At 42.8% G+C, this 72,089-nt stretch overlaps 1 protein-coding gene and 3 long non-coding RNA genes across 8 annotated transcripts; 1 reads left to right on the forward strand and 3 right to left on the reverse strand.

Moving 5' to 3' along the window:
• Positions 1–802: 802 nt before the first annotated feature.
• Positions 803–21,635, reverse strand: efemp1 (EGF containing fibulin extracellular matrix protein 1). Of its 4 annotated transcripts, none has more exons than XM_077011499.1 (11): positions 21,436–21,634; positions 20,763–20,850; positions 20,494–20,539; positions 20,131–20,364; positions 8,699–8,821; positions 7,082–7,201; positions 5,962–6,081; positions 5,524–5,643; positions 4,458–4,581; positions 4,090–4,282; positions 803–2,508 (listed from the first exon to the last, which is right to left on the reverse strand). In XM_077011499.1, exons 1-11 carry the CDS (start codon positions 21,561–21,563, stop codon positions 2,347–2,349), a joined length of 1,458 nt encoding a protein of 485 aa, XP_076867614.1. In that variant the 5' UTR covers positions 21,564–21,634; the 3' UTR covers positions 803–2,346. The 4 variants fall into 4 exon arrangements, with proteins under 4 accessions (XP_076867614.1, XP_076867622.1, XP_076867630.1 ...); XM_077011507.1 differs by having other exon boundaries at positions 21,398–21,512; XM_077011515.1 differs by lacking the exon at positions 21,436–21,634 and adding an exon at positions 21,353–21,400.
• A 3,805-nt stretch (positions 21,636–25,440) lies between these two features.
• Positions 25,441–27,767, reverse strand: LOC143527232 (uncharacterized). Of its 2 annotated transcripts, none has more exons than XR_013134057.1 (4): positions 27,657–27,767; positions 26,959–27,091; positions 26,057–26,117; positions 25,441–25,950 (listed from the first exon to the last, which is right to left on the reverse strand). It is a non-coding gene; the product is annotated as an uncharacterized LOC143527232 (long non-coding RNA). The 2 variants fall into 2 exon arrangements; XR_013134056.1 differs by lacking the exon at positions 27,657–27,767 and adding an exon at positions 27,346–27,444 and having other exon boundaries at positions 25,445–25,950.
• Positions 27,768–44,751: 16,984 nt separating this feature from the next.
• Positions 44,752–45,759, reverse strand: LOC143527236 (uncharacterized). The gene is made up of 3 exons (XR_013134058.1): positions 45,469–45,759; positions 45,025–45,138; positions 44,752–44,911 (listed from the first exon to the last, which is right to left on the reverse strand). It is a non-coding gene; the product is annotated as an uncharacterized LOC143527236 (long non-coding RNA).
• A 5,187-nt stretch (positions 45,760–50,946) lies between these two features.
• LOC143527240 (uncharacterized) lies at positions 50,947–51,957 on the forward strand. Its single transcript, XR_013134059.1, has 3 exons — positions 50,947–51,240; positions 51,571–51,684; positions 51,798–51,957. It is a non-coding gene; the product is annotated as an uncharacterized LOC143527240 (long non-coding RNA).
• The last annotated feature ends 20,132 nt before the right edge of the window (positions 51,958–72,089 follow it).

Raw genomic sequence — 72,089 nt, forward strand, 5'->3', positions numbered from 1 at the left:
ACCACCCGCTGTCAATAATGTGGTGCCACAGCCTTTGGCCTGAACTTTTCCAAGACCTTCTGCTTTGAATCTACTGCCATCCTCATTTTTTTCTTTTCGTTTTACTCATTGCTCAGACATTTCAAAAGTAATGTGTCTGATTGATCTGATCCCTTTATAGTTTATCTAGACTCTCTGGTACAGGGTTCAGAGACAGCTAAGGAACCTTGTAAGATGTTTTAAGGAGATTGAGTTCCAGCCAGCATAAGGTGGATCTGAATCCATTGGAACTTCACCTTGGAATCAAGTGGAGTGGAAATGGATTTGTTCTGGACCCAGTTCCCCACTGGAAAAGCCTGACTAACACTGCTACACTCCAAAGCCCAAACCCATAGGAGCTGCAAAAGAAGCATTTTTATTACTTACAGAAGGTTTGATTTTGTGCAAATAATTCTACAAAAGGCTCCTAGCAAATCTCCCAAAAAGAGAAAATGCCCAAGGGACATTTCTTTCTTCCTTTCTATAAGAGTTTAGCTTTAATTCTGCCTGGACATGATGATGATTGGTTGTGTAATAACATGCCAAAACATGTAGCATCAGATGTTTTCAGAGCATAAGTAGTTGGAGAATGTTGCCAATGCTGATGCCACCCAAATATCTGCCTGATGTGATGTTTAGCATAAGCACAACTGATGTAATGATTTAACATAATTAACCAATAATGCAATCTTGGCTAACAATAAATGAATGCGAACATGGATGCTTACATTCATTTTTTAATAATCCTTTCTGCTGTTTGAACCAAAATAAAAACTACTCAGCGTGAATCTTAAATATAACCTTTATTTCTTTACAACAATCCTCTTCTGCATCAGAGTACAAAACCTTCTTGATTATGTATGAAACCAGTTTTAAATAGAGAATGTCAGAATACTAAACTGCATAGGACTTTAAAACTGAATGGTACTGATAATATACAGAAATGGAGCAGGCTAATGCAGTTACTATTGAACTTTTTAATATATAAGGCACTGCATGTTAGACTGTGGAGGTTTAACTACATGTAGGCTACTCTACAGTAGTAATAATTAAAGAGAAAGCCCATTGTCTTAAGCCCAGTGGCAAAGTTGAGCCTAAAAGCAAACACAGAACTGATTCCACTTCATCAGTGCTGTATGAATGATGGATTGTAAAGATTGCTATAAGACAACAAACGTCTTGCTTTTGCATGGATGATGACCACACTATACTGAATCCATCAATGCAAATGTTTGGAGTACTCGAAATGATATTTGGCAGTGTTTTATGTCTTGGACTGGGAACACAGGCAGAGTAACCCCACTGAAACCAACGTAGAGGATCAAACCCTTTCCATTGCATTAGCCCAGTGGGTCTATTTGTGTGCAACGATCATTCGTCCTGCCAGACTGTTGGCACTGCTGTCATTTTCTGGCTGTATTTATTTGCTTTTTGGGTCTGGGTTGCCCCTTTGCCACCAAGACTCGTTACAGAGGTGCGTTCCTAATGAATCTAATCTGGATTTATTAAAGTGGCAGGATCAAGCTATGCAAACAGCTGCACAGAACCCCCTTAACAATCGATGCCACGAATGCTCTCACCAATTTGAAAACACCTCGGAACATGCACTACAGTTTGTTGCCAGATTGAACATGACTTCACCTTATTCATTCCAATGCTTTAGTCAATACTGAAAGGAACAGTAACTGGGTAAGCAGGGAACTGGAATCTTAATCCTCTTATGCCCAGAGAACTATAAGGAAAAGCATAATCATGTGAACATCGTCCACTGGGACTCCACCAACTGTGATTTGTAAACTTTGAAGGCAAAATTTGATGTTTTATTTTATTTTTGTAGATTAAAAACAAAGGTTTAAAAAGATTTAAAGTAATTTTAACCTGAGTAATTTAGCCATATTAATCATACATAACTCCTGCAGGACTGGGGGCACTCACTATACCTTACCGCCAGTTCCAGCTATTAGGTTTAAACCTCAGTATTAATCCATCACTGAAGCCATTCTTTAACAATGAGACTCATTACTTATATTGTCTCAGTCTTCAACTCATGGCCCATCATTGCTGCTATGGATGTAAGCACATTTAGAAGACGTTTTGGTAAGGTGAAGTTCCATAATGCTTTGATTAACTGCTACATGGTTGTGGGGACCTTTATTTTGAATTCACTTATTTTAGGTGTTCCAAATGAAGCTGGAGAGGAGGACTGGGGGTGTGGCCACGACTCCTCCCCATCCCCCTCCCCCCAAAAAAGCAGTCTGTTATGTATCGCCATTGTTGCTTAGCATACTCAATATGTATACAGATGTGAATTGGAAGTACAGGTGGTCGTTAGAAGGCATAGGGTCCTACGACAATGGTCAGCCGTAATAAGGAGCTGGTGCGATAGTTTGTGACGGTGTGGTGAGTGAGCATCTCTAAGTCGACAATTAGTTCCAGAGGGCCCTCCAGGGACTTGATCAACACCAACATCGCACTCACATTACTGGAACGCTGGAAAAGATGAGGCAGTTAAAATAAAGTGATACGGGACCTGAGCTTGAGGATAAATGACATGGTGATAGAGTAGGAAATATATATACATGTATACATACATACACACACACTATATTGCTAAAAGTATTCGCTCACCCATCCAAATTATATTTATATTTGCAAACATTTATGAAAGAATGGGTCACTCTCAGGAGCTCAGTAAAGTCCAGTGTACAACTGATAGGAAGCCACCTGTGAAATTTCCTCGCTCCTAAACATTCCACAGTCAACTGTCAGCTGTATTATAAGAAAATGTAAGTGTTTGGAAACGACAGCAACTCAGCCATGAAGAGGTAGGCTACGTAATCTGACTAACAGGGGTCAGCGGATGCTGAAGTGCATAGTACAAAGGGGCAGTCATGGCCTGGCGGTTAGGGAGCTGGTCTTGTGACCGGAGGGTCGTGGGTTCGATTCCCAGACAGGCCATGACTGAGGTGCCCTTGAGCAAGGCACCTAACCCCAACTGCTCCCCGGGCGCCGGGCTAGGGCTGCCCACCGCTCTGGGCACGTGTGATCCACAGCCCCCTAGTAATCACTAGTGTGTGTGTGTGTGTTCTGACTGCACAGATGGGTTAAAAGCGGAGGACAAATTTCGATTGGGGTGTAAAAATCACAATTGACAAAATATGGCACATTTCATTTCAAAGAGTTGACCGACTTTCTGCAGACTCAATCACTACAGACATCCAAACTTCATGTGGCCTTCAGATTAGCTCAGGAACAATGCGCAAAAAGCTTCATGGAATGAGTCGCAGGTGCATCCAAACCATACGTCACCAAGTGCAATGCATAGCGTCGGATGCAGTGGTGTAAAGCACGCCGCCACTGTACTCTAGAGCAGTGGAGGTGTGTTCTCTGGAGTGACAAATTGCACTTCTCCATCTGGAAATCTGATGGACGAGTCTGGGTTTGGCAGTTGCCAGGAGAACGGTACTTATCTGACTGCATTGTGTCTGACTGCATTGTGCCAAGTTTGGTGGAGGGGGGATTATGGTATGGGGTTGTTTTTCAGGAGCTGGGTTTGGCCCCTTAGTTCCAGTGAAAGGAACTCTGAATGCTTCAGCATACCAAGACATTTTGGACAATTCCATGCTCCCAACTTTGTGGGAACAGTTTGGAGCTGGCCCCTTCCTCTTCCCAACATGACTGTGCACCAGTGCACAAAGTAAGGTCCATAAAGACATGGATGGCAGTGTCTGGTGTGGATGAACTTAACTAGTCTGCACAGATTCCTGACCTCAACCCTATATAACACCTTTGGGATTAATTAGAGCAGAGACTGAGAGCCAGGTCTTCTCGTCCAACATCAGTATTTGACCTCACAAATGTGCTTCTAGAAGAATGGTCAAAAATCCCCATAAATACACTCTTAAACCTTGTAGACAGCCTTTCCAGAAGTGTTGAAGCTGTTCTAGCTGCAAAGGGTGGACCAACGTCATATTGAACCCTATGGATTAGGAATGGGATGTCTCTTAAGCTAATGTGAGTCAGGGAAGGTGAGTGGATACTTTTGGCAATATATATTGAGTTTTTACTCACCCTTAAAAAGAACTCTCCTCCGTCATTGCCAGCTCTGATCCTGAAGGTGTTGTGCGTGTTAGGGTAGATGTTGGTGGCTTGAATCTGGAAGATGTCCGCCGGTATGGCACGTTCCGAGTGAATGCTCATGTACTTGTAAACGATGGACTGTGGCAGACCGCGGCACCCGCTCGTGGACTGGCACACACACCGACTGGAAACGGAAAAGAACCGCACTGTACCACCATCGTTTAACAAGCCGCACTGCTCACCGCTACTACGGGCGAGGGAATTACACGGTTGGGCGACCGTTTCCGTTCGGTTTGACTTTCAAGGTGCAAAAAAAACATTCAAGGATGCTTTTTGGGGTCGCTGCACGGTGGACTTACTTTTCGGACGTACGAACATACGGCTCCTGGCAGGGGTTGCTGGGGTAACAGCGGTAGCCTCCGAAATAGTTCCAACACATCTCCTCCTCGCTGCATTCATGGCCGGTTTCACACTCGTTAATGTCTATAACAACATGGGGGAACGGGACATGGGGCGAGCTGAACACTTCAGAACGTTCATTCCACTTCTATTGTTGCAATCAGTCCTGGAACCACCGTAACATTACAAAAGGGGAGTCGCATATCAAGGAGGTTTGTGTCCTTGCAGGCAGTTAATACAGTTGTAGTGCAAGCATACATAATTCCCAAACCCCTATGGAAAACAAATTTCATACAAGGATGGTTTCCCAGGCTTGTACTAAATGGCAGTGGCAGTGGTGATTCACTATTGAAAATCTGCATTAAATCCAGGATTAGGCTTAATCCATGTTTGGCAAACCATCCTGTAGAGTATTAAGATTAGAACTGTACTAAACCCTGGCCCCTCTGTAACTGTAAAAGGGGAATCCTGGAAAACATGGGGCATCCCTAGCAAGCATGGAGTTTATTCAGGCATCAAGACACACACACCCACGCCTACCCACCCACACCTACACCCACCCACACCAAACAGTTCCGCACCATCAAAGAGCCCTTGAAACTGAGGAGAGCTATTTTTGACACAGCGGCAGGAGGGATCCATCAGTGGACCCTCTCTCTCCCTCCGACTCATTCACCTGAACGCGGGGGAGAGGGGGAAAAAAAACAACACAGTTGCCCGTTTGAAACACCTAGATTTTTTTTTTAAAGCCCACTAACATAAATCTCTGAAATGGGAGTTTTCGCAGGGTAGAACACTGCCGCCCTGTTTGTGCACACACAGGATCTTGCATTCTTTCCATGACAGTGCGGTTAAGTGCAGAGAGCCCATATTCCGTTATATATCTCTCTCGGAGCTGAAGTGTCCAGCCTGATACAGTTCCGAATCGGGCAGGAAGGCATGGGAGAAGGGGTGGAGCAGGGGCAAGGAGGGTTTAGGGAAGAGTGGCGAGGCCTATTTCTATCTGGGATGAGGAGGAGGAGATACCTTGACACATTCTTGTTCCGTGGAGTTGGTATCCTTCAGGGCAGGTGCAGGAATATTCGCCCGGGCTGTTAACGCAGGTATACTGGCACATGTAGCTGGAGAAGGCACACTCGTCGATGTCTGGATGACAGCGACAGAAAGCAAATCCATTGACCAACAGAGTCACGGCATCTGCCCCGACACACACGCTTGTGCACTGCTGAGTCTCTGAGTCGCCGTGTCATAAGAGCTTCCAGTGCTAACGGTTGCACTAAACACATATTGCAAAAACTGGCTTGCAGTCAGCTATGAATTCCTTTACAGGGCCAGATACTAAATACCTCACCACGCCAGCAAAAAAAAAAATCTTCTGGTTTATTCTGCCTGTTACTCGTCTGCGGACGGGCAGGACATCCATGCTAAGCACCTAGCCGGTTTTTGTCATTCGCCCGTACCTACCCAGGCAGGAGACAGAGTCTGGAGCCAGCTCGAAGCCTTGGTTGCACTGGCAGATGAACGAACCCATCAGGTTGTAGCACTGGTGCTGACACGGCTGACTGACCTGACACTCGTTCACGTCTGAAAGAGAGCAGCGTTCAGCAGTCAGATGCTGTTCGGCCTCCAAGGGACAAGCAAGGTGGTGAGCGACTCCTTTGTTATTGTAGCAGAACAGCAAACCCCCTGGCATTATTCTCTCTGGCACGTTTCCTCCAAAGTACATTTCTAAAGCTTACTCGAAAACAAGACATTTATATATATATTTTTAAAGCTATTCAAGACTCTCATTGGGCTCAAAGAAATTTGTCAAGGACTCAGTACCTAATTTCCTATAAGCCAACCAAGGTGTTCTATTGCTGGTGAGAAGGTTCAAAGTTCACTTGCTACAGTGCTCTCATAGGAAGTGAATCATCACATAGCACAATCAACAAACAATATGGTATTAAAAAACTGGTAATGACTTTTGGAACAAGTGTTTTCAGTGGAGCGAGAAAAAAACCTGTAAACCTGAAAGACATTTGACAATAGAAATGCACAGGTAGAGACCGCAGGTTGACGTAGTATAGATGCATACCATACAACTTTGGGACAATGTACTAAAATATCACTAGCTTTCTGTTTTTGCATTTCATTTTTAAAAGTTCAGCATTCAATTGACAAAATCGTTTAGCACAAAAAGAGGCTACACTAGACAGTGTAGATCTGCTGACAGGAGATGGGCCTGAACCCAAAACAATGAGCATGGGTTTGAGGAACAATAGCGTGCATGCATGAGCTGAGCACAATAACATTTGAACACCTCTGTTTTTCTTCTTCCCCTCAAATGGTCTGGGGATGAAAAAAAAACTGGCTGTGAGTCTTTAGCGGATGTCCTGAAAGCATAAACAAAAGCCGTTTGAAATCACGTGATGGCTTTAGTTGAGACCAATTGCACTCTTATTCCTCGCAGAAGAGAGGTACTCTCTCACTGTCCAATTCTCCCTAACACGCGCAAACACACACAGGAACACACGGCCTGACCATCTTTTGACAGTGTGGACACACAAGAGCAGGAGAAGATGCCCTGGTCTGCATCACTCACCCACACAGCTGTGGTTATTGCTGGCTAGTTGGTAGCCGCTGTTACATTCGCAGTAGTATGAGCCAGGGGTGTTCACACATCTGTGCATGCAGTAGTGTGACAAGAGGCACTCATCTCTGTCTGTGAGGATGCACGCACACACACACACACACACACACACACACACACACACACACACACAAACACACACACACACACACACACACACACACACACACACACACTCCTTGCAACGAATTGGTTTCTTTGGCATTACTCCCTATGGCTGTCCAAAGAAATCTAAACATTTTTACTTAACATACACAGCACCAGTCAAAGGTTTAGACACACCCACTCTGTCCAATTTTACTATCTCCTTTAAAAAACAATCTAATATTTTATTTTATCAAACCAGTGAAACCACACACACTTTGGTGGCAGATGCTGCACACTCTTGGTGTTCTCTTATCCAGCTTCATGGAGTGGCCCCCTACGGCGATTCCCTGTCACTCCTGAAGATACTCCTGAAGGGGTGGGCAACGATTCATTTTTTTTTATCTAGATTAATCTCACTGAAATCTTGAAATTAACCTAGATTAATCTGGATTAAAATGGCTCATTCAGAATATGCGTGCTACCCAAGTAATGACTAAAAGATAGGGTTGAGATAGGGTTTCTAACCATGCTTATGGGCCGGCAGCTAGTGGCAATCCACTGAGCGAAGAGATTGGTCAACTTGTCTGATAGAGCTGCGCTGACCTTGCCTCAGTTGCACTCAGAGTAGTTTGGCGGCGATTTTTCCCCTGGGCTGCATCAGTGCTTGACCCAGCGTCAGCAGCATTAGCAAACGGGTGCTTTGCGTTTAAATGGTACTTCAGACTGGTAGAACTCCTACAATAAACTAATTACGCGTTGCATAAGGTGCAAACAACTTTAGTCTTGTCAATGTCTCCATTAGGAAGCTTCTTAAAAATGAATTTTCCATGAAACAAACCTGGCGGCTTCGTGGCTGCATACATGTAAGCACATGTGCGATTTGTTGTGGTAGTCTTTGTAATTCACAGGTTTGAAAACTCGTTCTCGCCCCCTACTGTACAATTTGGTTAGGAATACACCAGAGCTAAACTATCAAGGTGAAAGTCATCATAGTTTGCTTACCAATTTTGACAACAGCTCCCAACCCAACTTTAAGAATAGATTAATGGCGATATTTTTTATATCGCCCGATAAGAGTATCACATTATTGAACGCCGTTAACGCCGATAATATATAATAGGCCAACACCTTTCCCAAAATTGTTTGTTAAAAAAATAATAATAATTAATGAGATTAAAATGTGTTTATTGCTATTAAACACGTACATTCAGTCAGGAGTGTCCAAACTTTGACTGATACTGTATGTTGACAAATCCTATCCATTGAATACTGAATACTGAAAATAACAATTTACTATTATGACAATAATTTAAGACAAATAATAAATTAATATTAATATTAATTTGTGTTTAATAAACAAATGTTCAATGAATGTATTAGTTAATGATAGATGTTATAATAGGTGTTAAATCAGGTATCGATAAGGTAAAATTAGCAGATTTGAATTTGTGGCAGGTAGCTGATTAATGCAAGATGTCTTACCCACACACAGGTCACCACTCTTCTGATATCCGGGCTGACAGTGGCAGAGGAAGGAACCTCGGGTGTTGTAACAAATCTGGTCCGGGCTGCAAGTGTGTCTTCCCATAGTGCATTCATCTATATCTGCACCCACACACATTAAAGCTCAAGGTAAAATGTACGGGGACTCTAGAACATCAGTAGATTTGATTTACAAACTGCAAACTGATATAACTGATGTTATAATGCTAATCTGATACTAACTGAACACAGTTTAGCCACAGGCTTGTATGACCTGGTGGTTGGAAACTGAGCACTGGTGAACTGACTGAACTGGGGTTCCTTCTGTAGCTATCGAAGGGGACATGCAGTGTTGAATCTTGTGTCTGTGACTGCCTGGGGTCTTTCTTTGTGCAGCCTTTAATAACAGAGGCCACACAGAACAGCGGCGGATCAGGCTCCAGAGAGATGAGCTGCTGGACATGATCAGATTGATCTCATTTCTCCATGGTAGTGGTTTCATTGTGTGTCTTGATCATGCTAGTTTTGATAAGTGTTTTTGTGGTTATGCGATGTGCCGGTTGCTTAAACGTCTCAACAAAGGCCGGTCTTTCTCTTTGAAGATCGAGGGCTGGTGGCAGCAACCTGACCTGCCTTTGGTCTTGAAGGGTCAGAGTTCAGCTCAGTCAGGTGGTTTCCCTGGACTGACCCACCTGATTTCACTCAGTCAACGAGCAGGTTTAGTAGGTGCATTAGGGCAGGGAAGCCACCAAATGGTGCTAGAACTCAGGAGTGGAATTCCTGATGCTTTCATCACGTTTTGTTGTTCAAGACAATTGAGTTTTTCGGACTAGCGATGCACACCGCGATGAGATAATAGGTGTTCTGAACATCGAGCTGTCCTACCTATGGCTACTGCGCATACTACTTTCACGTCAGTGTTTAGTGTAGCCCATAATTGTGCTCTGTCAGCTGTTTTTTCTCTTGGATTAACAGTGAATATTGCCCATTTATCATATTTAATCACATTGCAACGTCTTTTTGGATTTTATTGTGTTTTGTCGACAATTGTTAAATATTTTTGTGAATATCAGTCAGTTTGTTTTACCCTTGCCAATAAATAATCGTTCTTGATTTTATCCATCTGTTTATTCCATCCTACACTAAAACTGGTTTTAGTTGATTGACCTTGAAACGAGCACTTCTTAATACTTAACGTTAAGCATTCCAGTAATCAGTACATGACTTAATTAACTCTTATTGCTGGAAGCACATTCTGATAAGCTAATATAACCTATAAAATGATCGTACCTACAGTATTAATGCTAAAAGCATGTTCTGATAAGACAATATAGGCTATAAAATGATTGTACCTACAGTATTAATGCTGGACACACGTTCTGATAAGGTAATATAGCCTATAAAGTGATCGTACCTACAGTATTAATGCTGGAAGCACGTTCTGCTGCGGTAGTACATTTTGACACAGTAGCATGAATGGATAGATATGTCTATAATTTAGCATTACGGGTGTGCGATGACACTGATGTGAAATTAGCATGTGCATGCACAGTAGCCCTAGGTAGGGTAGCACAGATTTTCAGAACACCTGTGGTGATTCTAGAGATCGCATTCGCCCACTCACAACTCGTCTCCTCAGCACAGGAAGCGGTACCTAACCCTTCCAGGTCATCCAGACGCGGGGGTGTTACGTGCTTACCTAAGATAGATCAGCAAAGAGCTGCAGCCCCAGGAATCTGAAGCTGCTGACCATTCCTGTCTCTCTCAAAAGAGGACATTTTGAGCCTTCGGTATTTTCAACCTGGACTTGTCATGACATAAAAATATTCAAGTTTTGTCCAAACATTACAGAATGGTAACTAAATTACATTATTTAATAAAGTAATGGGTTGACAGCAGCTGACCAAAAGAGCATGAATAGTATAAATGAAATTTTATATTAAGCTGCTGTGGTTTCACTGGCAGGATATTTTTGTAATTATCTTAACATTTTAGCTTTCTGAAAATTTTGCAAAACATGCCATTCTGTATTTGTGGGTCTGTCCCTTACTTTCATGACCAGTGGTACTCTACACTTAAATGCTCATGGGAATGCCATGACTCATCAAATCTTGATTCTTGCCCACAGAATCCTCATTCAAAATGGTCATCATGCTCAGAAAACACATACACAAATTGTCAAAATATCAGTATTGCGAAAGCTAATATTGCGATAATGCTTAACAATTGATATATTGTGCAGCCCTAATGTCCAGTCAAGAAGGGTGTTGGTCAAGTTTATCCACTAATGTTTTCCAATCTTAGACAGGAGTTAACCTCCAGAGCACATGATATTGTTTATCCATGTCTAATGCATGGCTAGTTCATTAAGTAATGAGTCACGTCAGATGTGTTCTACCACCAAAATGACTAAATGCATGTGCAATGCAGAGGTGTTGCAGGATAAGGACTGAGAAACATAGCTCTAATTCATAAATAGCATTGCACTACATCACTGCAACCACTGCAACTGTTAGCCACAAAATATTGCCTTTGTACTGCTTTGTACTGATTTAATTCCATATTAAAAAGAATACACACTTACTCTCTACTCACTGGTTTAAAAAAAAAAAAAAAACAGTTTATGCCATTTGATAGCTAATTTGCTATTACCACCAGACATAAATAGTACTAATTTAATTATACAAATAATCTAAAAATGTTTGCATTTACGTCTTTTATAACATATTTAGATGTTCAAAACTCTGTGGAAAGTAAATCACTGGATACTTATTAACCTATCTCAGCTACTTGTGTGGTGAGGGATGAGGCCATGCTTTGAAACAAGTTTATGCAATGGTTCTCTCCATTTTCTTTCTCTCTCAGTCTCTCTCTCTCTCTCTCTCTCTCTCTCTCTCTCTCTCTCTCTCTCTCTCTCTCTCTCTGACGTTTATGACAGGGTCTCATATAAAGCATTTTCACTATCCTACACACGATCACTCTTCTTTTGAGTGCATAAGGCATTTTGGGTGGTCTGTGGTTACCCGCCCTGTACAGAAAATAGACAACAAATGGGCCTATTAACCTTTTGCTTTTCTGAAATAACTCCATGGCACATTACTGAAAATCAGAACCATAAATTAAAAGTCTTTAGCGGGACTTTTTTGTTGCTGTGCCTTAAACCATCCCTATAACTACTGTGTCTGCTTTATCTGTGGTGAAGCACGCACATAATACAGCAGCATGTTCTGCCCAGTATACACACACACACACACACACACACACACACACACACACACACACACACACACACACACACCCACACACACACACGCACACACTTGCGCTCGCGTGTGCAAGAGTGATGTCATTTTGGCCACCAGCCCCACCTGGAGTCTTAAGTCTGAGTAAACAACGTTGGGAACCCAGTTGGTCCCCTTTCTGCCCCCCCACCAAACCTGGCCTGACCTCCCACTCAAACGCCACAGCTGGGCAGGAGGGGAAGCACGGCGCTCAGCTAACACCAGCGAGCCCCGCAAAATGTTTGTGGAAAAAGTGATGAGCGTTACCCCTCTCATTTTGGTTCGTCCTGTTCTTTTATGCTTTTTTTTCTACCTCATTTCATCAATTCATGTTTTTAAATTACACGGATAAACTCCTTCTCCCTCTCTCTCTCTCTCTCTGTGGTTTTCCAGTCATTCAGTCTCTGATTCATCTCATCTTTGACACAAAACCCTTTTTTAAAAGATTTACCCCACTCCCAAAAAATCATTGCTGTAAGTGGACTGCCTGTGATGTTGGGGCCCTGCATGAGCACTGACAGCAACTGAACTACAAAAGAAGCGTCCCAAAATAAGCAGACACCACCAGTTAACTCAGTCAAGTCAGTACTTGAGACAGCTGCCTTTCGCCGAACCCTCCTGAGTCTAGTTCACACACTCAAGGGATACTCCTGCTGCTGGGGGCCCATCGTAGCCTCACCTAAAGCTCTGCCATCAGGATTTGTGGCAAACGTCAGACATACCCAGTCCTTCTAAACTGAAAGCACACCTGACTGTGCCATTTGACATCCCATGTACACCAATAACCTAATTGACAATGGTTATAACAGCAAATCATTCTTAAATACTGCATACTGCACAACCATGACACGTACAGAAAACCAAACACTAGAACCAACAGGCAATTTTGTCCAACTCCCTATATGTTGCTGCTATTGTAAAACTCATCAGTAAGACTAAGCAAAGAGCCCATTATATTTCTATGTATGTTTTCACAAATCACTCCCTTGGAATTTTTGATCATCCACACCAGAAAGGCAACGCATCTGAGTATAGGCAGCGTGTAAATGCTGCCATAGAGTTTTAAACACATCTGTTTATAATGTACTTGAATGACAGTGAAGCTGAGAGGATACTGAGCTGCCCTGTGTTCTTTCGCAGTGAAACTTCAAGTCTTACGCCAGCAGTTGTTTGGCTATAACTCACATGTAATGTTCTTTTTTCCCCCTACCAGATTTTCACTGACATGATTGAACTTGTTGTAATCGCCACACTGGGGGCCGGTTTGTGTTTTCACTCGGCCATTGTAATGGAAAGTGGGACCGTGTCCAAAACACTACTTGAGTCATCTCCTTGAACAGTAATTCTGCTTGGTTCCGTTTTTTAAATGGTGTAAACCCTGAAGAAACAAAAAATATCATCAGCAGGGAAGTGTTTGAAGTTAACAATCCATTAAATTTCACATCAGATTTATACGGCCCTTAAGGAAATACATTCACAAGGACCTTAAACATCTTTAACAGTTATTTAACACAGTTAAAAACAGATATAGCTGCTGAAGTTACCACAAAGCCAGGCAGGATAGAGCAAAAACAGAGACAACTGCTCATGTCCTAAGACTTTTGTTTTCTTTGCCAGTTAGTGACCGATGAGTCTTCCCTCGTGGTCTTCACTGCAGTTCATGACCTTTTGTCAAATCTGCTCTGAAGAGTCTCGGACGGACAAGAGGAATTAACCTTCCAAGACGATCCACACTCAGCTGACCATTCCCTGGGCAGTGGAAGTCAAGGGTGCTTTGATGTTTGATCAACCCCAGCGAATAGTTCGGACACAACAGGCTTTATCAGCCAAAAGGAGTTTGGTTCCATTTGGGTCTCAAGGAAGAAAGATAAACATCGTGCTGGCGAGCCATATGAGAACTACAAAGTGATCAATTCACTTCGTGAACTTTACTCTGATGATTGATGATGATTGCATTGGCAGCTGCTTCAAAGGTCTGAGATCGCACCCAATTTTTTTTTCAGGACAGCTCCAGAATTTTTTTTCTGTTAGGAAAATATTAATATCATACTTGCGAGACAACACGATTGGCAAAAATAGTTAAGCATTTCTGTTGCTATTGCAATGCCAGTCAGGGAGAGAATATTGCACAACCTTTGTATGAGATGAATGGATCTAATAACAAAGCTTAAAGCACTGCGCAGGTCAGCCTCTGCTAAACTACACCCAGGAATTTGCAGCGACCCAGGACGCAAGGTTGCAATAACACAGCTCATCCACAGAAACGCTGAGAAAGATGAGGAATTCAGACCTGCCACCTCTGAAGCAATGGACACGAAATCCGTTCAAGCAGTGCCAAAAAAACCTCAAAAAACAGATCAGTACGACACCCAGAACCTGATCGTTCTTTGAGGAGAAAGCAGTGGTCTGTTCACCACTACACGTCTGGCACCAGCTCGTCAATGGGAGGACAAATCAGTATGATGGGAGTAATCAGTGTGAACACTGGGTCGCCTTCACCTCACCTTAGCCACACTCATTTTCCGGGCCTTGACAGTACATCAGTGACTACTCAAAATTATCTTCCCTTTGATCTGTCTGCTGTTGGTAGCCATGCTGCAATATAGTCAAACGTCAGTTTAGTCAAACTAAATGTAGACAGATTGTAAAAATGATAAAAGCAGGTGGATGAGTTTTTTTCTAACACAATACCACTCTGTCCTTTGTCACGCAGCAGTACAGATGCTATTCTGCAGTTCCTATACAGTTGCTAGGCATTCTTTGACTCCAAATCATCCAGCGTGGAGGCCCTGGTTGAAGGACCTGGATGGGTCTTTTGACCCGATGCCAGATCTGTTGGTTAGGTTGGATCGCATGACTCTGGCATTGCACGGAGAACAGAAAGATCAACAATTCCTCGCATACAGGGGCAGGAAGCAGCTGGAGTCCAACAAATGAAGTCCAGCAATAACAACAACATTGTGCACTTCCACGCAGTGCCATGCTCATCTCCATGGCCTTACTCTATCCGCCAGGCCAGGCTAAACGATTTGTGCAAAGCATGCACTGACACACAGCGAGGAGACAAGCAACAAGCACAATCTACAGAAAAGCCTGTCGAACAGGACATTCAGAACGTCGGGGCCAGTTGGCCCCATTTTATCTTCTACTGGAGCTCTGTGTAAAAATTGACAGGTCCTGCTGCATTTACATCACTGCACAGAACGGTGTTTTGCTGGGTCTGCAAAGTGGCTCTACCATTCAGCTATCGGCTTCATCTCTCCAATGGTACTTTCAAATGAACGTATCTGAGAAATAAACATTGCTGACATCTGATCTGAAGGAATTTCCTCAAACAATTAGCTCACTATATTGGACTCAAAATGCAGTGCACTTCTCTAATTAATCAGTGAAATCTTTGCCCTTTTTTGGTAATTCAAACCCAACCAAGTAAAAAATATAACCTTAAACATCAAGACAGATACTACACAACCAGTGTTAGAGAAGAGTACATTTCATTGTAGTTATGAGATGAAATTTGACAACCATATTCTTGGTAGTGATCTGTTTCTGGTCATGACTGTAACATTCTTCCCGATTATGAACTGATCTGATGCTTATCTTAGAGGTGAGTCATTTCTTCCACAATAATGCGCAAATGGAAAAAAAAGCACCCTCCAACATTCCAGAGCAACTTGTTCATGAGTATTACATCTCCACTGAGAGTGCAGTGTGGTAGTTCATGCTCATAAATAGCTAATTTGTGTTTGTCATGGCAAAAGCACAACCAGTGACCTAAATTGTCATCACTTTCATTCAAGATTATGTGATATCTTAGAAGAGTGGAACTAAGAATGTTGATATGTTGAGGAATAGTCATCTTTGGACAGTTCAGGAGACCATCGTTTTCAAACATGAAAACAATTACAAATGGCAAAAGCCAAGAACAAGGTGATAGCTCCCACGCTGTCAACGCAACAAGTAAATTAGCTTTTTTCTTACACTTTCCTCTGGAACCATGATCCATGAACTACAAAGCTCATTGATACAATTCACTTTTGGACCAGACTGGTGCCCCATAACTTGGGAGACTCAAAACAGGACGAACTCTGCCACCACAACCCAGAAAACTAAAAGGCAACAAAGAAACAGACTTTTCTAACCCCGAGTGAAGAGAGAGAAATGTTGGAGGACGGAACTTCTGGAGCAAACATCTTCGAGTATGTTGCATGGGAGAGTTTCATACTCCCAAGACTAAAATCTACACAACCATTTGTTAGGATATAGGCCTTCTTAGTTAGCTTGCGAAACAAGCCAAAGACCTGCCGTCATGAGATCTGCAGTGACATCTGGATTTGATATAATTCCGTTAGGAAATTGAGGATAGCAAATTGCACATCATGCATGAAAGCCATGGTTCAATGGCTATGGGCAAGAATTACTACAGAAGATGGGCTAGCCACAGCTGAATGTGTTGGAGTTGTAATGTCCATGGACATGGAGACAACTTTGCACCACCCACACATTAAATAGCCCCTCCTCCTGTTCGTTAGGGATCAACGTGTCCAGTGAGGGGAGGAGTTAGAATGTTTGAAAAAGTTGAACTCTCTGACCAATAGGAAGTTAGGACTTGGCTTGGGCGCTAAATAACTGGAGTTTTTCCCCATAGAGTGTTCTATTTCGTTATGCACATATAAGATTCCACCAAATTCCCAAACTGCCCTTCGAGCTGGGCTCCTGAGGCTCTTTTTGTTTATGAATAGCTTTGCACGTCCGCTGGCTGTAGCTACATGGTCAAAAGCATGCAAAACGATTAATTTTTTTATTTTGCTTTGCTCAAATGGCCCTATACATAATGAACATGGCAAACATACAGTAATTGGAACAAATTTAGCTCATTCCCAGACCCCGCCTACCATAAATAGATGACCTTATGCCACGTCAGGCCAGCCGCCACTTAGAAATAAATATTCCTGCAACGCACCCGTGAGGGCTTCACTACAGGTATGCAATGACCTGAGTCGGATCTCTCCATCTCCTGTCTCGTCCCGTCTGGGTGGACGTCTGCAACTTCCTACCCTAGAGGCATGAGGAAGTGAGGCATGAGCACTATTCGATGCCCTGGGGTTTCTTCATTAATGGCTTTTTGAGAAACAGACTGGGTGTCTGTGCTGTGAGTTGTAAATCACAATTTAAAGTCTGTTAAACACTAATAGCAGATGAGAAAGTCCCTCCAAAGGAAACCCAATCCTAATTAAGACAAATTCCCTTGGAAATCAAGGACAAAGCTCTCTGTTGGGTTGCTAGCTATGACAAAAAAAATCTGATTCAGCAAGTACAGTTATTGCACCTTCTACACATTACAGCTCAGAAAAAATATGATTATTACTAAATGGTTTGTGAGACATAAATGCAGTTTATGGAAAAGAATTATTCAAGCAGTTCAATATAATCCAGACTACTGTGGAAACATGCAATGACAAGTCACTAAACAGAGGACATGAATAAAATATTGATAACAATATAAACAAAACACAGGTACGGAACGTATTCCCAAACAAACAGTAAACCTTTTTTTGTGGTCAGATTTCCAAAGAGACCCACAATCATCTATTCATTTTGTTCTGATAATTAGGTCCAGTGGTCCCATGTAGTTGGCCTACCTGGGATCCATTGGTGTTTTATAAGCCCCATAAACCTGAATGGGAGGAAAGAGACCTGCCTCAGTGTTTCAGGATAAATACTCGCACCTTTGCTGGTGACTCACACCAATGGCTGTTATTTTTCCATGAATGGATACATTTCAAGCCATAACTCTTACAAATCTGACTAAAGACCACCTCCCCCACAACCCAGCCAAGAACTGTTCAATCATTTGGCTAATGAATACATTAAGCTTCATCCCTCACCAATTAAGAAACTGACACCCATGGAAAAGCAGTTCTTGTGAAGGCCAAACTAGCCCCAAAACGTTAGTAAGTAAAAAGGCTACTAAAAAGGAATGTTACCAACCAGTACAGTACACTTAATTATTAGAGCAAAGCTCTGAGCTGAGGTTTCCCTTTGAGAGGAATAGTAAACACAGAACACAATACACAAAATAAAGTTGAAAATGCGTGCAAGTCAGTTACCTGAGAGGCAAATGTAATTCAACAAAGAAATATATGAATAAAAGTTGGAATCTTTCATTCTTGGTTTAAGAGGGTTGAACATGTGCTGAATGTGACTGAGGATAATGCTTTCATGCAGTATTTGTACATCATGAAATATAGGGATGCTTTGCATACTATATCCAATAGTGCTTTGTAGTTCTGTTGTAATCTGAAAGCCAGAAGATCATTTTAAAAAGCTTCCTTTTTGGATTTCCAGCACAGATTACAACAGACCTCATGTTTACTTGTGACTACTATTGGAGCATGGTCTTTTACTAACATTTACATCAGAATATAGTCTTGCTAGGTTTTCTGTGTGCTGGCCCTTATTGCAGACCTGAGTAATGAGGTGGAAGGCAGGATCTGGGTTTACACTGGCTCTTCCACGCGGCACAAATGGGGCATAATAAAATCAGGGGAACGGGGAGCTTGTTGACTCATTCAATGACATCAAATCAACTTTCGACTCACCAAGAGCCATCTAACACATACATACACACACACACACACACACACACACACACACACACACACACACGAACACGAATGCATGGACACACGCACATGCACACATGCACACACACACAAACTCTCCGCAACCTTTCTCTCTCCATTACCGTGAGCAATGCCACTGTGCTATTATGTTCTAAAGCTTCTTCATCTGTATGCAATCAAAGAGAGTCTCAGAGCCCACCGAGGTGCTGACTTATGACTAAAATAAACCGGCGAAGCACAAATGGGTGACCACAGACCACAGCAGCAAGAAGAACATGCCAGATACATCATCCATCACGGCACTCATTTGAGCTGAACTGACATCAGCTTTACAGGGGATTCGGATGAATCCGTTCGGGGGCAAGTCCTGTGCTGCATCGTTCCTCATCCGGGGGATGTTCAATGTCTTCCATCTTTCCAAGGATGCCGGGCGGATGCCTAGCGTGTGCCATCCACACGACTCCACGTCTTCACACGGCTTCACACAAAAGAAGATTTTGAGCGGTTCGAGCATGTTGCATGCACGACAGGACATCTTCAGTGAAGTGTGGAGCAAAGTAACATAAATAAAGCCATTAAAATTCTGTATCTGAAGAACAGCAATACAAAGTTGGCTACACCCATCCGTTAAGTCCCCTGAATATTCAAAACAAGAAGTAATGGCCATGTTTTCAAAGGACACTGAATCCAAGCCAAGAAAATCCCATGCCAAGGGCAGTCAATTGCAGTGAAAGTTGGTGTAACATAGGAGTTAAAGAGGTTCTGACTGCTGCCAACGGATATGCTTGGCAGGGACATTTCTCAGTGCTTTCTCACTGTTTCTCACAAGTTGACAGACAAACATCACTGGGCAGCCTGGGTCAAAGGGCTGACTATGGCAGCTTTTAAATCACTGCTTCATTTGTATCAGATATGTTGTCTTTGGGCTTCTGTGGTTCTTACAGATAATAGGAGAGTTACGTGAAAGTGAATAGTGCCCTCTCTGCCATGCTGTGTGGTGATAGATTATAAATGGTTACACTGACACCCACTGACTGCCATTTCAATTACCTTGTATTTACAGGGCAATGCCAATAATAAATTCTTATAGCATCAGGAACCAACCACAAAGGTCAAGTCTCGAGAGACACCTTCGCCCGCAAGACCTATCGAAATATTCAGGTACTCCATAAAAGTTTACAGTAAATATTACAATTTCATAGCAATAACAGCAATAACTATACAGTACTCAATTGACTGTAGTAGTGTCAGACTGCAAATTACAATTACAACTTCAGTGGTATTCACAGGTTACAGCACTGACTGTTGGTTATGGTAGGTCTTATGACTGGCTAACTACAACTACAGCTTACGTAAGAAATATAGCCTACCACTATATAATAATATTATCCATTTTCTGGTATTCCTTGACATTATTTTCCATCATATCGGAGCCTTACTTTACAGTTATATCCTACTTTCAGATACCACCATTGACTTAGATCTGAGTGTGATGTGCGGACCGCCTGACGCCGTCCTGACCCACCTCTGCAGTTGTGCTCATCCAGGGTGAAACCGGGACTGCATCGCATGGCCCGGCGCTCAAGCAAAGTGGGCGGTACCGGAGGGTTGGGGGGATCCTGCTCCACGGGTTGCTGCTCATCTTCGCTACTGACGAAGATCTGGGCGTTTCGCGGGAGGCAGAGATAGCCACCGAAGTGATTGTAGCACTGCATGCCGCCTTTGCAGGCGTCAGGGACGATCACACACTCGTCGATATCTGTTGAAAGACGTCGAAGAGGGCAGTGGTGGCATTGAGTTGAAGGAACTAGTGGATTGAGTTGAAGGAAAACTGTCCATAGCGTTACGGAGGTGGTGGCACTTTAGGGATGCCGAGGCCATTTCTTACCTTTGCACGCTTGTCTGACCGTATCGTATTCGTAGCCATCTGTGCACTGTTGATACGAGAACATGTTGGCAATTACTTGCAAGCTGTGACCTGTTTGCGCTACTTGGATCTCCGTCAACAAATAATCGCATATTCTGCAAATATCACGTTAATTTCCCCCTATCACGTTGCTCCATGATTATGGCATCCAAACGCAGACAGTGCTCATTTGGGGAAACGGGCCTTGTCTATAACAATGTTTATTATAATAGCCGCAATAAACCACTTGCCGTATAAGAAACAGGCTCCTCTGTCTCTTGGGCGACGACGCCAACGCACAGTGCGACCATCACGCAGATTCCCAGCATTGTGGTTGCTCTGTAAAGCAGGCGTAGAGGAGGCGTGAAGGAGAGCCGACTCGGAATCTAGGGCCATGCATGACAGTCTACAGCGTTTAATACCCGTTATTACATCACTTGTGGCACTGCTGAGCAAGTGTGAACACGTCCCCCTGTGAAGCGCTGTTTTCTCTGGCACCGCTCCAACCAAATATCCTCAGATTCAGCGCCTGTTCCTTGTTTTCCACGTTATGAATCACGTTTCCCGCTATCCGTTCTACCTCAGTTAAGTCCGATCAGTAACGTTCAGAAGTAGATTATCAATTATTGCTTACTGTACCAGTTAGCTTTAGCTTTAAATGTAAAATCTGGAAGCCATCTATCAAAATAAAATGATAACGTCCGACAAAAGAATTTGTTAGAGCCACGTGTAAACACGTCCATCAGAATGTAAATATCAGCACTAAATAAAGTTAAGCGAAGCATCGACGCGAATTAGAAAACGAGACCGCTGAAACTTCTTTTAAAGTTTGGATACACACCAGGCTTTGCAGCATGCACAGTGGGTGATGAAAGAGCAGTATCACCTGGCGCTGCAGGGCGACCCCACGTTACCGTGACCCACCTGGCGTTACCTGCGACCTCGCTGCGGTGTTGCGGGACAGATGTGGAGGCGACGCGCTTCCCGCCGGGCAGCACAGCCGTTTGGAGAGACGCGAGGACGTTTGGTCGCTGCACTGTTACTGTAATCATGGCCAACACGCGATTCTCCCGGAATGTAAGGGGCGGCGCCGTGGACAGTACACAGGTTGTACTGTAAGATATCACCGATTTTTATCGGAATTGCTCGTGTGTGTGTGTGTGTGTGTGTGTGTGTGTGTGTGTGTGTGTGTGTGTGTGTGATACAAGTTAGAATGTGGCTCCCTCTTCAGGTTATTAGCCACAATTTATTAGCCACTGGAGTATATCACTGACAATTTAGTTAAAACAAGTTATTATTAGACTTGAGTTTCACATGACGCGTTTTATTAACAGTTCATGAGATTTCGTGTCGTACTATATCAGAGACGCGTCACTTCAACATCTTATTGCTACTCGTAAACGAATTTTTTCTGTCTACGCTCAAATGCAGGTGGCTGATATTCCTCCTAACCTGCAGAAAAATTCCACCATTGTGGTCCACGATAATAAACTCCACAGTGTTTACAAGATGGTTTTGTTTTACGAACATCTGTCGCTCTTGGCAACGAGGCACGGCTTTGCGCGCGGTTAAAAGAATGCGCATGGCAGCAGTTTGCAGCTATGTGAGGGTAGGACCGCGTTTGGCACTTTACCGACTTCTCACCCTCTTCGCTGCATGCAGATTCACCATAGATGGGATCCGTGCAGTCAATCTGTCGTCTAGATATCTCAAAAAATTCTGCGTAAAAAGCCACAAATAATAGCTCAATCTATGCTTATTGCACAATGGGGGAAAAGGCCATCCAACTGGGGGAAAACGTTTGGTAACAGCAAGGTAATTGTGGAAAGGAAACCTGCACTTGGAAATTACTTAACTTACTTTACAGTATTTTCTTTACCGACGAACACACCTGTGGACTGTGTCCACAATGAAGATGAATGATTCAAATTGTGGCATTATTAAAATGTACAGCATATGCCATCTTAAGCATCCCAGCCCTCCTGTCCTCTCCTCCTTGGCTCTCATCGCTCCTGCTCTCCATTCATTTCTTCTCTCCTTCCTGTCTGTCCTCCTCTATAAGTCTCTCCTCTTCTCTGCTGTCCATGTCTTTCCACCTCCTCTGTCCTCTTCAGTCATCTCATTCACCTCTGTGTCATGTTCTCCCTGCTCTGTCTGCATCCTCCGTCTTTACACTCAACACACCAGAGTAAATGTGAACCAAATTAGAAAACAACTGCTATTTCTTGCAAGGATGTTCTGGGATGGATTACCGAGAACTTTTGATGTTACTGGCAATTATCATATCATGAAACACTTCCTATTTCATACTACTGTACACGTCTATCATCGGCGTAATACTCAGCCGTCTACTGCTTTCAGATTTTCCAGTGGCTGTCCAAAAACTTGTGGATGTCACTGAATCCCTTCCTCTTGTTCATGATGACTCGCTTTGAATACGTTTACTTTAATTAAAAAAACAGCTTGCACTTTAATCAAACACTAATGCTATTTCTCACAACTACGTAGGGCTACACAGAACATTATACGAATATGCAATAAATGAAAGCTAGGTTACTATCATTTGCATGTCTTTATAATGACTGATACTTTACCAAAACTTCTTGTGAGACATCCAACAAATATACAGCACCATCCATAATTATTGGCACCCCTGGTTAAAATGTGTTAAAAGCCTTTAAAATTTTTTTGCAGAAGCATAATCTCACTCTGAGAAAAAACAGAAAAAATCCTGACTAAGGAATGATTATTTCCCATAAAATGACCTGTTCCACAATTATCGGCACCCTTAACAATTTCTTGGAAATAAATGTATTTGAACCATTTACGTCATTTCTACTGCAATTGGATCAAAGTATCTAGGAACCTTTAATTAGTAATTTATCACTTCCTGTTTCCCTGGAATATAAATATGGCATTACACAGAAGCCCATTTCTCTTACGCACTCTTAAACATGAGAAAGACAAGAGAACATACAGATGTCTGTCAACTTTCATAAATTATGCAATAGCTACAAGAAAATTGCTCACCTTCAGATGCCCTTATCTACAGTCAGAGCAATCATCAAAAAGTTCAAAACATCTGTAACTGTGACAAACAAGCCTGGAAGAGGATGAAAGTGTATCTTGCCACCACGCACAGTGAGAAGGATGTTAAGAGAAGTAAAAAAGTTCTCCAAAGCCCACTGTAAGATAATTGAATCAAATGGTAGCATCTAGGGGTTACGAGGTCTCCCAAACAACCATCAGGCACTATCTACATGCCAACAAGCTGTTTGGGAGGCATGCACGGAGAAAGCCTTTTCTGAGTATACTCATAAGTGTAAATGGGATTTTAACTGGGACCTTGTGCTTTTGTCAGATGAGAAAATAATAGAGCTTTTTGGCAACAAACACTATAAGTGGGTCTGGCGTAACACCAAGGATGAGTATGCAGAAAAACACCCACTGTTTAAGTATATGGGGAAGGATGGGTAATGCTGTGGGCCTGTTTTTCCTCCAATGGACCTGGGAACCTTGTAAGGATACATGGGTACTTGGATACTTGTAAGGATCATTTTGAATCAGAATCTGGTGGCCTCTGTCCGAAAGCTGAAGATGTGTTGTCACTGGGTCTTTCAGCAAGATAATAACCCTAAACAATTGGCCAAATCTACTCAAAAATGGTTGAGTAGACACAAAATCAAGCTCCTCTCACGACAATCTCAGTCCCTAGACCTCAACCTAACAGAAAACCTGTGGGGTGAGCTGAAGAGGAGAGTGCATAGGAGACCTATGACTGGATGATTTAGAGAGGCTGTGCAAGAGGAATGGTTTTTTTCACACCAAATGAAGGCACTTGAATTAAAGCTTAGATCTTTCAGTTTTTTGCATTGTTGTCCTATGTTTCTTAAGAATTTATTAGAAGCCAAAGAACACGCCTTAACCAGAGGTTCCAATAATTATGGAGGGCGTTGTAAATAAGGTAAAGACATCGACTTTAGTTGAATTAGCCCAGGATCAGTGTTTGTCGCTGTGTGGAATGTGCAACTTTGATAATGAACTATTATAGGTGGACTATATCAACCTAGCTAACGTTAGTGATGGATGCAGTGGAGGTTCTAGATCATTTGAACTGGGAAAATTTTAGCCTTATTCACTACTCCCCCTACTCACTCAAGGGAACCAAACGAAGTAGGGGAGGGCGGGACTGAAAGTCACTAATTGACGTAACCCCCTAAAAAGAGCGATAAAATCGCTAAGTTGGCAGTACTGCTACCGGTTTTATATCGCCATTCACAGACACCCTCCCCCATAAACAACTGATGGGAACATTGACGGACCCTAACATTATAAAAAGCTACAAGACCCCCAAGTGTACATCATTTGTATAATTAAATCCAATAATATGGTTACAAATTCCTGATACACTTATCTATGTACTAAAAAAACCAAAACAAAAGGTAACTACAGAAATTATTTGGAAGCCCCTGTATTTGTTCATTTTTTTACTTTAATGACATTATTTTGCTATAAAAAAATTTTTTTTTATAAATGAATAAATTATATTTGGTTTCATGTCTCATGGGTTCCACCGAGATTCAAATTGCTGCCCAGTATACATTCTGTAAGATTCCTGTTCAAATATAAGGGTAATTGGTTGAAGTCCCCCTGACAACACCAGTGTTTTGCTTTGCATGAGTGCAGTGGGTTTAGTAATCAAGTCCACATGATACGCGTCATGTACAAATCTGAGGTCTACTTGAGCTGGGGCCTCCACGCACATCACCAAGTCTACCGCAAACTGCACTTTGCTATGGTAACCCCTGCCGTAAACACAACTCCTCTGCTGCTACTGGGAATCAACCATGACGCATCAGGATCGTCACACGAAATCCCCACACGAAAATGTCTTTGCCCGAGACATTTAATTTGTGTAGCCTACAACTGGGATGCATGTCTGTGTGTGCACACGCTCCTATATGGCGCATTGCGTGATAGCATTTCTGGGAGAAGTTTTGAAAATATATGCAAGCAGTCACACAATGTCTATTTAACTACTTTATTTTGACCAGCAGGTGGAATCCATATGACAAAGTATCAGTCAGTAGCTCCAGAGATATGTGGCCTAAATCTCCTTCTAATGGTGTCTCCTTCGATGCTGAAGGCAATGCATCAAGAACTGATGGTCCCTCAGCATCATCCAATCAGTTCCTGATGCAGTATCACCGACATCTGAAAATTCAGTGTGGCCCATCAAACAGCCTAACTTTTTACTGTAAAAGAAAACTACAACACAAAATAAACCTAGTCTTAAAACACACAAAATGTGTGACTGTGCTTTATAAACTGTATTAAAATACGACGTTACGCAGAGACTCTTGTAAGGAAATGCTTTTGTAATCATAGAGGACCATGAAGATCATCACATCTTCATTCAGTAAATGGTACAGGCGAACTCTGACAGGCACAGAAGCAAAAAGGGTCGATTTAGTGACGATGACAAATCACTGTGTTTAGCATAATCCCAGCGGCCATTGTGAGGAGAACTCAAAGAAGGACTCACAGTTGCCAGCTGAGATTGGACTAGTCCACAGCAACGGTCGTTGAGTCCTGTTGAAACAGGCCTAGAAAAAAGACAAAATACATAAATAAAAGGGGAGGGGGGGTTACGAATTCTTTGGTAATGGGAGACACAAAACAGACACAGTGTACATTTAGGTTTAATCTGAAACAACACACAACATTTAAAACATTTAAATGCTCCAGAAAGCTGATTGTAATGGCACAATTACTGTACAAGCCAACTCTTATGCAATATTCCTCCATTTTCTTCCCAAAAGCTTTAAGTGGGGATGAAATCCGTGAGCTCAAATCCAACAGCAGTTGTTTAACCACAACACTGCTCTTCCTCACTCTGCATGAATAATTAAAACAGTGAGCGGGGTCCGTGCCAGTGGCTGGCAGCTGCAGGGGTGACCGTGCTGGGCTAGCGGCCAGCGTGCTTTAGCAGGAAACAGCCAGCACCACGTGGAAGACCCACTGCACGATCTCTGCAGGTGAATGTGAGATACAACACCACTATCACAGTTGCCTGCAGAGATTAAGCAGTCTGTCCAAGATTACAATATGATAGGATCGCAAGTCTCTCTCTCTCTCTCTCTCTCTCTCTCACACACACTCACTCTCTCTATTGCAGTACATATCTATTAATTCGTACAAACAGGACATATTTTTAATATTATGCTTTCGTAAATATACAGGCCTTCACAGCTTTTTCACAGAGTAGTTGATGAATAGTTTGATAGTTGATGAATATTTGATTATGAATAGGAATTTATTCTCTAGTGTCAGTTCTAGGCAAACTTTAACTGATTTTCTCTCGTACTGTCAAGCAAAAACAGCCCTCTACAAGCAACTAGAAAGATCACCCATGCAAATTATAGAATCATAGGGTCTTCGTGTTACCATGGAGACATCGAACTGTGAGCACATGCCCCATTGTTGGAACGTGTCTTAAGATGGACCAGTAGCTCGACAAAGGTCAAAGGTCAGCCAGTCTTGTCTCAGGGGTCAGGGCATTCCAAAGTGATTAATCCATCTGCAATGGATAAAAAAAAAACAATACATAAAAGGTTAAGGGCTGACCCATAAGTACGCATTAGCATTATCTAAAATAACTGCTTTGTGTTTACATTGCAGCATTTAAAAAATGTAAGAAAACTGCAAACCGCTGGACGTCAAAGTATTATAAATTATTGTCCGAAACAATGGCTCCCTCCTGTGGTTTCAGCTGGAACTACTAAGAGAAGTGGCAAGGACTATGTGGCGAGAAAACAACCGAACCATACTCACAACACGATAGTAATAAACACCGCGGTAAATTAGACACAGAAAGTTTCTCCTGTGCCACCAAAGACTACAGCAGGTTACTTATACTTCTGCCATTTCAATGACCCCGCCCACGAAACTGATTACCTCTGACCTCATTGGACTTATCCTTAAATGCGGCCGTCCGTTTTACAATTTCTGATTATATATTACACAAACAGTGGCTCATCCCCGAAAAGTTTTATTTCTACGTGGTTCTGACGCGCTGGTCGGCCGAGTTGGACGAGTGAATTTCTGAAACGGACGAAGCTGGCAGGCTGCACTTAGGCGCTCACCCGATGCAGAGTCTTTCTGACAGCTCTAACCTCTTTAGCTGCAGGTCCCGCTGGGCTCCGCGCGGCTTGCAAGCTAAATGCCATCTGCCGGAACATCAGACTCCACGTGGGTTGCTGGTCAATTGAAACCCCGAAGCGCCCCCCCCTCTCTCTTTTCTTGAAGGTTTTGATAATGTCAGACAATAGATATTTGATCACGAGCATGTCAGACAGAGGTTTTGTTTGTTTATAGAAATGATAGAAACTAAATATGGGTTTCTTTGAACAGAAAGAACTCAATTTACAAGTTAGTCAATCTGGGCAGGAAATGTCTTGGACACGAAGTGGGTTGTCTACGATATCTGTATTCACACCCTTCGTAGCTTCTTTAGACTGTTTTATTGCTCTTTTGTTGTTTATTTAAAGTGCACTAAAATTTTGTAATATGGTCGCATTTTATCATAATACAATAAGAAATGTATATGCAAACATTCAAGAGCAAACTGAAACCCGATATAAATATACATATGACTGAATTTATTGGAAATATATAGATTTTTTTTATGGGAGAACAAAAATACCAAAAAAACTTTATAGTCTAATGTAACATTTGGCAATGTCAAACGAATTCATGGCTCTTCCAAGATGCAGCAGTGTGTGTGTGTGTGTGTGTGTGTGTGTGTGTGTGTGTGTGTGAGAGAGAGAGAGAGAGAGAGATGGGATGGGGGGGGGGGGGTATTGTCAAGACAGGCCTGATTAATACATTCTGTCAGCAAGGAGAAAGAAGGCCATTGGAACTGTGCAGATGTTTGAAATAGCTATTGTTAACAAGCAACCTAGAGCCATAAATTACAGAAAAAATACAATGCTATTGTTCCAAATCATTGGTACCTATATTTTGTAAAGTACAGATCTTCTCATGAGCTTTTGTGTTTCATTTCATTTGGTAGTGTGATTTTTTTTGCACAATAGTTACAGTAACACATGAGTGACAGTAATTATGTTCTGAAGGTCCTGATCTCCAGGGGATTAAGGACAAAATCCCACTGTGTCATTCTCATTTTTCCAGCTCACACCGAGAAGCACGACCGTGTCCACTACTGCAAGACATCGCCGGTCAGTTTGTAGCGTCGTTTTCAAATGAGCACAACAACAATGGGAAACGGTTGGAGTTCAGGACCTTTTGGGGTGGTGTTTGGGTGGAGGAGGAGAAAAGCGGGCAGACAGGTGGGGAGGGCAGCGGTCCGGATATCAGTAGCTGACAGTTTTTGAAAGACACAAGTTGGACCCCTAGAGCATCAGGGGTGTGTTCTTCTCATGAGACAATTGAAATCTCGCTGAACGGCAATGACAGTTCCTTTGGCGTCAGCGCTGTCGTTAAGAAGCGGCTTCCAGGCCAGGCGAGTGTTGGGTGTTCTCAGAGTGTGCATGTTGATTGCAACCACCAGGGAAAAAATGGGAGGTATAAATATTGTGCTTTGTTTCTTTTTTTTGGGGGGGGAGGAGATTTCCACATGTTACCCATCAAGAAAGACCAAAGTCTGTGCACCCCCTTCATTCACTTGCACGCAAACATCTATTTGGTCACAAATTTCAAAAGCAGACTCTTAGCTGAATGGTCTACCTTGGTCAGGACTCAGCGGTCTTAAACAGACTGCCTCTGTTACACTGTTACCCGTATATCCTTGCAGCACACCCATATAGTAGGGGAGCAGAGGGGGCTGCTCACTGCACCAGCCGACCAGTAACTACAACCGCTGCACTTTACTTTACTGGACGTGTAATTCTTCAGCAGACGTGGCGAGGACAGCACAAGGGGGGGGGGGGGGGGGGGTGTTGCAACCTGATTACATTTCACCGAGGCAATTTGTAGCCATTTAAATCAGAATTCATCTCCCATGCAAATGAAGAAGGAATTCATTGGAGGTCCTTATTTAAACTCTGACCTTTAACAGATGGCATTCTGTTTGTCATTGTATGTGTCATCCTGGAATCCTATGATCTCATAGCAATAAGTCTGTAGACTAGGTGCACACTATATATTCCCAGACACAACACAACTAGCATGCCAGAGTAACAATCTCCAGAATTCATGGATAGAATGAAAAAATGCAGGCATGTTTTTAGGTTCAACGAAACAAAGTTTACAAGGTTGTCCAGTACACAGCCCCGTCGACAGGGGGGCACAACCGGGTCTGTCGTCCCGGGCCCCAGGGCCAGGGGGGCCCATCAAAGAGCCCAACAATAAATTTTTTTATTTAAAGTCTATAATTTAAAATATAATCTTGAAATCTTTCATTAATGTAAAATTCTGTACTCGAAATAAACTCAATGGCTAAAATATATGTTTTTTACCTATCTGCATATTTTCCATTAAGTGCATACACCCCCGCCTCCCACTGAAAAATGGTTTGATCCAGCACCGACTGTAGCCGGCTTGTACCCGCCCAACAGCGGGAAATACAGTGGTGGATAGTTAAAGAAAATACAGAAATCTGGAGCGCAGAAAAGAAAGGGAAAACATTTACCTGACGAATTTTAATGTTGCATTGTGTTCCAGGTTTGAAAGAATTGAGGCTAAAGTACTTGAAAATGCTTGAAATTGTGAGTACTTCGTTTCACAACAAATATCTGTCTGACTGAACAGTTCTCTTGTATTACATTAACAAATACGAGCCTCTTGTAATTCCAGGATGAAACATGAGAGAACGTGAAGACGTTAAGATTGGGCGTTTTGAAAATAAACAACCATTAAATAATGTGATAAAAAGCAAATTATTTCGAATCGTGCTGGGAAATATTGAAATGGACCTTTAAAGTGACGTACAAGTGCTTTAATTCCACCTTATAAAGGTGTATGAACCCTGCAAACATGACTTTGTTCATTGCGCTGAGGCGCGGCGCGCGCGAAGTTACAAAATTCGAGAGGTGCACGACCTCGCAAATCGACAGCGCGTGAGGCCCTCGCACATGAAACTTTCTTGTCCGGGGCCCCAGCAAGACTATCAACGGGCCAGCCAGTACAATGAATTACCTAAGGTGAGCTCATAGAAGAACTTCTGATGTCACACTAGAGCCCTGGAAAACATAGCACTCTTTTTTGCACAATACTTGCTCAATGTGTGTAATTGCATACATATATAGATATTCAGATAAATATACTGTGTGTGTGTGTGTGTGTGTGTATATATATATATATATATAAGATAGATATATAGATAGATACAACTCTTACAGCTTTCTAAAAAGTAATATGTTTTTTCTTTGCGCACATACTGTATGTGCAGCTTTCGCAAAGCAATCATCATGTCGCAATGTACGTTATGCAGTACTTTTCAAACGCAGCCTTAAATGTCTCTTAGAAGGAGGCGTCTAATGGACAACAGAGTTGCTTCTTCACATCCTCTTCTGTTCTGGTACAGAAGAGTGAGCAGAGGAAATGAAATGAGGTGGTGTGGATGCGTATAGGTGTGTGTGTGTGGGGGGGGGGGGGGGGGGGGGGGGGGGGGGATGGAGAGAGGGAGGACTGCCTGTGATCACCAAGCATACGATCTTAATCAAACCAAGCCACGGAGCAGCTGACCTTTAGCTGAAAATTTGAATGAACAATTTCATGGCCTATGCAGAGCAACCTATCCATAGTGTGTGTGTGTGTGTGTGTGTCCAGAATGCTGTATAGCAGGACCCTTCTGCAGTGTCCACCAGACCTGAGAGTGATGAACAGGCAGCTGAAGTGGTTCTATTTTTAAGTCATAAAGAACATACGATAGCACTGTGGAAGCATTAAAAGAAATTAAATACAGATTATAGTTTTTCATTTCAATTTTACATTTTTCATTTATATGCTTGCCAGTTTTTTGTTCTACATGTCCTTGTGTTACCCATTTTGACCAATACAGAAATGTCTGAAATGAAAATCGTTTTTTTTTTTTTTTTTTTTTTTTTTTTTTTAATTTAAGATAAAAATCAATGTTAAGACTAACATTTACTGCAAAATGAATGGTCAGGGTTTAAAGACTCAAACTGCTGAAATTACCTGCAGGAAACTATTGCTGTAGTGCTACCAGACCATGATCATCTGACATCACTTCAGTTTGAGTATTTTCAGGCACATGGTTATGCTAAAATGTTTAACTAATAGCAAAACAGATGTGTGAATATATAATTTCATTTATTATTATAAATGAAGGCTAAAAATGGTTCTGGAAACCGCACATGCAGATAGCGTTTTACGTTTTATTCGTTTAAACGCTCACATCATCTTATGCTGCAATTAATGAGCGAAACTGAATAACTGGAGGGCTTTACATGTATCTCCTTGAAAATGCAAATGCATGCGCTTGACAAATTACCTTAACACCTCAGGCACTTGTTCAGTTTCTTTATTTCTTTGTTGTATTTTTTTAAGCAATTCCCCAGACGCTTTCTCCACTGAGGGAGTACAGTCGCTTGAAGACGGGGTCTATATTCAATTTGCTGCAAGACTGATTGTCATTCAGAAATGCAATACTCTGAACCACAATGAAGTGTACCAAATTGAGGACAGAACACATCGCAGTAGGTTTGGAATATATTTAGCATAAATAAAAAAGTTGGCCGGTTTGATTGGATAGGATTATAGTCTTTCCATAACAATGTTGACCACATCCTGAGACACTTTTAGTTGTGGTTGTGATAGTTGTGGTATTAAACTTAAGCTTAATCACATTTCTCAAACATTTACTGACAGTATTCAGTGAAGGTTTGCAATAAGTTTATTGACAATTCAACATCCACTTTTACGTTTTCATTGGGGTCAATGGGTTTTCACTTCATTTTTCAGAGTATCACGTATTGAACTTGTCCATGGTGACTGAGCATACACCACGGTAGACAGCGATTAGGTTGGAAACACTCAAGTATCCTCATAGGACGTAGACCATTCACTCACACAATGTGTGCGATATGTGACAGTGGAGAGAGACCTGGGCTGCTTACCTCTGTACCACAGCCCACAGTCTCTCTCTCTCCCTCATGCAATCTCTCTCTCTATCTCTCTCTCTCTCTCATGCCATTTCTTTCTGTCTCTCTCATGGAGTTTCTCTGTCTCACGCCACTCTCCCTCTCTCTCAGTCATGCCATCTCTTTCGCGCTGGCTATGAGTCACGGTGTCACGTGTGTCCTGGACCTCACCCTTGAAGCCTGGCGGCACAATTTTGAGCCCCACATGGCCCTGATGGTGACCTCCACCTTTGACCTTTGCCTTAAAAGGCTTTTGAGAACCAAAGACTTAACCCTGTGCATCGTCCTGCTGTTTGTAGCACAGCCCGTGGAAGAACACATACAGAATTCCAAATACAGAATTCCAATTCAAAGCCACAGTACAGTAGTGGGTACTTCTAAATTGCCAAACGCAGTAACCATGTTGTGTCTGTAGTGTATTGTACTTGTAGTACAGTGGAATACAGTCTCAGTCCTATCTACAGTCCCATACAAGCTCGAGAGCCTACATGACCCTAAATGTGTGTTCGGAGTGAATATCCTACATAGTCAAACAATGTCATTTTTGTAGGCATCCTTTTACCTGACGAGCGGTCTGAACGGCACAGATGAACATGCATCGCCATAAAACATCGCAGAATAGACTACAGCCGGGTAAGGTGCGATAGAATTTTGCTGTACAGTACAGGTCAAGGGACTGGTGGGGCTGGTGGGGTGCATGAGAGAGAGTGAGAGAGAGAGAGAGAGAGAGAGAGAGAGAGCAGAGCAACCCTACACTCTCATGATTGATGGTTTCTGTCTGTGTAATAGCTGACTGAGCAACATGTACATTTTTCATACAAACACACACACACACACACTGCTACATTACTACCATGCTATGTCACCTAGCCTTTCCTTTGGTCGGCTCCACCCCCCCCCCCCCCCCCCCCCCTCCGTTTGTCTTCACTAAGGCTTGTGGGAATTGGCCGTTGAGGCCCTGCCAAAGCCCGCCCCCCTGAGCCACCGCTCACACTCAGCTGCTGCCTCCGAGCAAATAAGCAGCAGGAGCCTGGGTGGGGAGGCAGGGCTAACGACATGAGTGACGGCTCCTTCCGTCTTTCTGTTCTCCTCTCTTTCTGAGAAACAGAAATAGCAGTGCAGGTATATCCATTCAAGCCCCTTAAATCTTTCTAAATATTCTCCTCTTATTACTGTTCAGTTTTAATGGAACCGATTAATACAGAAGAACTAATAAAGAAGTGTACTTAAAATCAATTTATTACAAATGGTTGAAATGCTCTTAAAATGCAACACTGATCAATGAAGCGATGAAACTCAATGCTCATTTTCAGGTGCCAATATTGCAGGATTGGTAGATCCTAAATAGAACATTTTTGTTTTTCATGAGAAGTATCCATGTAATAGCTGAGTGAAACCAAAAGCATTGTACTGAATCCCATGAGAATGGCGGGAGAGCTATGGCTAACGTTAAAATTAAGTTTAGCTGTTCGCCGATTCACCCAAATTCATTTTAATTCGCAATAACATTTTTGAAAAGTCATAGACTTTTCAAGGACGTGGTTGTAAAATCAAAAATTCGCAAGTACAAGTTACTGTGTAAGAACAAAAAAATCTGTCAAAGTCTAGGATGGGGAAAAATGTAAAAGTAATATGGAAACATGGAAATGTGTGTGTAATATAACAACAATGATCAGCCTATACAATCCATCTTATTCATAGCAAATTCTTGTACCAGTGTACTTCAGATTACCTTAATATGCCAAGACACAGACAGATAGATAATTGTTAATATATCTACCAAAAAAAGTGAATCCTTGTGGTAATGTAAGCAATGCACACTAAAATCCCCTGAGAGAGTACACTTCAGTAGTAAATTTGGTGTACAATATGGAAGGTATCGGTGTGATACTGCACACATGCGGTGTGAGACCCTACAACAACCCCCTCCCCCCTGCCCGAATTACCCATCAGTCCCCAGAGTCACAACTCGTTAGGCTCTGCCCCAGCTGACCTGGGCTGACCTCTGGTGCAAGCACATTTTAATCAGAAGCCTTCCACTGACCAAACACCTCAAGCTGACCAGCGGGGTTTTGGAGAGAAATGACCTGTGCTTTGTGCCTGTGACATGCCCATGGACAACACCATAAAACACTCAATGCAACAGCACAGGTGGGGGTGTGAAGGTGTGCTGGGGGGAGGGTCAGAAAGGGGTCCAAGCCCGATTGGGTTCCAATGGACACACTTACGGCACGTAACAAGGGTTGTGCAGTGTGTGCTGATGGGAACAACTACGTTCCATGGCATATTGGGAAGCGTTGCGGTAACGGACAACACTTGTTGACCAACGTGAATAAACTGAAGCCTCTCTTAGCATGAACGACTACGTGAAATATAATTAGTTTGAATAGCCAAAGGCAAACAAATAAAAAACATTTACACATGCATTGAAATGAATAACATCTCTCTCTTCCCTAAAACGCCCCAAACACTATATATACACAGACACACATACACGTACATTCTCTGGAAACCTTTCTAGGCGTATCTGTAGTTAGAGACATTGAGTGAATCACTTTGCTTCCACAGCCGATGAAGGACCTCTGATGAAAGACTCCGAAACATCATACGAAATGAAAGACATCAACCCGTCTACTACAATGTAGTCTCCTCACAGGAACATGCATCCGGATCTGAACCTAGGCCCTGTCCGTCCATGTTATTTAGTCGCAATGCCACGTTAGGAGCCAGATTCCCATCCGGAGGAGAGCGAAGTGCATGAACTTCGCATGGAAAAGTAGCCACGTAGCAGGTGGGTCAGCGACGGCAGACTGGGCAGACACGGCGCAAGCGTGCCAGACACACACGCGTGCCTGTACTTCAGCAGTGGAGGACGCTCCACGTGGGAGAGGAGCTGGGACGACCCCGCTCCACTGGATACCCGGATGGCACGCAGGGCGTCAGTCTCACCGCCGCAGTTGAGAAACGCCAGAGCTGCAAAACACGGCGTGCATCGCTGGCCGCGTGATTCCAGCTTTCGCACGCATACGGTACAAGGTATGTAAACACAACCGACTTCCTCCAGCCCTGGTCCCGGCAAACGCAAGGGACGTCCCAGTTTCGGACAGAGAGAGAGAGATGGAGAGAGAGAGAGGGGCGGTACCTCTTCGGAGCATCTGGGTGCCGACGGGTTTGTTGTTGGCGTGAGACACGTGTGCGTGCTGCAGAAGCCTGGAGGTCCTGAGAGAGGAAGAGACACACAGAGAGCTGACACGCATGACCGTGCGTGTCTGGGAGACACCAGGTCCTGTTGCTGCTGCCGTCCTGTGTGCTAGGAGCAGGGTAAAGGAAAGGAGGAAGAGAGAGAGCGAGACTGAGTGAGAGAGAGAGAGAGAGAAAGAGAGAGAGGGGGGAAAAACACCCCCTGGGCCAGCCCTCCTTAGGACAGTGGTGGGGTGATACAGTAGTAAAGTGGGGGAGGGGGCAGGGGGGTACAGAACTGCTCTCTGCCATCTACCCCACTCTCCCTCCCTCCCTCCCTCCCTCCCTCCTTCTCTCTTACTGGCTCCCTTTATCTCCGCCCTTCTACCGGCCCCTCTCAGCCACACCCACACACATGTACACCCCCACCCCACTGTACATTAATATCATTACAGATTTACGCCGGACCTGGTGGGGCAGACGGCACGCGGGCCGTTCGGTGTTAGTATGCGCAGACACGCCCAGCCGCGCGCCTTTGTGCCTCCGCAGGAATGAACTGCCGCGGTCGGACATTTTTCACCTCTACCGCGCGCTTACGGTCAGTCCGCCGTCTCGGGCTCTGGAAGACGCGGTCCCACGAGTCTGCTGACCAGTCATGTGTAAATCAAACCACCAGCATCACCGCTGCAGGTATTGATTTCATCCCGTCGTATTTCGTGCCCGCTCGCCGAGAGTGTCCTGCTTTTATGATGAGATCAAAGGCACAGAAATGTAAACGTGCGACAGAAACGGCAGAATTGCGCGCTAGACAGAAGCCAGAGGCGATTGGCTAAGTAGATCTTTAAAAACTTCAGATTTGCTTTGCCATAATTACAGCAGCAACATAAATCTTAACATACACGGACTGGCCAGATGAGCCATCGAACAGTGGCATCAGGCCACTTACACCTCCCTAACGGCGACCCGCGCACGAGACAACTGTGGACACGAGGCCTCCAAGAAGACACCATCTGTTGCCCCGACTTAGACTCGGAGATTGGGGCTAAAGGGGGTGTGGAGGTAGGGGAGGAGGAGTGGAGAGTATGTACCAAAGCAGAAAAATAACTACCTATCGCTGTGTTCCCCGCTATGGGAATAATCCCCTATGACTAATCGTCCAAAGCTGGCATCCGGTTTGTGGCTTGCAGAGTTTTAATTACAACATTGGTAATATGAGGAATTAGAATCTGCGGGAGAAACGAGCTGCCGGGAGCGCGCCTGTCATTAAACCCCGCTATTCGCTTCACCTGTTGGTTTCTCGTGTCTGTTCTGGTTTGGCCAAAACATTGATCGTGCTGCCACATTACTGATGTAAAGGCAACAAGAAAGAGAGAGAAACGTGCACTGTCATTTTTTAAAATTTGATCTTACTGTACAGTGTTACTGTGCTAAACATTAGACATGTGAGAACTATCAAATTAACAGCAGTTTGGAAAATAAACTGGGATAACGCAAAACTAAAATTTCCCTCTTAAGCTCCACTTAGCAGGCCCTGATCAGAGGAACGCCAACCACAGCACCTGTGAGAGAAGGGTGGAGGAGAGTGGGGCGTGTGGTGGCTACATCGCTACAGACAGGTTGAGCGTGCACGTGCTCACTAATCTGCTTCCTGTGAACAATAGAACTGCGATCTGCGTCCAGCGAGATGGCATGACGCCTTTTCCCTCCGCAAGGCTCGAGGTCACAGGGTCGGAGGGGAAACGCTCCGTGACGCAGCTCCGCAACGATTGAGGAAATGAACATCGGTTGGCTGGGTAGTCTTACCGCTTGATCCTCCATTTATGTTAATTTATTTCTTATGAGATAGACCATTTATACCATTTTTAAATTAAACATTCTGAGATGTTATTGTATTATGTTTAGTTATTGTAGAGATAAAACCATAACATTGATCTAAAGGTATTCATTTTAGATCAAGACTTAAGTCATAATTTAAGAGAGTTGATGTTGCATAGTCACAAAATAATATAAATAATTGTGTAAAACAGTGATATTTAGCAGAGAGCTCACATATTGGCCCTTTACTGCCTCCTGTCACCCAACACCACCCTTAGGCACTCAGACCAACACACTTGTTATTAAAAATAAATGCAGAGATAATTTCCAACCAGTCAAAACATTTACAAATTTAGTTTATATTCAATATGGAATATTTGGTGAACCATTGCAAGTAGATATTTATCTAGATTTATAAATCTTATAATTAAGTCGATGAGTATTTTAAATGTATAACTGATATTCCAAAAACAAATGGATCATTACAAATAATTTAGATTATAATAATCTGCATTTTAATGTGTGCCAGCCCTCAATTTCGTATTCTTTGCATAAGTAGTCACTAATTTGAGCATGTTTTACAGCCAACATAATTATATAGTCACTCGTCAATATCAGCAGTATTAAATTCATTTCAATTCAAAATGTTCCCAAATAGCTAACATTAGCAATCCATTTAATATTAGTTTAAAGCTGATGTACTGTAAAATCATCAATTCCTTTACCATTCAAACCGTGAAAAACTAGTAATCATCTTCAAATGTAGAGATTCAGAATATTAAAGTACACAAGGTTTCCAGAGCTATCAGCTGTGTAAGCACACAGTTACACATTAACTGTTTACATTCACGCTTGTATATTTTATCTCTAGTTTTAAGAGACACTTAATTGCTAATTAAGGCAAGTACCTGTCACTGCAGAATCAAAAGTCCAGGGGGTGGAGCTGGATCTAAATCCAACTCCTCCCACCGTCCATAGTTTCTTTTGGTCGGTCCAGGGGGCGGAGCTGCATCTAATCCAACTCCTCCTACGTATCGCTTACATTTTCCGACCAGGAAATAGAAATCCAATAAATTCACCCTTTTACCGTTTAAAGATCAAAATGTTCTTTGAATGTTATTTAATTATCTCTAGTTTTAAGAGACACTTAATTGCTAATTAAGGCAAGTACCCGTCGCTGCAGAATCAAAAGTCCAGGGGGTGGAGCTGGATCTAGATCCAACTCCTCCCACCGTCCATTGTTTCTTTTGGTCGGTCCAGGGGGTGGAGCTGCATCTAATCCAACTCCTCCTACGTATCGCTTACATTTTCCGACCAGGAAATAGAAATCCAATAAATTCACACTTTTACCGTTTAAAGATCAAAATGTTCTTTGAATGTTATTTAATTAACACAATACACGTTTTTTTAAGTTTACAAGAAAACGTAAAAGTGGACAGGAATAATGATCTGTGACTGCCAACATAATAAAGTACAGTACATTTCTTAAATATGTACTATTTCATTTTTTTTACCTTTAATAAAAAAATACTTTTTGCGTTAGGACGGTACACTTCAGGTGTGCAGAATGGACAGTGGTATTTACTGCAACATGTAGTGCACTGCACAACTGAAAGCGTCTGTCCTTTTTTCAAAACCGTGATATGCATCTATAGATGGATGGAAAAATATAAATAGCATTATATTAGTTGTTGTGAAGTTTTTCAGTGAACTGGTTAATGAGGATCATGGCTGTTACATGCACACACTACTGATTAACCCCCCTCGAAGTGTCCATGCGGTACCGAACAGCACAACCATTACAAATTTTAAGTAACTACAGTAAACACGAACTAATTTAACAGTTTATGTCCAATATGAAGAACACAACATACATAAGTATTTAATACATCTGTATTCTCGAAGAGTTCTGTAAATAGCATTATAGAGGCATCAGCTCCTAATGTAAATGTGGATGAACTAGTAGGTCTGTTTCATTCATCTTGTTCCACTATTCTTGACTCTGTTGCCCCCTTTAAAACCAGACAGATTAAATCGAAATCTCAACCATGGTTAAATAATTCCACTCAGGCCCTCAGACGTAAATGTAGATGTGCTGAAAGGAAATGGAAAAAGGATAAGCTGCAGGTCTCTTTGGACATTTTAAAACACTGTCTGACTGATTTTCAAAATGCTGTAAAAGCAGAGAGGAAAAAATATTTTTCAGAAGTTATAGCAAAAAATCACTATAGACCTAAAGTTTTGTTTAATACCTTAAATGCTGTCCTAAAGGCACCACCAGTCACGCTTGTGGAATCACCTGAAATTTGTGAGGATTTCATGCAAGTCTTTATTGATAAGATTGATAGCATCAGGGCTAATATAAGCCCCCTCCTCGGAAATGAGAAACCAGTAGAGGTAGTAGGTTCTGCTGTTTTCAATCAGTTTGAACCTGTCTTTCTTTTGGATATTAAAGATATGGTCTCTCAGATGAAACCCTCATGTGATCTCCATGTGATATTATTCCTACCCGCCTTATTAAAGAGGCTTTTGATATAATAGGGCCAGGTATTGCAGTAATCCTAAATGCAAGCTTATCTTCGGGCATTGTTCCAGCCTGTTGTAAGCAAGCTGTCATTCAGCCAATTTTGAAAAAACAAAACCTCAATCCAAACATCCTCAGTAATTTTCGGCCAATCTCCAAATTAAGTTTTATTTCTAAATTACTTGAAAAATCAGTCTTTCAGCAAATAACCTCATACCTATTAGAGAATGACATCTTTGAGGAATTTCAGTCTGGTTTTAAAGCACTTCATAGTACAGAGTCTGCGTTGCTAAGGGTGACAAATGACTTATTGTTAGCAACCGATTCAGGAAATTGTGCAGTTTTGTTTCTTTTAGACCTCAGTGCTGCGTTTGATACTGTCGACCATAGCCTGTTGCTTAAACGCCTTGAGCATATGGTTGGCTTTCAGGGAACCGTCCTAGATTGGTTTAGATCTTACCTGAGTAATAGGACTTTTAGGATAAATGTGGGAAATTGTTATTCATCTACCGCCAGTCTGAGATGCGGGGTTCCACAGGGTTCTATTTTGGGGCCTCCCCTTTTTTCACTGTATATGCTCCCTCTTGGCAGTATTATTAGGAAATATAATATAGCATTCCATTGTTATGCTGATGATACCCAGCTTTACATGCCCTTCAAGCCCAATGATCTCACAGCCGTAACTCGGCTAAGTGAATGCCTAAAGGAGATAAATTCATGGATGGCTATTAATTATCTCCAACTAAATGAACAAAAATCAGAAATGCTTTTATTTGGCCCAGCTAAAGCTGTTGAAACAGCCTCAGAAAGTTTGAGCAAATTATCCAATTGTGTGAAGAATACTGTTAAAAACCTCGGGGTCATTTTTGATTCACAATTCAAATTTGACAAACAAATAAATTGTGTTGTGAGGAATAGCTTCTTCCAACTAAGAGAAATCACCAAAATTAAGCCTTTTCTCTCGTATCAAGCACAGGAACAAGTCATTCATGCTTTTATATCAAATCGTTTGGATTATTGTAATTCTCTGTACCTGGGCATAAATGGAACCTCGCTGGCTCGACTCCAACTGGTACAAAATGCAGCAGCTAGAATGTTGACAGGCACAAAGAAAAGGGACCACATCACCCCTGTTTTAGCCTCTTTGCACTGGCTTCCTGTTTACCATAGAATTCATTTTAAGATTCTTCTATTTGTTTTTAAAGCCTTACATGGGCAAGCGCCATCATATATTAAGGACCTGCTCTGCCCTTATTCTGCCCCACGGTCTCTGAGGTCCTCTGACCAACTATTGTTGACTATTCCGCGTTCTCGTCTGAAGCTGAGAGGTGATCGAGCTTTTTCAGTTGCAGCTCCGAGATTATGGAATAGTCTCCCCTTCGAGGTTAGAGCTGCTCCATCTCTTACAACCTTCAAGTCGAGACTTAAAACACATATTTTTACCTTGGCCTTTTAAAACCTGTATATTTATCTTACATGGTGTATTTGTATGTATTTTAAATGTTTTATGCTATGTAATATTCTACGTGTTTTTTTTATATGAGTTGGGCATATATTGTACTTTTTAGCCTCTGTACAGCACTTTGGTTGACTCAGTCATATAAAATGTGCTTTATAAATAAACTTACTTACTTACTTACTTCTGTTTAGCTAACCGCTCGTCTTCTAACATCAGTTTTTACCATCACTTACTTAGACACCTAGATTAGATAAACTTAACAGTGGTTGTTCGTGCAAACAGAAATAGTCAGATTTAGTATAATCACCAAAGGAAACTAGTTACTAGCATTAGCGATATGAAAATTGGTTTATTATTAACCAACTTTCACATTCGTGATTGTTCACAAATGAACGGCATGTGAGTAAATAAGAATAGCAATTTAGGACGACAACGGTGATTTGGAATGGCTGATCTGATACAACTTTGCGTAGTGCAATTACTTCAGACCAATGAAAACACGATGGTGGGAGGAGTTGGATCTAACATCCAGCTCCACCCCCTGGACTTTTGCTTCTGCAGCGACGGGTATCTCAATTAAGGACAGAACCACGAGGCCCCATATAAAGCTCGTGCTGTCACTTTAAGTACACGCCCACTAACTGGCACGCGCAGAAGCCGCAGCGCTTTCGTTTGTGTTTTGGTGTACATCCACCTGTTGGTGACGTGATTACTTTATTTTAAAGATAGGTAGGCGCAGTTGCCCTTTGTTTAGTACTGCTTGAACGGTAGAGGGTTTTACATGGTAAGGTGCATACAAACGTATTTCAGGCAATCGCTGGAATCCTGAAACATTAACGTGCATGTTACTGAAATAATGTTTTAATAAATCGTTTTGGCGTACCTAAATTTCCTGTTATTCATCGATGCTGTGGCTGCAGCGTCCTTACTCGAGCTGCTGTTTCGGTGCCCTTCTCAAAGTTCGGTTGGCTTTTGTGCAGTTGATTGCTTTTGGATCATTTTTTTTTCTTGTGCAGATGGGACTGTCATCGTTAATACTCTTAGTATTAGAAACTAAGTGGGGTCTTGGGTTTAAGTCCCTATCTGAGTGGAGTTTCCATGTTCTCCCCGTGTGTGCGTGGGTTTCCTCCGGGTTCTCCGGTTTCCTCCCACAGTCCAAAAACATGGAGGTTAGGTAAATTGGCAGACAAATTCTCCCTGAGTCTGTGTCTCTCTCTGTTGAATAAAAACAAGTTGTTGTCTGAGTGTGTGTGCTTGTGTGCCCAGTGGTGGATGGTGCTCTGCCGGTCTGTCCTCTCTCCCCTTCCTGCACCCCATTCAGTCCCCCAGGGGGTTGTGGATCCCGGTAGAGAGTACGCTGTGCGCAATTGGCTGCAGCTTCTCGCCGGTGTGTGATTGGTTGTCTGTAACGTAGCTGTGTTAACAAGTAAAGGGCCTTGGGTATCTAGATAAGGCGCTATATAAATTGAAACATTCATTAATTCATTCACAAATGTCAGTTTTTTGCTACCTGCAATAAACACACAGAGCATGTGAGCATTTTTGTTGGGTGAGGGCTTCCACTGTACAACTTGGGCCTTCTAAGCAGTACAGCACACATTCGCAACAGAGCAAAACTAAAACTCTGGATGTACAACAACAAAACATGAACGCAACACGGAAACTCTTGGTCCCTATTGAACGCTTTATTGCATGATCACCGTTGATTGGCCGCAGTGCGTCATTCCTAAAGTCATAGAAACGGAGACCCCGGCATTGGCGGACTCCAGCCGACCCGTGTTAGACACAGATTTATAAAGCAGTCGTGAGTCCTATACGCTGACGTAGGACATTTCACAGCTTCTGACTGATTTGGCTGCGTATGCACAGCTGCTTATTGGTCAGCTGAGGGTCGGTCAATTGTTCTAGCTTTTCATTCTGCGAATGACCGGTAGGCTATAGGATGAATTCAGTCAAATACAAAAGGAATCCAAAAATTGCCCCATACCTGCAGATCGCGCCAGGCAAAAAGTAATGAAGACATTTGGTGCCACCTAGCGGTCCAGGAATAGGAGGGACGTGTGTGTTCCAAAGTAAGTCATAAGCATCATCAATTAACCACATTGACCACACATGACTGTCTCAGAGGGATATCCTTAACCGTAAACTCAAAGAACCTGCAAAGAACTCAGTTAATGTGACCTGCAACACATTGTTTACTTATTTGAAGCTTCACCACCACCAGCTTTACTTCACCAAGATTTCTATATAAAGCAAAAAAAAAAAAAAAAAAAAAAAAAAAAGTGGTGGAACAGTTGGCTGGTTGTATGTATTGTGCATTTCACAATTAATGCGTGTGCATGTGTTTATTTTAGGTGCAGGTGTTTCTCCCCGGAGATGGAGCAGTATTTCTGGACCTTTAGGGATCTCTTATGTAGAAGCCCCCTGATGTTGTGGGGTGAGCGGGTCTTGAAGAGCCCCTATGTGAGGTGAGTGCTCCCCTTATGTTCGGGGACTAGTTGTGTTAACTAGTATGTACCAGTTCACTTCTGACTCTTGTATCCTTTATTTGGATTATGTCACAGGTTTTGCGCTGGTTCACTTCATTAAATCCTACATTTTCAATGAGACTGGTGTGATCACATCCTTTTACTTGCCCACCATTGCTGGTCACATCTGGGCTTAATTTCTACAATGGTTTTAATATTCAAAGTTCAGTGTTGGAGATTAAAGTTTGTACATTGTACCTTCTTTCAAAATGTTTTAGTTCAACTTTGCAGGACCTCAAGAAGAGAAAAACGCAAAAAAGGTATGGGAATGTATTATACTAATGAACATTTTAGTGTTAATAGCCAACTACTTAGGGGTTAAACTAACAATTAATGCATTTTTGCAGTTCTATTTGTGACAGGTTTCACACTTGCTCTTGAACACCAGCATAGTCCTCCTAAAATATCGAGTCCATAATTTCTAATAAAGGACTCAGCTGGTACATTGTGCCAGTTGATTTCAGTCACACACCAATTTGTTTCCATGCCAAGTGGGGCTGCATGGTTCCGTGTCCTACACCCAACTTTTTGCAGATGAAGCCTGACGAGCAGTGAGCACCACCTGGTGGTTCAGGAATAATCTGCTCCCCCAAGACTCGACTGAATCAGTACTTTTCATTTATCCGTTTTTATTGTGCACACTTCCAAAAGCAGCATCAACGTGGCATCCATCACTGCAAATCATCCTCAGTTATACACAGCTCTTCACCTGAAGGTTTATGAAGTTTCTCCCAGCCATGCGAGTCACAATAAACTCACAATAGAGAACCTGCAAACAAGTCACGTGAACAAGCGGTTATTGCATCTCAGAAGAATCGGTAGCGCCAAGATACACAACCCCACCAAAGTGCGCAAAGACAGTAGCCCATTCAGATCGGTTACCTTGCGAGGGTCTTTTAGAGGACAGGACTGAAGAGCATCACCAGTTGTGCTTTTTGAGCATCGTGTCAGTGCGAGCCTCATCTCAAGAATGTAGCGAAATACGTCCACATCCATCTATCGTACATTGTACACCAATTCACAAGAAATTTCACAAATTTGTTCTACCAAATTGTGTAATTATAACCAGTTTAACTTGTTTCGATGTCCCTTGTAGAATGCAGATTAAGTGTAATGCCCGAAAGCAACGCTCACATTACTTCATTACTTTTCGATCCGAATTAAAAATCGGAACTGATTAGAGAACGGCGAACAGCAAGTTGGCTGTAGCCTACATGGTTTTCAAGAAAGCGGTGTAATCCAGTCTACGACCGATTCTACATGTAATTTCGAGACATCGGTTACACCATCATCAATAAGCGCTCTTCACTGAGAACGTGGGCCTACCTGACCACTGGCAGAAACTATTTGAAGAGTCTTGAAAGCGGTGGTTTTCGTGGAATAGTCCGTGTTATATTCTTTCACAGCAAACATGGCGGCATTTCTAACATCAACTGAATTTGTCGATAGAGGTTTTGGCTTTCCATGTGACATTACTCCAAAAACACAACTATACAATACGCTAGTGATACACAGCAGGAGCATCATGGTGATAAAACGTCTTACCAAAGACATATTGACAATCGTTAACCAGATTAATTAACTAAAGGACTACCGCCGTTCTGTAGCAAAGTTCGTTTACAGCACAAAAACACCCGATTTTAACTTGTCAGATAATTGCCAGCTCACCTGCACAGGATTTTCTACGCGCTAATTATTAACGACCTAACGACTGATTACTCAGGGCCCGTATTTATCAAACTTCTTAGAGTGGAATTTTGGACTTAAGTGCTGAAAAATTCTTAGATTTGCTCCTACTCACAGAGTTAAGTGTAAGTGCCAGTTATCAAAACTCTCAAGTATAAGAATCACTCTTACTCTCCCGAAAAGTTAAGACTGCTCCAGAGGACTCATAAGTCGTTAAGAGTTGCCACTAGGGGGCTGAGATGGCCCTGAGAAGACAGAGACGCGTGCGAACCTTCATTTTAGGTACACATTTCAATTTTATAGATATATAAATATGCACACAAATATGCACAATGCACAAATATGCACAATAATTAGGCATTAAGATAAGCATGGGTTAAATTTTTTTCTTTTTTTCGTGCAAGAGTGTAATATTCATGCTGCGATTTCCATACTTTAATTTTAAGCTTTGACTTCTGCCTTGTCAGTTATTGTATGTCATTTGGGAGTGAGTCCTCTGCCAGACTTCCTTCAGACGCTCACTTTTCCTCCGACCATTCATGACTGGTGGTGTTTGGAAGCGCTGTCAGAGAGGGAGGGGCAGATGGAGAATCTGCGCTCAAGCCAGCAGGGTCGGGAGCACGAGCTTTAATACTGACAGATGCAATTATTTTATTAGCATCACAGTGTTTGTGTGCAAATCTAAATAAATTTTAAAAACATTGTCTTTGAGATATACTTTAGAATTTCATTAATGCAGGATCCATTCCACATATCACCACAGTGTCTTCCCCCATGATACGCTGCACCACCTCACAAACTGCGCTAAGAGGCTTGCCCGGTGGTCCTCCGCCTGAATGTGATTCAGTTAGAATGTATGCAGTATCCAAAATAAATCAGAGAAAACATATGAATAACAAAAGAAAGAAGGAAACAAATGTTTTATAAAGATTATTTATTAACTACGTAAATACGCTGTGTTATTTTACAAAAATCATGACTGCAACATTATTAAGTTAAATGTGAAGGTATTTCAACATTTTCTGAATTTTATCTTGACATTTCTCAGGAAATATTCTTGAACATGAAATCCGATCCAGTGATTGGTTCTTGCAGGGAGTTTTGAAACGACGTCATCCAGGATCAGCTTTGCGGTACAGCCAGGTGTCGTAAATCAGCTCTGAGACTGACACTTACGAATTGCTCCTACACTTCGCTTAAAGTGAGACTGAGAGGCTTGATAACTAACTTTCAGTCTCAGCTTTTAACTAAGAATTATTTTAGACATAAGTCAATTCTTAGCAGCATTCTTAGGAGTAATTCTAAGAAGTTTGATAAATACGGGCCCTGGTTGATTTAAATTCATAAAATAATTGCCCCCCTAAGAACAGCGAGAGTGAACTTTGAGAGTTTGATACCAGAGGGGCGTAAGCGACATTTGGAGTACAAATATATTTCAGCCGTACAATGGTTATTAGCATTAGCTGATTAGACCTCTATCATAAAGTCATGTTTCTCTGGAAACTTTGTGTACTTCACTACAATGTTAATTTTCTCTATGTATCGTACTAAAGTACACAACACTCACATAGAATCTTCTTTAGATACACTCACCAGCCACTTTATTTGGGACACCTATCCAAATACAGGTGCTGGTCACAAAATTAGAATATCATGAAAAAGTTTATTTCAGTAATTCCATTCAAAAAGTGAAACATGTATATTATACTCAGTCATTACACACAGACTGATATATTCCAAGTGATTATTTCTTTTAATTTTATTAATATAACTGACAACTAATGAAACACCCATTTTCAGTATATCAGAAAATTAGAATATTGTGAAAAGGTTCAAAATCGAAGACACCTGGTGCCACATTCAACACAGCTCATTAACTCAAAAGACCTGCAAAGACCTTTACATGGTCTCTCAGTCTAGTTCTGTGGGCTACACAATCATGAGGAAGACTGCTGATTTCGCAGTTGTCCAAAAGATGACCATGGACACCTTACACAAGCAGTGTGTAAAACAAACTAAGTACAGAGTGCTGTACATGCCCCTACTTTTCAGCACTTCAAAAATCTTTTGTATCGGTCTTAATATTCTCAGAATTTTCTGATACACTGAATTTGGGTTTTCATTAGTTTTTGTTTATGATTAAATTAAAAGAAATAAAAAACATGTATATTCTCATTACACAGACTTATTTCATGTTTCACTTTTTGGAATTACTGAAAATCAACTTATGATATTCTAATGTTATGACCAGCACCTGTTAATGTAATTACCTTAGGCTTTAATTAATCCCAGTGTGGTGCCTAGCTGTCCTGCTATCTCTTGAAGCAGAGTCAGGGTCAGTTAGAGAACCAGGGGCATTTGTTCTCTTTGGGTGATGTGGGACCAGAATAGGTTTGAGTTTTAGATGACCCCTTATTTCATGTTTCCAAAAAGTGAAACATGAAATAAGTCTGTGTAATGATATACATGTTTTTTATTTCTTTTAATTTAATCATAAACAAAAACTAATGAAAACCCAAATTCAGTGTATCAGAAAATTCTGAGAATATTAAGACCGATACAAAAGATTTTTGAAGTGCTGAAAAGTAGGGGCATGTATAGCACTCTGTGCTTAGTTGGGGCTCTTTTGCCTTATTTACTGCAGCAATGCAGCATGGCATGGAGTTGATCAGTGTGTCACTGCTCAGGTCTTATGAGAGCCCGGGTTACGGTGATCGTGGCCTTCAGCTCTTCTGCATTGTTGGATCTGGTGTATTGCATCTTCCTCTTCACAATACCCCATAGATTTACTATGGGGTTAAGGTCAAGCGAGTTTGCTGGCCAAAGTTTGAATGGGTTTTGACAGTCCTCTCCAGGGTGCGGTTATCCCTATTGCTTGTACACTTTTTTCTACCACATATTTTCCTTCCCTTTACCTCTCTATTAATATACTTTAATAGAGATGATATAAATTGCTAAATTTCCTTCGGGATCAATAAAGTATCTACCTACTTTGACACAGACCTCTGTGAACAGCCAGCCTCTTTAGCAATGAGCTTTTGTGTCTTGCACTGCTTGTGTAAGGTGTCCATGGTCATCTTTTGGACAACTGCGAAATCAGCAGTCTTCCTCATGATTGTGTAGCCCACAGAACTAGACTGAGAGACCATGTAAAGGTCTTTGCAGGTCTTTTGAGTTAATGAGCTGTGTTGAATGTGGCACCAGGTGTCTTCGATTTTGAACCTTTTCACAATATTCTAATTTTCTGATATACTGAAAATGGGTGTTTCATTAGTTGTCAGTTATATTAATAAAATTAAAAGAAATAATCACTTGGAATATATCAGTCTGTGTGTAATGACTGAGTATAATATACATGTTTCACTTTTTGAATGGAATTACTGAAATAAACTTTTTCATGATATTCTAATTTTGTGACCAGCACCTGTATTTGGATAGGTGTCCCAAATAAAGTGGCTGGTGAGTGTATCTAAAGAAGATTCTATGTGAGTGTTGTGTACTTTAGTACGATACATAGAGAAAATTAACATTGTAGTGAAGTACACAAAGTTTCCAGAGAAACATGACTTTATGATAGAGGTCTAATCAGCTAATGCTAATAACCATTGTACGGCTGAAATATATTTGTACTCCAAATGTCGCTTACGCCCCTCTGGTATCAAACTCTCAAAGTTCACTCTCGCTGTTCTTAGGGGGGCAATTATTTTATGAATTTAAATCAACCAGGGCCCGTATTTATCAAACTTCTTAGAATTACTCCTAAGAATGCTGCTAAGAATTGACTTATGTCTAAAATAATTCTTAGTTAAAAGCTGAGACTGAAAGTTAGTTATCAAGCCTCTCAGTCTCACTTTAAGCGAAGTGTAGGAGCAATTCGTAAGTGTCAGTCTCAGAGCTGATTTACGACACCTGGCTGTACCGCAAAGCTGATCCTGGATGACGTCGTTTCAAAACTCCCTGCAAGAACCAATCACTGGATCGGATTTCATGTTCAAGAATATTTCCTGAGAAATGTCAAGATAAAATTCAGAAAATGTTGAAATACCTTCACATTTAACTTAATAATGTTGCAGTCATGATTTTTGTAAAATAACACAGCGTATTTACGTAGTTAATAAATAATCTTTATAAAACATTTGTTTCCTTCTTTCTTTTGTTATTCATATGTTTTCTCTGATTTATTTTGGATACTGCATACATTCTAACTGAATCACATTCAGGCGGAGGACCACCGGGCAAGCCTCTTAGCGCAGTTTGTGAGGTGGTGCAGCGTATCATGGGGGAAGACACTGTGGTGATATGTGGAATGGATCCTGCATTAATGAAATTCTAAAGTATATCTCAAAGACAATGTTTTTAAAATTTATTTAGATTTGCACACAAACACTGTGATGCTAATAAAATAATTGCATCTGTCAGTATTAAAGCTCGTGCTCCCGACCCTGCTGGCTTGAGCGCAGATTCTCCATCTGCCCCTCCCTCTCTGACAGCGCTTCCAAACACCACCAGTCATGAATGGTCGGAGGAAAAGTGAGCGTCTGAAGGAAGTCTGGCAGAGGACTCACTCCCAAATGACATACAATAACTGACAAGGCAGAAGTCAAAGCTTAAAATTAAAGTATGGAAATCGCAGCATGAATATTACACTCTTGCACGAAAAAAAGAAAAAAATTTAACCCATGCTTATCTTAATGCCTAATTATTGTGCATATTTGTGCATTGTGCATATTTGTGTGCATATTTATATATCTATAAAATTGAAATGTGTACCTAAAATGAAGGTTCGCACGCGTCTCTGTCTTCTCAGGGCCATCTCAGCCCCCTAGTGGCAACTCTTAACGACTTATGAGTCCTCTGGAGCAGTCTTAACTTTTCGGGAGAGTAAGAGTGATTCTTATACTTGAGAGTTTTGATAACTGGCACTTACACTTAACTCTGTGAGTAGGAGCAAATCTAAGAATTTTTCAGCACTTAAGTCCAAAATTCCACTCTAAGAAGTTTGATAAATACGGGCCCTGAGTAATCAGTCGTTAGGTCGTTAATAATTAGCGCGTAGAAAATCCTGTGCAGGTGAGCTGGCAATTATCTGACAAGTTAAAATCGGGTGTTTTTGTGCTGTAAACGAACTTTGCTACAGAACGGCGGTAGTCCTTTAGTTAATTAATCTGGTTAACGATTGTCAATATGTCTTTGGTAAGACGTTTTATCACCATGATGCTCCTGCTGTGTATCACTAGCGTATTGTATAGTTGTGTTTTTGGAGTAATGTCACATGGAAAGCCAAAACCTCTATCGACAAATTCAGTTGATGTTAGAAATGCCGCCATGTTTGCTGTGAAAGAATATAACACGGACTATTCCACGAAAACCACCGCTTTCAAGACTCTTCAAATAGTTTCTGCCAGTGGTCAGGTAGGCCCACGTTCTCAGTGAAGAGCGCTTATTGATGATGGTGTAACCGATGTCTCGAAATTACATGTAGAATCGGTCGTAGACTGGATTACACCGCTTTCTTGAAAACCATGTAGGCTACAGCCAACTTGCTGTTCGCCGTTCTCTAATCAGTTCCGATTTTTAATTCGGATCGAAAAGTAATGAAGTAATGTGAGCGTTGCTTTCGGGCATTACACTTAATCTGCATTCTACAAGGGACATCGAAACAAGTTAAACTGGTTATAATTACACAATTTGGTAGAACAAATTTGTGAAATTTCTTGTGAATTGGTGTACAATGTACGATAGATGGATGTGGACGTATTTCGCTACATTCTTGAGATGAGGCTCGCACTGACACGATGCTCAAAAAGCACAACTGGTGATGCTCTTCAGTCCTGTCCTCTAAAAGACCCTCGCAAGGTAACCGATCTGAATGGGCTACTGTCTTTGCGCACTTTGGTGGGGTTGTGTATCTTGGCGCTACCGATTCTTCTGAGATGCAATAACCGCTTGTTCACGTGACTTGTTTGCAGGTTCTCTATTGTGAGTTTATTGTGACTCGCATGGCTGGGAGAAACTTCATAAACCTTCAGGTGAAGAGCTGTGTATAACTGAGGATGATTTGCAGTGATGGATGCCACGTTGATGCTGCTTTTGGAAGTGTGCACAATAAAAACGGATAAATGAAAAGTACTGATTCAGTCGAGTCTTGGGGGAGCAGATTATTCCTGAACCACCAGGTGGTGCCAAGTGTTGCTCACTGCTCGTCAGGCTTCATCTGCAAAAAGTTGGGTGTAGGACACGGAACCATGCAGCCCCACTTGGCATGGAAACAAATTGGTGTGTGACTGAAATCAACTGGCACAATGTACCAGCTGAGTCCTTTATTAGAAATTATGGACTCGATATTTTAGGAGGACTATGCTGGTGTTCAAGAGCAACACTAGTGTGAAACCTGTCACAAATAGAACTGCAAAAATGCATTAATTGTTAGTTTAACCCCTAAGTAGTTGGCTATTAACACTAAAATGTTCATTAGTATGATACATTCCCATACCTTTTTTGCGTTTTTCTCTTCTTGAGGTCCTGCAAAGTTGAACTAAAACATTTTGAAAGAAGGTACAATGTACAAACTTTAATCTCCAACACTGAACTTTGAATATTAAAACCATTGTAGAAATTAAGCCCAGATGTGACCAGCAATGGTGGGCAAGTAAAAGGATGTGATCACACCAGTCTCATTGAAAATGTAGGATTTAATGAAGTGAACCAGCGCAAAACCTGTGACATAATCCAAATAAAGGATACAAGAGTCAGAAGTGAACTGGTACATACTAGTCAACACAACTAGTCCCCGAATATAAGGGGAGCACTCACCTCACATAGGGGCTCTTCAAGACCTAGGCCCGAATTTATCAAATTTCTAAAAGTGGAATTTTGGACTTAAGTGCAGGAAGTTTCTTAGATTTGAGTTAAGTGTAAGTGCCTGTTATCAAAACTCTCAAGTATAAGAATCACTCTTACTCTCCCAAAAAGGTAAGACTGCTCCAGAGGACTTAGAAGTTGTTAAGAGTTGCCACTAGGGGGCTGAGATGGCACTGAGACGCGTGTGAATTTTTGTTTTAGGTACACACTTCAATTTTATGTATAAATATGCACAATAATTAGGCATTAAGATAAGCATGGGTTTACATTTTTTTTGTTTCAACTTTTCGTGCAAGAGTGTAATATTCATGCAATTTTAATACTTTAATTTTAAGCTTTGACGTCTGCCTCGTCAATTCTTGTATGTCATTTGGGAGTGAGTCCTCTGCTTTCAGACGCTCACTCTTCCTCCGGCCATTCATTACTGGAGGTGTTTGGAAGCGCTGTCAAAGAAGGGCAGATGGAGAATCTGCGCTCAAGCCAGCAGGGTCGGGAGCACGAGCAGCTTCTTTATTACTGACGGATGCAATAATTTTGAAGTGACAATTAGCATCACAGTGTTTGTGTGCAAATCTAAATAAATAATAAAAAATCTTGTCTTTGAGATATGTATTAGAATTTCATTAATGCAGTATCCTGAACGTCCACTCCAGAGATCACCCCCATGATACGCTGCACCACCTCACAAAATGCGCTAAGAGGCTTGCCCGGTGGTCCTCTGCCTGAATGTCATTCAGTTAGAATCTATGCAGTATCCAAAATAAATCAGAGAAAACATGAATAACAAAAGAAAGAAGGGAAAATTATACATACCAGTGCATGTCACATACTTAAAGGTAGATATGAAATCTCTTTTTATTAGGATTATTTATTAACTACGTAAATATGCTGTGTTATTTCACAAAAAGTATGACTGCAACATTATTAAGTTAAATGTGAAGGTATTTCAACATTTTCTGAATTTTATCTTGACATTTCTCTGGAAATATTATTGAACATGAAATCCGATCCAGTGATTGGCCCTTGCAGTGGGTTTTGAAACGAGGTCATCCAGGATCAGCTTTGTGGCACAGACAGGTGTCGTAAATCAGCTCTGGACTCAGTATATATTGGATACTGCATACTGGTCCTCGTAGCAAATGCAGTACAGTTTCCAGTATGCGACAAAAGCAAAGCATACTACGGGGTCACGTGAACATAGCGTTGCATGATGGGATGCAGTACACCACGAAGATAGCTCTGTTCAAGTACTGGAATATTTTGCGGAAGTAGTAGGTCGTCCGGGTATGTTTCGCATATTGGAAATTTTCATTTTGGTCACATAATGCATACGGCATACTGATTTGGGGCTGGATCAGTACGCCAGTAGTATGTAGTAGGCTATTTCGAACACAGACTGACACTTAAGAATTACTCCTACACTCCTACGCTTAAAGTGAGACTGAGAGGCTTGATAACTAACTTTTAGTTTTTTTTAGATTCCTTTTGTATTTGACTGAATTCATCCTATACCGGTCATTCGCAGAATGAAAAGCTAGAACAATTGACCGACCCTCAGCTGACCAATAAGCAGCTGTGCATACGCAGCCAAATCAGTCAGAAGCTGTGAAATGTCCTACGTCAGCGTATAGGACTCACTGGTAGAGTCCAAGTACCCGTCGCTATCTAGATCCAACTCCTCCCACCGTCCATAGTTTCTTTTGGTCGGTCCAGGGGGTGGGCGGAGCTGCATCTAATCCAACTCCTCCTACGTGTCGCTTACGTCGACCAGGAAATAGAAATCCAATAAATTCACCCTTTTACCGTTTAAAGATCAAAATGTTATTTGAATGTTATTTAAATAACATAATACACGTTTTTTTTAAGTTTACAAGAAAACGTAAAAGTGGACAGGAATAATGATCTGTGATTGCCAACATAATAAATTACAGTACATTTCTTAAATATGTACTATTTCATTTTTTTTACCTTTAATAAAAAATACTTTTTTCGTTAGGGCGGTACACTTCAGGTGTGCAGAATGGACAGTGGTATTTACTGCAACAAGCAGTACTGAAAGCGTCTGTCCTTTTTTCAAAACCGTGATATGCATCTATAGATGGATGGAAAAATATAAATAGCATTATATTATGTAAATGACAGCCTTGTTTATTTATTTGTTTGTTTGTTTGTTATTGAATATTTGCTTGTTCTGCTGCCTCCTTTTTATCGCTGAACTAAACTTTCAGCGCGAGTTCTTCTGTGCGAGTTCGATGTATGTTGCTCCAGAGTTTGAAAGAACACAGGAACAAACGGATTGTTGTTATATTCCTTGTTATATTTTACTGTAGTTTGCTTCGTTTTGTTTTTGTGTTGTTGTATGTCAAATGTAAAAACAAAGTTTCAAACTTAGCGCCCTTGGAAGCAGAAGGAGGTAGGAAGAAAAATTGTATTAACTTAAAGAGTGATTTGTTTAATTTAAAACGAAGGGAGATGTGATTGTTGTTTTTGTTTCAGTAAGAGCTGCGGCTCATAACATAAAGTTGAGTTCATGTGCAAGTTTGACGCATTTAAAGTTTGCACCCTGTTCTACGTATTATCTATGAGGTATGGTGCTAGGGCATTTGTGTTTATTTTTTATTTTTTGCCACATTTTGTAGTTTTCACAGTGTCAAATGTCGGTGGCGAAAAGGAGGAGAGAATAAAGATACACCAGTCGAAGCTCCGAGCATTGTTTTTTGTGATTAATCCAAGTGGTCCGCTACATATTAATGTGGTATGGCTGAAAGACCATAATATTGTTGTTGCTGTATCTGGGGTCAGCGGTGACAATTGTGGTGGCTATACGAGTTGAGTATCAATTACAGGCCACGCCCACTGTTGAGAGTGCACCGTGACGCTAGGGGAGCAATAAGAGTGAGCCCAATCAGGTGGGATTAGATCCACTAGGGCTAAGGCAGAAGAGTGCTGGTTTGCCGTGGCATCGTCGCCGTGGAAAGAGTTTGGTTCGTGCTGGTTTGCCGTGGCATCGTCGCTGTGGAAAGATTTTGGTTCGTGCTGGTTTGCCGTGGCATCGCCGCCGTGGAAAGAGTTTGGTTCGTGCTGGTTTGCCGTGGCATCGCCGCCATGGAAAGAGTTTGGTTCGTGCTGGTTCACCATGGCATCGTCGCCATGGAAAGAGTTTGGTTCGTGCTGGTTTGCCGTGGCATCGCCGCCGTGGAAAGTGTTTGGTTCGTGCTGGTTCACCGTGGCATCGTCGCCGTGGAAAGAGTTTGGTTCGTGCTGGTTTGCCGTGGCATCATCGCCGTGGAAAGAGTTTGGTTCGTGCTGGTTTGCCGTGGCATCATCGCCGTGGAAAGAGTTTAGTTCGTGCTGGTTTGCTGGCTGGATTGGCTACCGAAGGGCAACGGAAGAATAAGTGTAACTGGATCAACTGGTAGGTTGTGGGTTTTATCGCAAGTAGCTGCTGGTTCTTGACCGTGTGGAAGCATGGTCTATTATTAATTAACATTGTCTGACTTGCAGCGAGAGCATTTCGCTTGCGGCACGTTGCTGTGTTGGCGTCGGCAGTGGCGTGCTCTCTGGGGCGGGATCGCGTTGCTTGGTGCTTGCGGGCCACTGTTTTCTCCCTTTTAAATTAAGACTATTTTATTTGTTTTAAGTGATAAGATATACAGTTAGTGTAGTGCTGAGCCACCGATTTTTTGTTTAATTGTTCTCTGTGTTGGGATCTAGATGCTTGAATGACCGATTAACATTGTAATAATATACTATAGGTTGCGGACTACGAGGTTGTTTATTTGTGTTCTTGCTATTTTCGTTGTTTTGTGGCCAAGGAGTGGACCACCCGGGTGTTCTAGCTTGTCTTTCTTTTCTCTTTTTGGAGTGTCATCTTGATGTGTGGGGTTGCTGTGGGCGATGTTTGGTTGATTTGCGGTTGGTTGAATGGTGTGCGGTGTTTGTTTAATTTGGTATGGTGTGAGGACTCCGTGGGTTGAGACATTTCCTTGGCCACGCTGTGATTTGTACCTGTAGTCTGCACTGACGGTAAACACCTACATATGTTATCAGCTGAATTCCACACAGAGTGATATTATTATTGAGTGTTTTTTAGATATCTTTGCTATGGTAATTTAATAAAATAAAATGTATGTTGTGATTTAAACATCTCCCTTGGTTTATGTGTTTTATTGGCTGGCTTATACACTCATTTAGTTGAGTGGCCTAGAGAGGAGGCCCCCTTCCTCCTAATCTAAGGGGTGGCGTAGTCGAAGTTTGAACAGACCCGCCACATTTGGCGTAGTCTGCAGGATTTCTGTGTTTTTAGCCTCATGCCAACTTTTATAGTGCAAATAATTTGAGTGTGAATAGTTGACGGTGGCTCAGTGGCCTTGTGGAACAAAGTCAGAACTCTCAGACATACACACATTCGTATACAAAATTTGTCATTTCTTTTTGTTATATTTTTTTTGTTTCTGTGATACTCTTCTCACTTATCTGGTTTGGGCTCTTATTCATATAGAGATGGAACTGGGTGATGTGGCAGAGCAGTTGAGGACTCTTACAGAATTGGTGCAACAACTTCGCACTGAGAATACGAGGCTTAGGGAGGAGATGGGTCAAAGGCCAATGGCATCTGTAGTGTCTAGTCCAGTGCGAGCAGGCCCATCAGTGCAGTCTCCTACTCGAAGTCGTGTCCAAGAGGAACCAGCTATTGCTAATGGTGTCATCGAAAGATTGATCTATTTGCCACGAGATAGGAAATGTCCAAGGTTTTCCGGAGAGGTATCTAGCAACGCTCTTCTTGTTGAAGATTGGATAGAGGAGGTGCGCCGTTTCTTAGCATTACACCCCGGGTCTCGTTCTTACCAAGCATTGGCTGTTTTTGATTTATTAGATGGTGAAGCACCAGAGGTGGGACCAAGTCAGTGTTTTGCAAGTCTCAAGTAAGTCCAAGTCTTTATCCTCAAGTCCCGAGTCAAGTCTCAAGCAAAGACGGTCAACTCAAGTCAAGTCTCGAGTCAAGACAAGCAAATGTCAAGTCAAGTCCCAAGTCTGAAACTTGGAATTTCAAGTCCTTTCGAGTCTTTTTTTTTTTTTTTACAGGCACCAACGCTTTACGAATGCTACGCTGATGCGTTTCTTTACTCGTTTTGTTGGTGTGCGCCAGCCAAAAGATGACAGATCATTTACATTTTATCTTCTCTTAATTACATAAATGTACTTAAACAAGAATGTTTCGTTACATCATATTACACGAAAATAGCAAGATTCATCGTAAGCAAGATGCTGTCATTACGAATGGTTATTCTAAACCACATATGTCAAAGTCAAGGCCCGCGGGCCAGATCCGGCCCGCGAATTGATTATCTATGGCCCCCGGGATGATATTTAATTACTATTAGAACCGGCCCGCAGGCCACAGCCGCCCGCTGGTGTGTTGCACGCACAAACACTACATTCCCCACAATGCAACGGTAGCCCGCGAAGTCACTGCAGCGCACAAGCGGCGAGGGTCTGCGCGGTGAAAATGATGTAATCGCAGTGGCTCTGCCCGTGTGCGAGGGCGTCGCACGCTGTCGATTCGCGAGGTCGTGCAGCTCTCTAATTTTGTAATTGCGCACCAGTTAAACTTAATTAAGTTAAATATTTATACAGCTATTCGAAATTATTAGAAATAATTCGCTTTTTAAATCACATTATTTAATGGTGGTTTATTTTCAAAACGTCCAATCTTAACGTCTTCACGTTCTCTCATGTTTCGTCCTGGAATTTAACCTAATACAAGAGAACTGTTCAGTCAGACAGATATTTGTTGTGAAACGAAGTAGTTACAATTTTAAGCATTTTCAAGTACTTTAGCCTAAATTCCAGCACTTTTCAAACCTTTATTTCTTTTTTCATTTAATGTACAGAACATGTTTTCTTTGAAGGAAGTTTGTTTTTATCTGTTTGCTTGTTGAAAAATGTTTTCACTTTAAATTACTGACAGATCCATAAGAAAATATTGCTTTATTCATTTAAGCATTAAATAATATACACTGTGTTATGTCTTGGTTCAATAGGCTATGTGCAATCATTTCAATATGTTTTAATAAACATTGAACCAGTCCGGCCCTCGGCTTGTAGCAAATTTGGTTTTTTGGCCCTCGGTGTATTTGACTTTGACATCCCTGTTCTAAACATTTGGATAAAATGTTTAAATATAGACTAATAAAAGGTTAGGGTTATTTTTTCATTGTTTTCTGTTATTGTGGGGTCACGGTGTAGGCTACTATTGTTACCTGGAGATTCAGTGGGGTCACATATTCTGATGGCTGCCGTCAGAATTGGTGACCCCAGTTAAAAAGGCTCACCTGTACATCCCATTCATGATTTCTTTGTTGGCTGCAATGGTGAGGGGATGGTAAATCTTGTTAACAGTTTTTGACGACTGCTAACGTGCGTTTGTCCAATCTGTAGTCACATTTTCAAAACTCCAAACACAGTGAACACAACATCAGTTTTCAGTGGCTATACTATTAGTTCAATTCATGTTGTTATGGCACAAAATGCAGTCATTTTACATGTTTTTATAATGCTTAAATTTTCTATACACACAAGGTTATCCAATAACAAAATTCTGGATCGTTTTTGTCTTATTTACAATTGCTTGTACACAGCATGCCAAAAATGAAAACCTAAGGTTCAAAACCTTAAATATCATATAAAATGCCAAGTTCTGCAAAAACAAAGGCAGCTGAAAAGTTATTACTGTTGTACACATTTTTTGCACATATAGATAAATTAAGTATAGTATAAAATATATATATATTTATAAAAAGTATAAACTGAAGTACAGTAATGTACCGGGTCAGAGAGGAGCAAATATAACAATTTGTCCTGCAATCTCAAGTGCAGGTTTGGTCCTTCACAAATGCCAGATTGGTCCCTATAACAGTGACCTCCTTCTTTCGTTTTTGAATGAACTCTACCAACAACTGGTTCCAGAAGCAGAAAGGGAACAGGTGGGAGGAAACACGAGGACATTTGTGATGGGACGATGTAGCATTTTGTCATTCTCATGTCATCACAAACTGGTTTATAGACCATCCAAGAGTGATGTCCCTTTTCCTCCCGCCCTACTCGCCTTTCCTCAACCCCACTAAGGAACTTTTTTCAGTCTGGAGGTGGAAGGTGTATGATCATCGGCCCCATGACCAAATGTCCCTGCTGCATGCAATGGATCCTGGCTGCAGAGACATTTCAGCTGAAGACTGCCAGGGGTGAATAAGGCATACCAAGCTTTTCTTTCCCAGGTCCATGGCAAGGGCCAACATCAGATGTGATGTGGATGAAAACGTGGCCAACTGCTGAAGGCCGTTTAGATTACACCTAACAAGACTGTTCAGTTTTGTATTCTGTTTTTCTCCCTTGTGTGGCTTTTTTTTGTATATGTGTATTTTTACACATATGGGACCATGGCTAATTATGTTTACAATTACGATAATTATTTCTTGGGTTAGGCCACAATTTACAGTAATGTCCCTAATACAGTAAAATATACCCTTTACTGCAAAACTGTTACTGACTCCTTTTTGTCTAATCTACATTCCATATAGTACCTAACAGTAAATATCACTCATTGTGTAGACAAATGCACACATTTGAAAAAAAAGTCCAAATGAAGCGGATTACAGTAAAAATGAACTGACTAAGAAAACAACAGATGTTACTGTAAAATGTCTGTTGTTTGCTGGGAGAGGGTAAAATATTACATGTAATACTGTTTCTGTATTGCCATCAAATGTTAGTTTTTTTACAGTGGTTGTGCAGTGATTGACTATGTTCATCTCGAAAAGAGAATATGTGCTAGTGTTTGAAAGAATAATTGGATACTGAACCAGGTTTGCTGTGTTTTAACAAAGTTGTTTGCATTGTGAAATGCAGAGTTGGTATTTAGTTAAGAAAATGCGCTTTTGAACACAATATTAACTATTTGGCTATTTGTGTGAGGTCAATGTGTTGCTGTGTTTAGAGTTTTGACAATGTATCACAAGTATTGGGAATGCACGTTAGCAGTCGTCAAAAACTGTAAGTACATTTATGTAATTAAGAGACAATAAATGTAAATATAAACATCTGTCATATTTTGGCTCGTGGACACCAACAAAACGAGTAAAGAAAGTGCATCAGCGTAGTTTACGTAGCATTCGTAAAGCGTTTGTGCCTCTGAACAGAAACTGTGAAATAGCGCCCCCTGTGGTCACAAAACTCGACGGTCACAGAATCTGGTGTAACGCGTCAGAAGGACATAAATGAAATTAATGGGGTGCACTTTATAAATATTAATATGCGTTTTAAAATTTAGATTTGCGGTAAAAAAAATCAAGTCTTTGCAAGTAAACAGGTTCAAGTCCAATTCAAGTCCCAAGTTATTGGTGTAAAAGTCCAAGTCAAGTCTAAAGTCTTAATATTAATGACTCGAGTCTGACTCGAGTCCAAGTCATGTGACTCGAGTCCCCACCTCTGGCACAATGTCCTGGTGAGTTGGCTGACTTGAAAGAGGGACTTCGAAGGCAACAACTGCAATTAGATGCAATTATGAAGCGTCTAGAGTCGCACCCTAATACGCTTCAGCTTAGGGGTGGGTCCGTCAACCGTGGTCCTAGAGGTAGATTTCAGACAGAAGGTAGAGTGATCTGTCTGAGGTGTAACTTACCGGGGCACATTGCTCGGTTTTGTAGAACCCCCATAGAGGACAGTCCAGAGGTTGGGGGAAATACCGACTGTGCTGTTGGACAGCAGGAAAACTAGCACCCTCCGACACAGTAGCCCAAGTGTCAGGAGGGGAGGGGGCGGGCTTGAGTCAATCCAACACTGCTCAGGAACAGGAGGATGCCCAAGCCTTGCTGAGAAAACATCAGAAAATTTTTAGTGAACATCCTGGTGATTTGGATTGCACTACTTTAGTCCAGCATACCATTTCGTTGCTGGATTCAGTCCCAGTACGTCAGAGGTATCGCCGGTTACCACCATCTCAATATGACTTGGTGAAGGCTCATATCCAGGAGCTAGTGGAACATCAAGTGGTGCGTCCTAGCTCAAGTCCTTATGCTTCTCCTATTGTTGTCGTCCAGAAAAAGGATGGGTCCATTCGCCTTTGTGTGGACTACCGCCAGCTCAATGCCAAGACTCGGAAAGATGCCTTTCCATTGCCTAGGATTGATGAGTCTTTAGATGCTCTGAGTGGGGCTAAGTGGTTTAGTACACTAGATTTTGCGAGTGGCTATAACCAGGTTCCAGTGGTAGAGAAGGATAAAGAGAAGACCGCTTTCTGTACACCCTTTGGCCTGTTTGAATTTAATCGGATGCCCTTTGGGCTTTGCAATGCACCGAGCACATTCCAGCGTCTAATGGAGCGAATCTTTGGAGATCAGAGACTTTCATCTTGTTGTACTTAGATGACATTGTAGTCTTTTCACAAGATTTCCAGCAGCACCTACAACGTTTAGACATGGTGTTGAGTCGTCTACAACAGCATAATTTGAAGCTCAAGCTAGAAAAATGTCATTTTTTTCAAAATGGAGTTAACTACCTAGGGCATGTAATTTCGGCATCAGGCATAGAAACAGACCCAGAAAAAATCAGGGTAGTTGCCGAATGGAACTGTCCTACCTCTGTTAAAGAGTTGAGATCATTCTTGGGCTTTGCTTCCTATTATAGGAGGTTTGTGGAGGGATTTGCTGGGTTTGCTGCACCCCTTCATAAGCTTGTGGGGATGCTGCAGGGCTCCAAGAAGCAGCTCAAGCCCAGGGTACAAGGCACAGTAAGCTCGCATTGGGATGAAGCATGTGAAGCAAGCTTTCTAGCATTGAAAGATCGGCTGGTGAGGGCCCCAGTATTGGGTTTTGCTGATTTTACTCATCCCTTTATTGTAGAAATTGATGCTAGCCATGTAGGGTTAGGGGCAGTACTGTCCCAAGAACAGGAGGGACAGTGGAGGCCCATTGCATTTGCTAGCTGAGAGTTGCGCCCTAGTGAGCGCAACATGACCAACTACAGTGCAATGAAGCTTGAACTTCTAGCCCTTAAATGGGCTGTGACAGAGAAATTTAGGGAGTACTTGCTGGGTACCCAGTTTGTTGTCTACACTGACAATAATCCCCTGAGTTACCTGCAGTCTGCAAAATTGGGGGCTGTGGAACAGCGTTGGGCATCCCAATTGGCGCTTTTCAATTTTGAGCTTAAGTATCGTCCAGGTACAGCAAATGGCAATGTAGATGCTCTCTCTCTCGGCTGTAGTGGGTGTAGGGGGGATTTCTGTTCCAACCGAGGTTTCCTTGGCTGGTAGGGGGTCAGCTGGGGGTTCTCGGTTGGTTATAGCCTTGGCAGTGGATGCTATTCCAGCACGTAGCCCTGCAGATCTACAGACCTTGCAGGCTGCTGATCCCATCATTGCAGCCTTTATCAGTCATTGGAAAAGAGGGAGGATGCCTACAGCCAAAGAACTAAAAGGTGAGAGAGAGGGGCTGGGAGAGTTAGTTCGGCAATGGCCTAGAATCGTGGAAAAACAAGGCCTTTTGTATAGGATGGTACAACTGCCTCCTGCTAAACAGACCACAGTTCAGTTAATCTTACCTCAGGTATTGCGGAAGGAAGTGCTGACGGCTCTGCATGACCAGCACGGCCACCAGGGGGTGGATTGCACTACAGACCTGGTGAGGCAGAGGTGCTATTGGCCAAAGATGTGGCAGGACATCAAGAGGTGGTGTATAGAGTGTGAAAGGTGCTCAGTTGCTAAAGCAATACACCCTAAAGTACGGACTTACATGGGTAGCCTGTTGGCCACCAGGCCATTAGAAATTCTTGCTATCGACTTCACAGTCTTGGAAAGAGCAAGTAATGGGCAGGAAATTGTGTTAGTACTTACCGATGTGTTCTTAAAGTTTACCCAGGCTTATGCGGTACCCGATCAAAAAGCCAGTACTGTGGTACGCGTACTCACAGAAAAGTGGTTTTATGTGTACGGTGTGCCAAAACGTATCCATTCCGACCAAGGATGCAGTTTCGAAGGGGAACTTTTGAGACACTTGTGCGAACTATATGGCATCGAGAAGAGTCGTACCACCTCATATCACCCTGAAGGAAACGGACAGTGTGAACGTTTTAATCGAACGTTGCATGATTTGCTCCGCACATTGCCACCGGAAAAGAAGCGTAAGTGGCCTCAGCTTTTACCTCAATTATTGTTTACATACAACACCACCGTACATCGGTCTACACAGTATTCCCCCTATGAGTTGTTGGTTGGACGAAAACCACAACTACCCATTGACCAGCTGTTGGGGTACATGGGGGAGGAGGTTGTAGGGAGTCCAAATCCTTCTGATTGGGTGGCTCAACATAAAAGACATTTGTCTGAAGTGTATGCTAGTGCAAGAGAGCACTTGGAATCAGCAGCCGCTTTCCGTAGGCGAGAGTGTGATGCGGTAATGCCAATATTGCCTGTGGGTACGCTTGTCCGCTGTAGGAACCACTTTCAGGGTAGGCACAAGATCCAGGACAGGTGGGGTTCAACCCTTTTTCAAGTTGTGAAGTGTCTGGATGCGGTTGGCACATTGTATAAGATTAGGTCAGTAGATGAAGAAGGGGGGTGCAAAATTGTGCATAGGTCTGAGATGAAGCCAGTGTCTGACACTGACAGGGGCCGATCACCGGTGACCCCTGTGGCAACGGCACCCCAGCAGATGACACAAAGTGAGTCTGATGAGGAGCATACTCCGGACGGAGTTGTGCTGCACGTGAGACCTAGGATGGGGACTGATCTAGGAGTAACCCCTGTTAATCCTCTGTCAGTTCATTGTCCAGGACCTATTGTAGGTGACCAAGGGTCCCTGGACAATAGTAATGGGTCTCTGGTGGACGCAGGCTCTGGGAGTTCAGGGAACTTGGACGAGCAACCCCCAGTACCGATAAGGCGCTCTGCTCGTAGTACAGCAGGGCAGCATCCAAACCCATTTCACCTTCCCCGTACAACGGCTGTGAGTTCACTTTCTAGATCATCGGTGCCAGGTAGCACCCACGGCCTTTTTCGCCCTTGGGACTAGAGGTGGGGCTACAATTATGTTCACCGGGATGGTGAAATTTAAAGGAGGGGTGAATGTGGTATGGCTGAAAGACCATAATATTGTTGTTGCTGTATCTGGGGTCAGCGGTGACAATTGTGATGGCTATACGAGTTGAGTATCAATTACAGGCCACACCCACTGTTGAGAGTGCACCGTGACGCTAGGGGAGCAATAAGAGTGAGCCCAATCAGGTGGGATTAGATCCACTAGGGCTAAGGCAGAAGAGTGCTGGTTTGCCGTGGCATCGTCGCCGTGGAAAGAGTTTGGTTCGTGCTGGTTCGCTGTGGCATCGTCGCCGTGGAAAGAGTTTGGTTCGTGCTGGTTCACCGTGGCATCGTCGCCGTGGAAAGAGTTTGGTTCGTGCTGGTTCGCCGTGGCATCATCGCCGTGGAAAGAGTTTGGTTCGTGCTGGTTCACAGTGGCATCATCGCCGTGGAAAGAGTTTGGTTCGTGCTGGTTTGCCATGGCATCGTCGCCGTGGAAAGAGTTTGATTCGTGCTGGTTTGCCGTGGCATCATCGCCGTGGAAAGAGTTTGGTTCGTGCTGGTTCACCGTGGCATCGTCGCCGTGGAAAGAGTTTGGTTTGTGCTGGTTCGCCGTGGCATCATCGCCGTGGAAAGAGTTTGGTTCGTGCTGGTTCACCGTGGCATCATCGCCGTGGAAAGAGTTTGGTTCGTGCTGGTTCGCCGTTGCATCGTCGCCGTGGAAAGAGTTTGGTTCGTGCTGGTTTGCCGTGGCATCGCCGCCGTGGAAAGAGTTTGGTTCGTGCTGGTTCGCCGTGGCATCGTCGCCGTGGAAAGAGTTTGGTTCGTGCTGGTTCGCCGTGGCATCGTCGCCGTGGAAAGAGTTTGGTTTGTGCTGGTTCACCGTGACATCATCGCCGTGGAAAGAGTTTAGTTCGTGCTGGTTTTTTGTGGCATCGTCGCTGTGGAAAGAGTTTGGTTCGTGCTGGTTTTTTGTGGCATCGTCGCCGTGGAAAGAGTTTGGTTCGTGCTGGTTTGCCGTGGCATCGCCGCCGTGGAAAGAGTTTGGTTCGTGATGGTTCACCGTGGCATCGTCGCCGTGGAAAGAGTTTGGTTTGTGCTGGTTCGCCGTGGCATCATCGCCGTGGAAAGAGTTTGGTTCGTGCTGGTTCACCGTGGCATCATCGCCGTGGAAAGAGTTTGGTTCGTGCTGGTTTGCCGTTGCATCGTCGCCGTGGAAAGAGTTTGGTTCGTGCTGGTTTGCCGTGGCATCGCCGCCATGGAAAGAGTTTGGTTCATGCTGGTTCGCCGTGGCATCGTCGCCGTGGAAAGAGTTTGGTTCGTGCTGGTTTGCTGGCTGGATTGGCTACCGAAGGGCGACGGAAGAATAAGTGTAACTGGATCAACTGGTAGGTTGTGGGTTTTATCGCAAGTAGCTGCTGGTTCTTGACCGTGTGGAAGCATGGTCTATTATTAATTAACGTTGTCTGACTTGCAGCGGGAGCATTTCGCTTGCTGCACGTTGCTGTGTTGGCGTCGTCAGCGGCGTGCTCTCTGGGGCGGGATTGCGTTGCTTGGTGCTTGCGGGCCACTGTTTTCTCCCTTTTAAATTAAGACTATTTTATTTGTTTTATAAGTGAGAAGATATATAGTTAGTGTAGTGCTGAGCCACCAATTGTTTGTTTAATTGTTCTCTGTGTTGGGATCTAGATGCTTGAATGACCGATTAACATTGTAATAATATACTATAGGTTGCGGACTACGAGGTTGTTTATTTGTGTTTTTGCTATTTTCGTTGTTTTGTGGCCAAGGAGTGGACCACCCGGGTGTTCTAGCTTGTCTTTCTTTTCTCTTTTTGGAGTGTTATCTTGATGTGTGGGGTTGCTGTGGGCGATGTTTGGTTGATTTGCGGTTGGTTGAATGGTGTGCGGTGTTTGTTTAATTTGGTATGGTGTGAGGACTCCGTGGGTTGAGACATTTCCTTGGCCACGCTGTGTTTTGTACCTGTAGTCTGCACTGACGGTAAACACCTACATATGTTATCAGCTGAATTCCACACAGAGTGATATTATTATTGAGTGTTTTTTAGATATCTTTGCTATGGTAATTTATTAAAATAAAATGTATGTTGTGATATAAATATCTCCCTTGGTTTGTGTTTTATTGGCTGGCTTATACACTCATTTAGTTGAGTGGCCTAGAGAGGAGGCCCCCTTCCTCCTAATCTAAGGGGTGGCGTAGTCGAAGTTTGAACAGACCCGCCACATTAGTTGTGAAGTTTTTCAGTGAACTGGTTAATGAGGATCATGGCCGTTACATGCACGCAGTACTGAATAACCCCCCTCGACGTGTCCATGCGGTACTGAACAGCACAACCATTACAAATTTTAAGTAACTACAGCAAACACAAATTAATTTAACAGTTTATGTCCAATATGAAGAACACAACATACATAAGTATTTAATACATCTGTATTCTGTTTAGCTAACCACTCGTCTTCTAACATCAGTTTTTACCATCACTTACTTAGACACCTAGATTAGATAAACTTAACAGTGGTTTTTCGTGCAAACAGAAATAGTCAGATTTAGTATAATCACCAAAGGAAACTAGTTACTAGCATTAGCGAGATGAAAATTGGTTTATTATTAACCTACTTTCACATTCGTGATTGTTCACAAATGAACGGCATGTGAGTAAATAAGAATAGCAATTTAGGACGACAACAGTGATTTGGAATGGCTGATCTGATACAACTCTGCGTAGTGCAATTACTTCAGACCAATGAAAACACGATGGTGGGAGGAGTTGGATCTAAGATCCAGCTCCACCCCCTGGACTTTTGCTTCTGCAGCGACGGGTATCTCGTAGAGTCCGCCAATGCCGGGGTGTCCGTTTCTATGACTTTAGGAATGACGCACTGCGGCCAATCAACGGTGATCAGGCAATAAAGCGTTCAATAGGGACCAAGAGTTTCCGTGTTGTGTTTGTGTTTTTGTGCATTTGCAGTTCATGTTTTGCTGTTGTACATCCAGAGTTTTAGTTTCGCTCTTTTGCGAATGTGTGCTGTACTGCTTAGAAGGCCCAAGTTGTACAGTGGAAGCCCTCATCCTCCTCTTGGCATAACAGACAGTGCTCTCTGTTACAAAACAGCGTCTCCTCTCACTAACGAAAAAACAACAATAAAATATTTTTTAAGTTATTTAATCTGGGTGCCAGAAGATACAAGTTGTCATAAGGTTAAAATGTTGTGCAATTTGTTTAGCTACACAATAAAAGATTTGCAGTACTGGGCACAAACTGAGAAAGTGAAGTCCATCAGAAAAAGTCCTGTCAGACGTTTGACAAAGCGACACCCTGGACTGAAGGATGGATTTGAAGACTTGAGAAGTCCCAGTTAGATAGATAGATAGATAGATAGATAGATAGATAGATAGATAGATACATACATACATCCATCCATCCATCCATCCATCCATCCATCCCTCCCTCCCTCCCTCCCACCCACCCACCCACCCAGAGGGAAATTCCTGAGTTCCAGTAGCAAGGTACATGACAAATAACAGCAGCAAAAAAGGTACATGACAAGAATTACAGCAGCCAAAATTACTCATTCCAATAATGGTGGAAGAAACAATGTGCAATAATGTGTGGAAGTAGTGCAATAATGTGTGGAAGTAGTGCAATAATACAATATACAATAGTGCAATAATACAGTAGTAAGTGGAAAATTTAAGTACAGGTAATAAAAAATAGCAATATTGAAAATGGAGGTAGGGTATGATTTGGGGGTATGACCATTAGAGTGACCGGAGGAGGTGTCACAAAGTTTGTAGTCTGCTGTGCTGAGATGAGTTAAACAGTCTTATGGCCTGAGGGACAAAAGACTTCCTGAGCCTGTCGGTGGAGCAGGACTTGGACAGCAGTCTGCCGCTGAATGAGCTCCTCTGCCGGGTGATCGTGCTGTGCAGAGGATGGTGAACATTGTCCATGATGTTCAGCAGCTTGTTGAGGGCTCTCCTCTCTGCCAGTGGTGTTAGGGGCTCCAGCTCTAAACCCAGCACAGAACCAGCTTTCCTCACCAGCCTGTCAATACGTCCAGCGTCCCTCTTGCTGATGCTGCCTCCCCAACACACTACAGCATAGAAGAGGACGCTGGCTACCACAGACTGGTAGAACATCAGCAGGAGTTTCTGGCAGATCCAGAATGACGCAAGCCTCCTGAGGAAGTACAGTCTGCTCTGGGCTTTCCTGTAGAGGTGGTCGGTGTTCACTGACCAGTCCAGCCTTTCATCCAGGTGCACTCCAAGGAACTTGTAGGCCTTCACCATCTCCACATTGACCCCATCACGGAGACTGGCTGCTGAGAGGGCCTGGACCTTCTAAAGTCTATGCACATCTCCTTGGTTTTGGTGATGTTCAGCTGTAGATGGTTAGCTTTGCACCACACCACAAAGTCCTCAATCAGGCTTCTGTACTCCATCTCCTGTCCATTACGCACACACCCCACAATTGCAGTGTCATCGGAGAACTTCTGCATGTGGCACGACTCCGAGTCGTATTTGAAGTCTGATGTGTACAGGGTAAACAGGACTGGAGAGAGGACGGTCCCCTGAGGTGCTCCTGTGTTGCTGATCACTGTATCAGAGGAGCAGTCCCTGATCCTGACATGTTGTGGCCTCCCAGTAAGGTAGTCAGTGATCCAGGTGACCAGGTGCATGTCCACCTCCATCTTCACCAGCTTGTCTCTCAGCAGTCGGGGCTGGATGGTGTTAAAGGCGCTGGAGAAGTCAAAGAACATGACCCTCACAGCACCGCTCCCCTTGTCCAGGTGAGAGTGAACTCTGTGCAGGAGATGGAGGATGGCGTCCTCCACCCCCACCTTCTCCCGGTAGGCAAACTGCAGTGGGTCCTCAGCATGGTGGACCTGAGGTCTGAGGTGACTCAGCAGCAGCCGCTCCATGGTCTTCATCACGTGGGATGTCAGAGCAACTGGCCTGTAGTCATTCAGCTCCTTCGGGTGTGGCTTCTTGGGAACTGGAATGAGGCATGATGTCCTCCATGTGTCAGGGACCCTCCCTAGGCGTAGACTCAGATTGAAGACATGCTGAAGCGGCTCCCCCAGTTGGACAGCGCATGCTTTGAGCATTCTGGGGCACACTCTGTCCGGGCCAGCTGCCTTTCTGGGGTGAAGTCTCCTCAGCTGTCTTCTGACTTGGTCCACAGTGAAGGTGGGGGGACTGCAAGAGCTGTTTAGCCCACCAGCTGATGGTGGTGCTGATGTTGGCGGAGATGGTGGAGGTGATGGTGGTGGAGATGGTGGAGGTGAGGGTGGTGATGGTGGTGGAGATGGTGGAGGTGAGGGTGGTGATGGTGGTGGAGATGGTGGAGGTGAGGGTGGTGATGGTGGTGGAGATGGTGGTGATGGTGACGGGGATCGTAGAGGTGAGGGTGAGGGCCGATCCGCTGGCCATGGTGACAGTGTGGTAACTGCTGCAGGAGGGGGGGAGGTGCAGGAGTAGGGGGCTGCTGGGGGGGCTAGTGGGGGTGACTGGGTGGTGAGTGCTGCAGGGGGGGAGGGGGCAGCAGGAGCAGGACAGTCAAACCTGTTGTAGAAGTTGTTAAACTGGTTTGCTCTGTCCACACCCCCCTCCACTGAGCTGCTGCTATTGTTATTGCACCCTGTGATAGTTCTCATCGCACCCCAGACCTCCCTCATGTTATTGTCCTGCAGCCTTCTCTCCACTTTTCTCCTATAGGACTCTTTGGCCTCTTTCAGACGTACCTTGAGTTCCCCCTGTACGCGCTTCAGCTCCACCGAGTTTCCATCTTTGAACGCCCTCTTCTTCTGATTGAGGAGGTCCTTGACGTCACTGGTGATCCAGGGTTTATTATTTGGGAAGCAGCGTACAGTCCTTGTGGGAACAGCTACGTCCGTACAAAAGTTCAAGTAGTCCGTAACGCAGTGTGTCACTCCCTCAATGTCCTCACCGTGTGGATGCAGCAGCACGCTCCAATCAGTGGTCTCGAAGCAGTCCATGAGGGCTTCTTCTGCTTCAGGAGACCAAACTCTGAATGAGCGAGAGGTAGAAGGCTGCCTCAGTACCAGTGGTTTGTACTGAGGCTGTAGGAAAACCAGATTCTACATTCCAGTTCTACATTCCATCCCCACCATTAACGTAATGGATGATATATAGATATATTTTTTGAAACAAAAGAAAACTCCAGTCGAAACATTAACTGCAATGAATTGTGTACATGAGGCAGTATTTAAAAAACAAAGTCTTGTCTTTGTCTTTATATTTTGCTGTTTTTAATAAATGTAGACTTGATGTCATCTAAGCAGGTGGCGGCGGTTTTCCGTACACAGAGGTTTTGGAGCAGCAGTGAACCAGCTGAATAGCCCACATTACAATTTCCAAGTTGCACATCCCCACTGCAGTTCATGAGTTTACCGATAGGCAATTGTCATCCATTTGTTTTGCAGTTGAGCAAAATATATTATGTTCAAGTTGTATTGCCATGAAGCAGCTTTAAGGAACCTGGATGTACAGGGTACCCAGGTACGAGGCCCTGCAGAACCAGCCAATGGCAACTGGTGAGAGAAAAGCCCTCCACATACGAGAAGAAGAAACCTCTGGAAGGAGCTAAAGCTCAGAAGAGGAACCCATCCTCTTGTTGACACTGCTTTACAACACAATGAAGTGTGCTTATTTTGCTTTAAACTTACAAGAATAGTAACTTAAGAAATGGCTAGTGTGTATAAAGAACTTCTTGGCATCTGCTGTGTCCTTCAGTGAGTCTGTGTTTGTATCTTTCGGGTTTCTTATTCTTAGTAGCTCCTCAGTACTTCCCGGGGTGAGGACATTGCAGATTTATAAAGGATGTCATCCCAAGCAGAACAGGTAGAGATTGTCCAAACAAAGTCCACGTATCATGGCAAAACATTTCAACCAATGCCAGACAAGGATCCCGTTTTCTACGCTGCGGTTGCCAGAATCCTCGCTAAATTCTGAAAAACCAGTTCTGTTGCTAATAAACCAAAAGCTGGATCTCCCGAAAACTGCTAGAGATGTAGCAAATGCAGTTGCGACTTCATTCAGTGAGAGCCCACACCGTAGCACTCTGTCGTCTGTCCCTGGCATGCGGGGTTAGCCATGTCTCAATCCAGCAAATGTCTACTCATAAATGCCACCCTTAAAAATGGACAAAAAATGATGCACCCTGTGTGTGCGTGTGAATATATAGGGTCATTCCTGGGATACGGTGCCATTTGGACCTCAAAACGTTTTGAATATTAAACATTGCTTTGATTCGTTTTTTATGTTTTATTATGAAAGGGACATG

This window comes from Brachyhypopomus gauderio, chromosome 1 (genome assembly GCF_052324685.1).
Source record: "Brachyhypopomus gauderio isolate BG-103 chromosome 1, BGAUD_0.2, whole genome shotgun sequence".
Classification (NCBI taxonomy): Eukaryota; Metazoa; Chordata; class Actinopteri; order Gymnotiformes; family Hypopomidae; genus Brachyhypopomus; species Brachyhypopomus gauderio.

What these genes read in the sequence shown, in the direction of transcription:
- efemp1 (XM_077011499.1), bottom strand. Translation starts at nt 21,563, where the DNA reads ATGATTACAGTAACAGTGCAGCGACCAAACGTCCTCGCGTCTCTCCAA. An exon ending in GAGTGGTGACCTGTGTGTGG is followed by an intron (nt 7,202 to 8,698) that starts GTAAGACATCTT and finishes GCATCCTCACAG; the next exon opens with ACAGAGATGAGTGCCTCTTG. An exon ending in CGGAACAAGAATGTGTCAAG is followed by an intron (nt 4,582 to 5,523) that starts GTATCTCCTCCT and finishes ATGTTGTTATAG; the next exon opens with ACATTAACGAGTGTGAAACC.